The 71,818-nt window shown below is 45.2% G+C and overlaps 2 protein-coding genes and 3 long non-coding RNA genes across 5 annotated transcripts; 4 read left to right on the forward strand and 1 right to left on the reverse strand.

Moving 5' to 3' along the window:
- Positions 1-5,037: 5,037 nt before the first annotated feature.
- Positions 5,038-9,242, forward strand: LOC115394168 (uncharacterized). Its single transcript, XR_003932023.1, has 3 exons — positions 5,038-5,262; positions 5,826-6,029; positions 9,121-9,242. It is a non-coding gene; the product is annotated as an uncharacterized LOC115394168 (long non-coding RNA).
- Positions 9,243-9,315: 73 nt separating this feature from the next.
- Positions 9,316-10,794, forward strand: LOC115394148 (zinc finger protein 239-like). Its single transcript, XM_030099375.1, has one exon. The coding sequence runs from the start codon at positions 9,651-9,653 to the stop codon at positions 10,677-10,679; it is 1,029 nt and encodes a 342-aa protein (XP_029955235.1). The 5' UTR covers positions 9,316-9,650; the 3' UTR covers positions 10,680-10,794.
- A 12,633-nt stretch (positions 10,795-23,427) lies between these two features.
- Positions 23,428-36,957, reverse strand: LOC115394177 (uncharacterized). The gene is made up of 4 exons (XR_003932032.1): positions 36,948-36,957; positions 36,050-36,060; positions 33,637-33,829; positions 23,428-23,500 (listed from the first exon to the last, which is right to left on the reverse strand). It is a non-coding gene; the product is annotated as an uncharacterized LOC115394177 (long non-coding RNA).
- Positions 36,958-41,075: 4,118 nt separating this feature from the next.
- LOC115394167 (uncharacterized) lies at positions 41,076-49,814 on the forward strand. Its single transcript, XR_003932022.1, has 3 exons — positions 41,076-41,142; positions 41,712-41,915; positions 49,657-49,814. It is a non-coding gene; the product is annotated as an uncharacterized LOC115394167 (long non-coding RNA).
- Positions 49,815-59,350: 9,536 nt separating this feature from the next.
- On the forward strand, positions 59,351-62,298 carry LOC115394138 (zinc finger protein 182-like). Its single transcript, XM_030099361.1, has 4 exons — positions 59,351-59,571; positions 60,141-60,344; positions 60,790-61,566; positions 61,903-62,298. Exons 1-4 carry the CDS (start codon positions 59,400-59,402, stop codon positions 62,031-62,033), a joined length of 1,284 nt encoding a protein of 427 aa, XP_029955221.1. The 5' UTR covers positions 59,351-59,399; the 3' UTR covers positions 62,034-62,298.
- The last annotated feature ends 9,520 nt before the right edge of the window (positions 62,299-71,818 follow it).

Genomic DNA, 71,818 nt, shown 5'->3' on the forward strand with positions numbered 1-71,818 from the left:
CCCCAACCCAGTGGGCGAGACGCTGGGAGGACAGCGGGGTGCCACGCCCCCTGGCCCCGAACCGCACAAACAGCTGGTCCGTAGTGCGAAAGCCAGCTGTGCGCTCAATGTAGCAACGCAGAGCCCTGACTGGTCACAGCAACCGCAGCCGAGGGTCGTCTCCTAACGAGCCAGGGAAGGAGCAAAGTGCCCTGATCCGGATCACTCTCGACCGAAAATCCGAAGTGATAGAGATGAAAGGCCGGGTTTGGCCAGAGATGGACCAGTCCCCCATCCTGACTGAAAACCATGCAGAAGGGGTGGACCGACAGGGCGCAGAGATCCTCAACCCTCTTGGCGGAGGCCAACGCCAACAAGAGGGCAGACTTAAAGGAGAGAAAGCGGTCATCTGCCTGCTCCAAAGGCTCGAAGGGGGTCCCTTCAGACCATCCAACAGCGTGTGGAAGTCCCACGGGGAAACCACATGCCTAGGGGGCGGCCGCAGCCGACATGCCCCACAGAGAAACCGCTTCAGCAGCGGGTGACTGCGTGCAGAAAAACGGCCGTCATGGTCAGCCGTAATGGCCGATGCAAACACAGCGAGAGTGGATGCGACCACTGTCCAGCAGAGCCTGCAGAAACTCCAGCACCCCACCGATGGCTCAGGAGACCAGGTCCCAGCCCTTCTCCGAGCACCACGACGCAAAGAGGTACCACCGAGACCTGTAAGCCTTGACAGTAGAGGGGGCCCTGGCTACGCTTGTGTCTGGATCCACGTCCACTCAACAAAGCCATCATGTGACCATACTACCCCCTCCCTACACTCGAAGATGTGACCCACAAGCTAGCTAGAGCCAAGTTCTTCAGCATTCTCGATGCACGGTCAGGCTACTGGGCCATCAAGTTGAGTGAAGAGTCATCCTACCTAACCACTTTCAACACCGTCTTTGGCAGGTATCGGTTCCTAAGACTCCCCTTTGGGATCGTGTCTGCCCAGGATGAGTTCCAGAGGAGGACTGACGAAACCTACGAATGTCTGGATGGTGTAGCAGGCATCGTGGACGACATCATAGTGTTTGGAAAAACAAAAGAAGAGCACGACCACAACCTACGAGCCATGCTCAACCGCACAAGAGAGAGAGGTCTAAAACTGAATCCAGAAAAATGTCGCATTTGTGTCACGGAGGTGAGCTTCTTCGGACACGAACTCAAAGCAAAAGGACTGAAACCAGATCCGAAAAAAGTTGAGGCCGTCAGGAACATGAAAACACCTGAAAATGCAGCAGAGCTGGAGACAATCCTCGGAATGGTAAATTATCTTGCCAGATTCGCCCCAAACCTGGCTGAAATGAGTGCGCCTCTCAGACAACTGCTACGACAGGATGCACAGTTCGAATGGGACCAAACACATGAGGAAGCGTTCCAGAAGATTAAAGAAACACTCACAGCCGAACCCGGACCAGTGCTTGCCTACTTTGACCCACAAAAAGAGGTAACACTACAAGTCGACGCATCCAAACATGGACTCGGTGCAACGATCATGCAAAATGGGAAGCCAGTCGCATACGCTTCAAAACTGCTCAACACCACGGAACAGAACTATGCTCAAATAGAGAAAGAACTGTATGCTGTTCTCTATAGCTGCAAACGATTCCACGACTACATCTACAGACGTCACGTCACTGTAGAATCGGACCATAAGCCGCTTGAAAGCATATTACGCAAACCGTTTGCTCTCGCACCACCACGTCTACAGCGGATGTTGCTCGCATTACAAAAGTACAGCATTATGCTCGTTCACAAAGCAGGAAAGGAGATTCCAGTGGCTGACACACTGTCAAGAAGACCAATGCACGACAGCGACAGCTCACTATCAGAGACAATGGAAACTCAAGTGCACAGCATTGTGAGAGCAGCACCAGTCAGTGCAGAGAAATTAGAGGATATCAAGACAGCAACAGCCCAAAGCGAACAACTCACAGCCCTTAAGCGCATAATTCAGTCAGGCTGGCCGGAGATGTGCAAGAAATGTCCCACACTCGTCAGTGAATACTGGAATCACCGGGATGAGATCACAGAGGTGGATGGAGTACTCCTAAAAGGTGAAAGAATCATCATTCCACACTCCCTGAGAGAGGAGATGCTGCAACACATACACACAGGGCATTTCGGAGTCGACAAAAGCAAACACGGGGCACGGGACATAATGTTCTGGCCAGGAATGAGCAAACAGATTGAAGAAACAGTCATGAAATGTGACATTTGCCAAACACACCGGAGCTCAAACCAAAAAGAGCCACTGTTGTCACAGGAAATCCCAGAAAACCCCTGGCAAACCATCGGGACAGATTTGTTTTCATGGAACTCTGAAAACTACATTGTCATCTGTGACTACCTGAGCAGATATTTCGAACTCGAACGCCTGCCGAACATCACAACAGCAGCCGTGATTCACAAGATGAAAGCTGCCTTCTCCAGACATGGCATCCCATCTAAAGTCATAAGTGACAACGGACCATGCTACAGTTCACAAGAGTTCAAAAGATTTGCGGAACAGTGGGGTTTCCAGCACATCACATCAAGCCCTCGCTACCCCCAAAGCAACGGCTTAGCTGAGAAAACTGTTCAAACCGCAAAATGAATCCTAACAAAAGCAAAAGAAGACAGAAAAGACCCCTACCTCAGTCTACTTGAGTACAGGAACACCCCTGTCGATGGACTAAAATCACCAGCACAAATCTTCATGAGCCGCAGACTGCGTTCCATCCTGCCTCCACTGCATCGCAGTTGCGCCCTCAAATTGCCTCACAGCGCTTGGTGCATGAAAGGAGGGAAGAATGTCAACAACGACAAAAACAGCACTATAACACATCTGCCCGACCCCTGCCACCACTATATGCAGGAGCACCCATCAGATACCAACAGGAAGATGGAAAGTGGCAACCTGCAACCATCATCAAACCAGCAGAGACGCCACGCAGCTACCACATCAACACCGGTGATGGGCAGATCCTGAGACGCAACCACCTACATCTTCGCAGCACCCTGGATGACGCTCCCAAGCAGCAACACCAAGCCAGCGCAGACCCTCAGACCACTGGGTGTGCCGTGATGAAGATGCAGTCACCCTCCCACAGCCCAGTGAAAGAGGCTGATCTGGCAAACCGTTCAAGATATGGACCTTAAACCGAGGCAGATCTTAGATCTGTAGACATTGTGTACCCCCTGTTGTTAAATAAAAAGAAAAAGTTGAAAGAATGTTTAATGTTGCATGTTGAAATGTTGCACACGTAATGCAATATGTTATAGCACAGCTATTTTTTTTTGTTGAAAGGAGATGTAATATCCCGTAGGACTTTTATTCTGAAAGACCGGAAGTACCGGCACTTACAGCAGACCGAGCTTGATGTTAAAAGCCTTGAAAGACCTGTAAGCCTTGACAGTAGAGGGGGCCCTGGCGCTCTGGATGGTGGACACCACAGCCAGGGGGAGATCATATCCAATGATTCTCACCATCTACGCCTCCAGGCCAAGAGTCTCCTGCCCAGGATGGGGCGGGACCGGAGGGCGCCCCCTGCCTGTAGTCTGGCGTCAGGCCCGTCAGGGATCAGCCAAGGATCCCCGACTGCCAACCGAACCAGGTCCGGGAACCGCTCGGGGTGTCCGGGGCCACCACTATGACGTGGAGGCCGCCCACAGCAGGATCTCAGCCACCTTGCGATGTATGGGGGGAGACCTCGTCCCCCCCTGCCTGTTCAGGTACGCCACCACCGTGGTGTTGTCTGACCTGACCAGCTCATGGCTGCCCCGCAGCTTGGCTTGGAAATGGAGCAGCACACGCTGCTCCAAACTTTAGTCTGGACTAGTGCTGGACAGAATTTCGATAGCAATATATACCGTGGAATATTTTTATCCAATAACGATGATATGAGTTTAAACAAATTTTCGATATGGTGCATTACAGTATGCATATCACAATCACTAATTGCTGTTCACAGCGCCGCCGATTCGAGTCGAACAGAAAGCGCCACAAGAGAGTGATCACTACTCGGCACACACACCACAGCTGGCTGTCCTCAGCTCATGCTACAAGCTAAGCTCCACCGTGGTAAGTTTGAGCTCCAAAATGAGAACTTGTGATGTAAACGCGACTAAACAAGCTTCCACAAGCTAATTTGTGGCCACGAAATAATAAATTGTGTGCACAAAATACTAATTCGTGGCCACGAATTAGGAATATCATTCACTGAACAGTCCAGTAAACTTAGCAGCATATTGACAGATGCGGACTTTCGGTTTCAATAACTCTTTAACAAAATGTCAGTAACATACAAAGGGCGCCTCCATCCCATTGTTGTGAGGTGGACTACATGCTACAAGCTCATTTTTATTAAAAGTGTCGGTCTATCAAGCATCAGAAACAATATTGATTTATATGAGCAGCCGTAGCGCTGCGGGGTTCTTCTTCTTCTAATGATTTCCAGCAATGCTGCCCCTTCAGGGTAAGTAGTAAACATTAGCCCATACTTTAGATTACTTTCAGTATTATCAAAAGTGCTGTGCAGAAGCAGTGGCAAAGGGAGTGGGAAACAGAGACCAGGGGAAGGAATTATTTTAAGTGTCAACCCATAGTGCAGGATACCAGGTTTGTTTTATTTTCTTCTGGAATTAACCAAGTAAAAATAACCAGATGAAGACTGGGGCATTGTGGTCTCGCAGCTTGTTTAAAAGTAATGGGAAAGCACCCAGATGGGAATGTCAGTGTGGGAAATTAAAGACTGTTGCACATGTGTTTTTATCTTGTGATCAGTACACTGCAGAAAGAGGTATAAAGACCTTTCAAAGCTTAAATTACTGTATGTTCAATTAAGTCAATCTTTGCCTGTAGAATAAATTCACGAGACATAGAAAAGGCTATTGCAAGATTCCTTCTTTCCACCAACCTTCACCCAAGAATATAAAGTACTGCGAGTAATTCTTTGAACAGAAGAGGGCAGCATTACACTGGATATGTGTACAGCCTGCCGGAAAGGGAAAGAAGAAGAAGAAGAAGTAATGGCAGCCGTGATGCTTTGTCTCTGAGAGGAAATATTTCATCTCCTGCAGCAACACTGAGTTCAGTTCAGGCTTTGAGAGAGTTTATCAAGCAGCGACTAACTGCTGCTGCTGGAGAAATATTCACCGTGTTTCAACAAACTATCGTCCAGTTCGAGGGGGAGATTTATCGACAGAGAAAACTTCTGGAAATCAACTGGAAATCTCAAATCAGCTTCCACAGAACAGGTATTGAAACGTGAGAATGAACACATGAATGTGACTGCTGGAGGATCGTTACATTTATTTTAAAGCTGGCAGACAGAAACGAGGCTGCAGCTGCAGTTCTTGTTCACAGTGAAGTAACAGAAACCTTCAGTATTAAACTGCTTCTGTATCAGAAACAGAGGAAACGGTGTTTGAGTTGTTTGCAAGCTGAGGAAGTGATTTATTTACACTCAATCTGAGCTAACACGGGTTTGTGCAGATTTTACGGTTCACGTTTATAAAACAGACATTTCAGTTCAGAGTAATGATGCGTTCAAGTGATGCTCGGAAAAAAGTCTGAACCATATCACATTGGAAACTTCCCACAAAGGTTTCAGAGCTCAGAGAAAGTAATGTTGCATCCAGACAGTTTTCCCATTTATCCTTTCAACCCCACAGGTACTTTCAGTTTTACTGAAATGAGCAGATTTTTTTTTGTTTTTGAATGTTTCTGATTTCAGTGTGTCCTGTCCTGTTTCATCCACCCATCACTGTAAAACCTTCACTTCCATCACATCAGTGACTTTTGTCTTGTTTCCCTCCAGAGAGTCCACAGCAACACAATGGTAACCAGCAGACGAGCTCCAGCCACTCTGTGAGAGACTTGACCACCCAGAGACTAACTGCTGCTGCTGAGGAAATATTCACCCTGTTTCAACCAACTGTGGTTCAGTACGAGGAGGAGATTGGTCGTTAACGCAGGATGCTGGAAATCAACTGGAATCCTCAAATCAAGTTATACAGAGCAGGTTTGGAAATGTATGAATGAACACATGAATGTGACTGCTGGAGCTTCTCCGTCATTATGGCGCTGTGAGCAGACGTGCTTGATGGAACTATGACTACTTTTCCCCTCACTGGTCTGCCCAGTGAAGTTGTAGAGGTTGATGTTGTTTGAAGAGGCATTTCCTGGCAACATTTAAAAGCAGGATGTCTCATTATCCCTCCACCTCAGGTAGTGTAGTAAACAATTACAGTGGTATGAAAAAGTATCTGAACCTTTTGGAATTTCTCACATTTCTGCATAAAATCACCATCAAATGTGATCTGATCTTTGTCAAAATCACACAGATGAAAAAACAGTGTCTGCTTGAACTAAAACCACCCTAACATTTCTAACATTTATAGGTTTTCATATTTTAATGAGGATAGCATGCAAACAATCACAGAAGGGGGAGGAATAAGTAACTGAACCATCACATTTAATATTTTGTGCCCCCCCCTAGCCCCCCCCCCCCCCCCTTTGGCAGCAGTAACTTCAACCAGACGCTTCCTGTAGCTGCAGATCAGTCTGGCACATTGATCAGGACTAATCTTGGCCCATTCTTCTTTACAACACTGCTGTAGTTCAGTCAGATTCCTGGGATGTCTGGCATGAATGGCTGTCTTGAGGTCATGTCACAGCATCTCAATGGGGTTCAAGTCTGGACTTTGACTTGGCCACTCCAGAAGGTGTATTTTGTTCTTCTGAAACCATTCTGAAGTTGATTTACTTCTGTGTTTTGGATCATTGACTTGTTGCAGCATCCATCCTCTTTTTAGCTTCAACTGTCTGACAGACGGCCTCAGGTTTTCCTGCAAAACATCCTGATAAACTGTTGAATTTTCCATTAATGATGGCAAGTTGAATAGATGGTCATCTATTCAACCTGAGCCTGGAACTGGGAAGGGTTCCACGCCTCTGGAAGACATCCTGCGTGGTTCCAGTTCCAAAGTCTCCCCACCCCAAGGACTCTGGCTGCTTCAGACCAGTGGCCTTGACATCGCACCTGATGAAGGCTCTGGAGCGGTTGGTCCTTGCCTACCTGCGCTAGCAAAGCTCAAATTCTAGCGTAGGGTCCACTTTCAATGGGGTACTACTGGCATGAGGCGTCGGAGCGTGGGGTGGGGGTGGTAGGGGGGCTACTGAGCAGACACTACAAGTACTTCCGCTAATCGCGACACATATGTATGGGATATCACATGCAGTGCCGGACTGCTGTCAACATCCCGTTTTCCTTGGTGGGCAGAGCTTGCCCGTGACAGAAACTGGAGGCTTGATGCTCCATGATGATGCTTATGCTTGAATGGGGGGGGGAACATTTAAAAATAAAATGTTTTGTCTGAAAATTTTATGTTTTGTTTGTCTATGAGAGAAGGGGCCATTGTCTTTGATTCCGTGTGCTCCTTTTCTATAATTGTGTTTTCAATTTTGCTCCACAGTGTTCTGTAAATGCTTGATAGTGTTCAGCCAAAAGCTTAGGTATGTGAATGAATGGTATGTGTGTGTGTTATGTGAAAAAATGGCTGTGTTTACCAAATGAAAACACGAGTTCTATTTTGTGAACATGTTAAGAGATTTGACCACCAGGGGATGTAAGGGTTTATAAATTTGTGTGTGATGTTTGGAGTTTTGTGTGTGCAGTTTTGAAAAAAACGTACAGTTTTGAAAAGCGTGTTTTCGCAATTGAAAAAAACTGTAAAATGTTTTATTAAGGTTGAAAAGTTCCTTAGTGTAGGTTTAAGTTTTTGAAACTGAAGTTTCTGAAAACATTCCTTTTTTCAATTCTGCTGCTGTAAGACTGGAATTTCCCCATGCGGGACAAATAAAGGTCTTATCCATCCATCCATCCATCCATCCATCCATCCATCCATCCAGTTGTCCAGGCCCTGAGGCAGCCATGATGCTCCCTCCACCATGCTTCACGGTGGGGACGAGGTGTTGATGTTGGTGAGCTGTTCCATTTTTCCTCCACACGTGACGTTGTGTGTTTCTCCCAAACATTCCACTTTGGTTTCATCAGTCCACAAAATATTTTGCCAAAACTTCTGTGGAGTGTCCAAGTGCCTTTTTGCGAACATTAAACGAGCAGCAATGTTTTTTTAGACAGCAGTGGCTTCCTCTGTGGAATCCTTCCATGAACACCATTCTTGGCCATTGTTTTACATATAGTTGATGTGTGCACAGAGGTAGTGGACTGTGCCAGTGATTTCTGTAAGTCTTTAGCAGACACTCGAGGGTTCTTTTTTCTCTCTGAGTATTCTGCGCTGAACTCTTGGCGTCATCTTTGGTGGACGGCCACTCTTTGGGAGAGAAGCAACAGTGCCAAACTCTCTCCATTAGTAGACAACTTCTCTGACGATCGATTGATGAACATCCAGACTTTTAGAGATGGTTTTGTATCCTTTCCCAGCTTTATACAAATCAACAATTCTTGATCGCAGGTCTTCAGACAGCTCTTTTGAGCGAGCCATGGTGCACATCAGACAATGCTTCTCATCAAGACAATTCTTACCAGGTGTGTGTTTTATAGTGGACAGCGCAGCTTTAAGGCACTCATCAGTGGTTGGACACACACCTGACTTAAATTGTTTGGTAAAAATTGGTTTGATTTGCTCTTTAAGTCTCCTTAGGCAGAAGTTTCAGTTATTTATTCCTCCCCCTTCTGTCATTGTTTGCATGCTATCATTAAAATATGAAAACCTATAAATGTTTGGGTGGTTTTATTTAAAGCAGACACTGGTTTTTTTTCATCTGCGTCATTTTGACAAAGATCAGATCACATTTGATGGTGATTTTATGCAGAAATGTGAGAAATTCCAAAAGGTTCAGATACTTTTTCATACCACAGTACCAGAATCTTGCAGTTGAGTGAATACACCGCCTCAAAAAAGTTCATCCAAATAAGTAATCAATCAGCAGCTAAAGATGATCAATAAGTATCAATGGGACTGTACCGTGTTTTTTGAATTTTGAATGAAAGTTTTCAGATTTACTGCTGGAGTAACAGTGTTTTTTTTATTTGGAACTGTAGAGATAATGTTGCTAATCTTTTATCTTCTGCATTTGTTTCCTTGCAGAGCTCCAACAGGACCATGACTGCCGAGAGGAGCAGGTCTTTAAACAGGAAACAAACTACTGTCTAGAACAGGACGAGCCAGAACCTCCACAGATCAAAGAAGAAGAAGAACCAGAACCTCCACAGATAAAAGAAGAAGAAGACCCAGAACCTCTGCACATCAAAGAAGAAGAAGAAGACCCAGAACCTCTGCACATCAAAGAAGAAGAAGAAGAACCAGAACCTCCACACATCAAAGAAGAAGAAGAAGAAGAACCAGGACTTGGTCAGTTGAAGGAGGAGCAGGAGGAACCAGAATCTTCACAGATTGAGGAACACGAGGAACTCCGTACCAGCCAGAAGGGAGAACGATTTATTCTGAAGTTTGAAAGTGAAACCTTTCAGGTTCCTTCTGTTGAGGATCAAAGTGACCTGAGTGAAGCCGAAGTACCAGAAACCGAGCAGTTCCTCTCTCAGGACTCTGAAGTCCACCATGTGAAAAGACACATTGACTCAGAATCAACAGGAAATGCAAAGCTGAAAAAACTCAACATGTTTCATAGAATCGGTGTGAACAACTTTCGTGTTTCAGAGAAGCAGGATGAATGTGAAAAAGTTCTTTGTGAAGAAATGTATGAGAAAACTGACCATAAAAAACATCAATTATGTCAGAAGGTCAGAATAGTCACTGATGAGAAGATATTTTGTGAAGCATGTGGCAAAAGTTTCAGTCGAAAGAGTCATTTGAAGGTTCACATGAGAATTCACACTGGTGAGAAGCCTCATTCTTGTGAAACATGTGGCAAAAGTTTCAGTCAACAATATAGCTTGAAGGTTCACATGAGAATTCACACTGGTGAGAAGCCTCATTCTTGTGAAATATGTGGCAAAAGTTTCATTCGTCACAGTTCTTGTTTGATCCACAAGAGAACTCACACAGGTGAGAAGCCTCATTCTTGTGAAGCATGTGGCAAAAGTTTCAGTGGACAGCGTGATCTGTTGCGACACATGAAAACTCACACAGGTGAGAAGCCACATTCTTGTGAAACATGTGGCAAAAGTTTCAGTCTACAGAGTCATTTGAAGGTTCACATGAAAACTCACACAGGTGAGAAGCCACATTCTTGTGAATCATGTGGCAAATGTTTCAGTCTACGGAGTAATTTGAAGGTTCACATGAGAATTCACACTGGTGAGAAACATTATTCTTGTGAAATATGTGGCAACAGTTTCAGGCACCGGAGTCATTTGTTGGACCACAACAGAACTCACACAGGTGAGAAGCCTCATTCTTGTGAAACATGTGGCAAAAGTTTCAGTCGGCAGAGTTCTTTGAAGGTTCACATGAGAACTCACACAGGTGAGAAGCCTCATTCTTGTGAAATATGTGGCAAAGGTTTGAGTGAACGGAGGCAATTGTTGTTCCACATGAGAACTCACACAGGTGAGAAGCCTCATTCCTGTGAAACATGTGGCAAAAGTTTCAGTCAGCGGAGGCAATTGTTGGTCCACATGAGAACTCACACAGGTGAGAAGCCTCATTTTTGTGAAGCGTGGCAAAAGTTTCAGTCAAAAGAGTAAGATGATGATCCACATGAGAAGTCACACAGGTGAGAAGCCTTATTCTTGCGAAACATGTAACAGTTTCACTTCACACAGTTCTTATTTGATCCACAAGAGAACACACACGGGTGAGAAGCCTCACTCTTGTGAAACATGTGGCAAAAGGTTCAGTCAATGGTGTGATTTGAAGGACCACATGAGATTCCACACTGGTGAGAATTTCCCTCTCACTTACATCCTTAGGCTGAATCCCATTTCACCCCTTCGCCCTTCCCCTTGTTTTGCGCGTTCACGTGGAGGGGTAGGAGTGTCCCAATTGTCATTATGACGTAGGGGTAGGGCCAAGAAGGAGGGCTATTCACTCGTGATGGAAATCTGAAGCTTTCTGAAGCAACAAAGCGTTCAACACAATTGTATCGAAAAAAGGTTCAGTACTCTAAGCTTTTCAAATCAGAGCCCAACAAGGACCCCTGGTGGTGAAAGTCAAGGAAAGCATGTCATGTGTCAGAGCTGAATGTGATGTATTACATTTTTTTTAATTATTGAATGATTTGTCCACATCACTAAAACCTAGCTAATATATAGCTAATATTTTGATGTCAGCATTTCTATTGTTCACAGGCCAACTTGAATAAAGATGGGGATGAAAAAGCAGAGTGTTCATATGCATGACTGAATGTGTATGAAGTGACCAGGACATTTGCCGTGTCTCACATAACAAGTCAGCAGCAAGCTTACTTATCATTTGAGACACAGTAATTATTTAGGTATCATGAGAGATAGTGGAAGTGAATTGACGTTGGCAGATGCTGGCCACAAACTAAACACTGGACCTAGAAAAATAAATTACTAATGAGGGATGTTTTTTAAGTTCACCCAAGCAATCCCGACCCGCGACCAAAGGGCTTCCACGGTGGCGAGGGTTCTGGTACGTGAGTGGTTCTACAGATTCGGAGTGCCCGCTCGTATTCATTCTGACCAGGGCCGAAACTTCGAGGGCATCCTGGTACAACAGCTGTGCGAGTTATATGGCATCCAGAAAAGCCGCACCACGCCTCACCATCCAGAAGGAAATGGACAATGTGAACGGTTTAACCGGACAATGCACAACCTGCTCCGCTCTCTCCCTCCCCACGAAAAACCAAGCTGGCCCGAACACCTCCCGCAGCTCATTTTCAATTATATTAGCACCAGAAACCAGTCAACTAGGGAGTCGCCACACTTCCTCATGTTCGGGCAAGAGCCAAACCTGCCGGTGGATTTTCTGCTGGGCCAGCTACTGAAGCCCACTGCAGCAAGACCGTGTGACTGGGTGATGGAGAACAGGAGGCGGCTCGAGGTGGCTATGGATGCTGTGAAGGGACGGTTGGAGTCTGCGGCCAAGAAGAGAAAGCAGAGACATGACGAAAAGGTCAGTTGTGGATCGCTGGAAGTCGGGCGACGAGTGTACCTGCGAGAGTTTGGCTCAGGACGTTGAAAAATCCAGGATGCATGGGGTCAAGAGCCCCGAGTCCCAATGGTGTTGTGTACTCTGTCGCCCCAGTCGATACCCTCCATCCTGTGAGGCAGGTGCACCGCACAAACATTAAACCTGCCCTGCCACCTCCTCATACCTCTCTGGATGTTTGGCCACAGATTGCCATGGATGAGACCAGTGATGAAAGTGATGTGGACTCTGGATCCTGGCTGGTGTTGTGAGGAGCTGCCAGAAATCCATCTATGCCAGTAGAGGCCCAGGCACCTCAAGCAGGCACACCAGACCTCATGACACAGCCTCAAGGCGACAGTGGATCCGGACCTAGAAGATCTTCAAGACAGACAGCGGGCAGGCATCCCAACCCCCATCGTCTCCCGGGACCTCCCAGGACTGACCGCGAGCTGGCTGCTGCTCCTCTGGTTCAGGGTGCCAGCAGCTTGGCCACAGCCATCTTCCGTCCCTGGTCCTAAGTTAGTCTTATCGGTGGGCCATCGATGCGAAAAGGGGGGGTAGGATGTGACCGGGTGGTTTTGTATTTGAGAAAATTCCCACACACTTGCAGGTCTGTGAACGCACCACATGCAGGCAGCGTCTTCCCTACCCTGATTAGTTATTAGGTATAGGTGTGCGACAAACGGGAGAAGTGCTGGGGAAGTCACGTGGCTGTGCTCGGGGTCTTAAGGCATTGAAGTTGTGAGTACATTTTTGTTTTTTATGATTAAGCATTTCCCAAAGAGCATCATTGTGACTTTAAGTTGTATGGGCAACAGGTTGTGTGCTGGGGGCCAAGTCCTCTGCAGAGATGTGGGCTCTGATGAGGACTTAAGAGGTAAATGGGGAGCCCGGGCTGTACACACTAAGCTGACTGTGATTTGTGGGTTAATATGCACATTGTTTTTTTTTGCAGACGGACTTAAGTTTTTGTTGCCTGCCACTGCAGCTCTATTATGCTCACTTCTTGGTTTAGAGTTTAATAAACGAAATACTGTATGCTCTAACAGCCAATTAGAAAGCACCTGGCCCCCATTTCATGCCTCATAAACGCACAAACCACTTTTAATAAACGCACAAGCCACTTTTAATGAACGCACAGCACTTGGCACTTAAGTATTTAGGATTTACAGTTTTGGTCTGGTTACCCTTTGGATTTTGTTACTAACTTTGGTTTGGTTAATTTGAGTTGTGTATTAATTTGATTTACTATTTTGCGTTACTAACTTGAGTTTCTTTTGTATTTCCTAATTAACTTTATGGTGCGAGCTATTCATTGTTGGTTTTAGAGTTTTTGTGGAAATAAAAGAAATAGTTTTATTATTGTAAATGAATTAATAAATTCATTGTAAACCACTATCTGCTGTTTGTCCTAATTGTAAGCCAGGTCTAATCTGTGTGTTCTTGGCATAAAAATTGATCCCCCCCCTTGGCTACACATGACATATTGTTGCAACTTGCAACCAACCGCCCTAAATGTATTTCAAAGTCTAACATTAAGAATGAACAAAATGTAGGCATAACATGTTTGCTCATAACACCCTTGTTGGGTGAAATCAAATCAAATCAGTGTTCCCAAACTTCAGAACGTCCTCTTTTTGCCACAGGCTCCATATCAAATCTCTATTTGCTGTCTCTCGCTCTCTCTCCACTCACAAACCGCCTCCACAACCCACAAATAGCTGCAGCGCCTTTTAAACCTGTGAAGCAGCAGCTGAAGCGTCACGTGGGTGTGCGCGAATGAAGCGTCAGACGTCACGGATCACGTGATTGTCAGGAAACGAATCAAGCTCCGATACAAAGCTCCACTGAGAAGAGGTTAGGTGCGTTCGACATGAGAAAGCCAGAGGCAGACTTTTGAGCCGCCCCGCCCAGATTTGGCCCGGCGTCACTGATACGTAGGACCTACGTAGGCCATCGAAAACTCGTGAGACCCAAACGAGATCGGTCACAGAGGTAGCCGCTGTGAGCTGCTCCAGAGTAACTCACCACGGCTACCTGGCCCACCTCTCTGTTTCATACAGGCAGGGGATTGGACCCGAGCCCACTCGTCATCAGTTTGATGACAACACGCTTTATTTGCATAAATAAACACCCAGTCCCGGCTCCAGCCCAGTGTAGAGGGGGGGTGGGCTTAAAACCAGGGGGCGGCGACGCATAGGTGCCGAAAAAGTAACGGAGCAACACAAAAACAGAATCCACAGATCAGAGGCGCTGTTCCATTTCATCCCTACTGACCGAACTTGACGAAGGAACTCTCATGCTGTGTCCAGAAACAACTAGTGCGCTAACATAGCCACGCTGTGTCGACGTCATCACGTAAGTTACCGCGTCGACTCGTGTCTGCCTTTCACACTCCCTTTCGCTCCTCCCACTAAAAAGCCGATAGTAGCGACCCGCTAAAAACCCGCGTCGATTGCAGGGTTGAAAAACCCGGGTCTAATGCCAAGTGAACAGTTTCACACTGTCATGAGGACCCGGTTAAAGTTAGGGTAGACGATGTTGTCCAAAAGCATTTTTGTCATACTGAGTGAAATGCTCCTTGCCCCCTGGGAGAAGTCAATACATTATGTAGACGGAAAAAAGTGTGGAAAAAATCTGACCACTGTAGCGGCCACAGGAGTGTAAAAACTCCGACCAATCGTATTGTGCGGACCGCTCTTAAGAAACCAATCAAATCCCTTCGCCGTTCTACCAGCCCCCTGCGTGTTCATTTCAATGGCGTGCACTGGCCCTGGTTCAGAGCGCGCGCGCGTTGCCAAGGAGCTCTCGGCGCTCGCGTGAAAAATAGAAGGAAGCAGAGCGGGCGCGCTGTGCTCCTCTGCGCGTTGTGTGCGGGCAGTCAGAAAGGTTAATAACATTTGAGGCGATCACAAACTTTGTGCGCGTGGCGCTTCCGCACGCACGCGGCACTTCCGCGTCCAGTGCGTTCGCTCCCAACGGGAGCTCCTCCAATGGAGTGGGAGCTGGGCGGAGCCTTGGGGAGATGCTACATTCGTGCTGCATGCTAATTTTCCAAGATCGTCGACCCTAGCTTTAATTAGTGGGTTTAAACGGTTTTTTTTGGCCAGTGTGAAAGGGGTATCTGTCTCTCTCTCTCTCTATACACATGCAGACACCCACGTACCGACTCGTCAGCGAGCCGGACATTCAGGAACACCCGAGCGTGACCCGAGTCACGCCTACTTCGTGAGTGACTCAGGATCGACTCCTCCTGTCGCTTCGGGTGGCCGCTCCGCCACACACCCACACTCACACACCCCTCCTCTTCCTCCAGGAAGAGGGACCACACAGTCGGGCCACGCTCCGAACGGGTTAACACCCCTTCTTGTGCTTCTCCAGATGCGCTCGCTCTCTCTCTCTCTCTCTCTCTCTCTCTCTCTCTCTCTCACACACACCTTGCAAGTTTGAATGTTCTGCTTTGTTGATTAGATGTGTTGATTAATAATAGAAATTGTTAAACGCTCATTAACTGGACGATTCATTCTTGTGTGTTTTATGACAAATGTCCAGGTTGTATCAGCCTGTGCTCGACCTCACACCTTCTCTAATAATTTAACGGTTGTTTATCCAAAGATTAACATCCAGCTTAAATTATTTTTCCGTCTTTGAGACTGAAAATTGATCATGAATGTTCCTCTGACGAGGTGGTGCCCCGGAATTATTAATTAAATAACCCACAGATTTATTTAATGCATAATTCACAACTTCCCTCAGCTCATTTTCTGTAATTTACCCATTTCCAGTAATTGGTAATTTGTGGCATTATTGATTAATTAATAACACCTTGTTAATCAATAATTTGATGATTAAATCACTCTGTGGTTTGCTCCATTCCCAAATAGCTGATTAATTAACATTATTAATGAATAAATAACCATTTATTCTAATTAATAATAATTGACGTTGGGTTAAATTACTTGGTGCTTCACTCTAAACAGCTAATTACGCCGTAATTGATTGTTATTGGTGATCCCCTGTGAATGACCTGCAATTGTTGATTGGTAAATCAAAATTTACTCAAATTAATAAGTAACTAAATTACCTAAAGTAATCCATTACTTCCAGTACTCAATACTTCAGTAATTTATTCCCAATTACCAATCGTAAACCCCAACACACTAATGCCGATGACGCTTCGGTTACGCTGCATAAACAGCAACTTGATAGCCCTCGTGTTCGCTTCACTGTCGTCAACTTCAGTTTCAGCAGGGCTGCTTGTCATGGCCAGCTCCTCTGCTTCCTCGTAGGGAGGCTGTTTTTTGTTTTTTTTTTCAGGTGGGCGGTGCTGGAGCGGGTTTTTGGAGGCGTGGTTCCAGCTCATCAGTGGGATGAGGTTCAGCTGCTCTCTCCCGTCCCTATTTAAGTGGCGTCCCTGGCTGGAATCGGCGCTGGATCTTAACACCGACAACAGTGTGTCAAGACGTGCTCACTTCGCTCTGCTCTGGTGAAACTCGTACTTACTCTGTTTCTCTCTGCTCACAGTTTGGGACCCCGCTCTGCCTGCCGCACGCCTGCTCCAAACTAATTTCTGACTCGGACTCCCATCTGTTTCTGGACTTTGCCCCAGAGCCACCTTGGTTCCAGCCTGGTCCACGTCTCAGCTTCTGGACTCACCTTTTGTTCTCTGGAATAAATCTGTTATTTTTTTTCACCCCGCCATCTGATCTCCTGTTTAATCTGCTCCTGAGCCTCCGACCCAACCCGTAACACTGCTAGTTGCATTCTCCTCCTGTTCTGCACTTCTTTTTCTAATAGCTCCTGTTGGGAGCCACATTTGTAGAGTTTTTGGACCTCTCATTACACCTCTGCACACTCATGACGGTGAAGCTAAGCCAGTTTAATCGTCAATGACGTATGTGCGCGCTACTACGTGACTGAACGTGACCACGTCGCAGTCCAACACATATTACAAGAGAAAAACTGAATGTAAATTACAGTTGATTTGACGTGTTTTAATTTGAAATTATGTATTTTGGTGGTAATATTTTTCTGAAAGTTTTGACTTTTAAAGCTAGGGTCGGCAATCTTGGAAAACTAGTATGTAGCATGAATGTAGCGTCTCCCAAGGCTCCGCCCAGCTCCCACCCCATTGGAGGAGCTCCCGTTGGGAGCGAATGCGCTGGATGTGGAAGCGCCGCGCGCACGGAGTTTGTGATCGCCTCCAATGTTATTAACCTTTCTGACTGCCCACACACAACTCGCATAGGAGCGCAGTGCGCCCGCTCCGCTTTGTTCTATTATTCACGCGAGCTGCGAGCGCCGAGAGTACCTTGGCAACGCGCGTGCGCACTGAACCAGAGCCAGCGCGCGCCATTGAAATGTACGCGCAGGGGCCTGGTAGAATGGCGAAGGGATTTGATTGGTTTCTTAAGAGCAGTCCTTGCCTTACGATTGGTCGGAGTTTTTACTGTCCTTTGGCCGTTACAGTTGTCAGATTTTTTTCCGCACCTTTTTCCGTCCACATAATGTATTGACTTCTCCCAGGGGGCAAGGAGCATTTCACTCAGTATGACAAAAAGTGCTTTTGGACAACATCGTCTACCCTAGCTTTAACTAATCTTCAAACAATATATATATATATATTTCTGTGATTTCCCCCATGTACCACTAGAGGGAGCTCACACACCACCAGTGGTACGCGTACCACAATTTGAGAAAGGAAACTCTAGTGCAGGGGTGGGGAACCCTGGTCCTGGAGGGCCGCAAACCTGCATGTTTTCCATGTCTCCCTGCTTCAACACAGCTGATTGCAATGAGGCTCGTTATCAGGCTTTCTGCTGGACTTGGCCATGAATCTTGATTCGATTCAGGTGTGTTGAAGCAGGGAGACATGGAAAACATGCAGGTTTGCGGCCCTCCAGGACCAGGGTTCCCCACCCCTGCTCTAGTGTGACATCAGCAGGGCCAGTTTTAGCTATGGGTAATTGGGCAACCGCCCAGGGCGCAATCCATGTGAGGGCGCACTGGCGCCGTGCGCACGAGAAAAAAAAAAAAAAAAAAAAAACAACTCGCCAATACTCCAGACTTGCACTCATTTCCATGACAAGTTAGTGGTGTGAGCGCTGGGGTGCCCTCATTTGCCACGCCATACAGCTTGTGTGTCCGTTCGGCTGTCCGGGAGGTGGGGGGGCAACGAGCGACTGCGGAAGGGGGCGGTGGTGCGCAGTGGCACGGGAAGGGGGGGATTGGGGGGCAGACTGATGCCAACAGACACTGCTTCAAAATTAATTGTATTTCATAATTAATACAGACCCACACGTAACTGACTGGGTTATGTGGTAAATTTTTTTTTTTAAAAAATCTACGTAAATTTGTTTACGTCACGTGACTCCGGACTCCGGTTGATTTACGGTGAACCGTGACCGGAAGGTGCTGCTGGTGAAAGGTAATGTTTTGATCATGGATCCAAGTAAAAGACCAAAGAAGCCATCAGGTGCCCAGTTCAGAAAAAGAAGAAAAGAAGAAGAGGAGAAACAGGCAAAAGATAAAGGTATGCATATTTTTATGAGTGATGTGAATGATATTATTAGCCATTTATTTCCCTGTTTCTAAGCCACAAAAGACATCTGGTATCTGGCATTTAGTTTTGCTGAACTACCAACTATTGTAACTGAGGCATCATGTCATGCAACTAATTTCACCTAAAGGCAACCTGGTATAGTTTGTGTTTCAAGTGCAACAAGAAGTGCAAATTCACACAGACATCCTCACTGTGGACTTATTCCCATACGCTATATGCTAAGATCAATAACTTCTAACATAAACTGACATGGCATTTTGTAAGATACACGAGATATAGCTTTTTAAATAATTTGCAGTGTGTCATGCTTAGTTAATAGAATGTTGACAAATGTTAATAAAATGTGCATTATGGTCATTTTAATTGGGTAACTGATGCATGTGGGATGTCAGTGTGATCTAACATACATATTGTATCTTAGTTGTAAATTCAGGGGTAATTCTGAAATATTTTGGTGCTGGAGCAGCCACTGACCAAGATGAGCACAGCAGCCACAGACATGGTCCTGGAGCCTGGTGAGGAGCCATCTACTGTACCTCCTCAGCCACATGTTCTTTGCAGGACTTCTCAGTGTTTTGTGTGTGTGTGTGTGAGTGTGTGAGTGTGTGAGTGTGTGAGTGAGAGAGAGAGAGAGAGAGAGAGAGAGAGAGAGAGAGAGAGAGAGAGAGAGAGAGAGAGAGAGAGAGAGAGAGAGAGAGAGAGAGAGAGAGAGAGAGAGAGAGAGAGAGAGAGAGAGAGAGAGAGAGAGACTGGGGGGTGTACTGGCCTGGGGTGGGTAGCCGCCTGTGTGGGCCGGGTCTCCCAGGTGGGTCATGGCCCTCCACCTATGTGGGGGGTTGGCTCTTGGGCTCTGCCCACCCCAGGCATCCGGCGCCATGACCGGCTCCTGCCAGTCATGGCTCTGCGGGGCCCGGGCCCCAGGACCGCCGGGGTCTTCCTCTGCCCCGTTTCTGAACCGGCGCGGGGTCGTCTGCCTGTGGGAAGCTCTGGGATGACCGCCGGCTGTCTGGGCTCTGAGGGCCTCTCTGGCCTGCTTCTGGCCTTCTCAGGGGTCAGAGGTCATATATGCATGATCACTATCATCATCACTATCACCATCATATTTGCATGATCACGCTGATCTTTAATCACTCTTCACATACTCGGTTACCTTGTCTTCTTGTGGTGGTTAGGCTAATGGTGATCTGTAGTAGCCCTCTCTTGATGCACGCCCCTATTTTACTACTAGTTACTACTAGCTATATTCTCAAAAAAAAAAAAAAATTGTGGTGTCCTTGCATTCCCTTCCTTCCCTACACCTCCTTTTATTTTGGCCTGGTCTGTTCACTACTATGGTTCGTCAGGGGGAAAAAAAAGAAGAAGAAGAAGAAGAAAAAAAAAAAAAAAAAAAAAAAATATATATATATATATATATACATGTATATGTATGGTTGTCAGTCTTTGTGTTGGTTGTCGGCTCTGTTTTGGTGTTGTCTAGATTGGGGTTTGGAATTCTTGGTTGCGTGTGGTGCGTCGACAACACTGTTTTGCATTGTGAATTTGTACATTGGTTGTGTGCCCCCCCCCCCCCCCCCCCCCCCCCCCCATTCTCCCTGTCTTCATCTTTCTCTCTTTCTGTCCCTTGCTCTCTGAGCGTTTCTGTCCCGGTCCTGTCCGGCAGCCATGCTGGACGCCAGCTTTAAATAAAGGCAGCAGCAGGAGGAGATTCAGTCTCGTCCTGCTGCTAACATTAAAATCTGTTCGGACAGTAAAAGGCTAAAATCATACAATATTGCACGCTCCAGCTGCCGAACAGGACACGGGGGGGGGGGGGGGGAAAGAACGGAGCAGAGCACAGCAGAGCTTTGAGCATCCAACCCCGGACCGAAAGGCAACCCGGGGCTGCCACGGGGGTCCCGGCACGGCACCCAGCGCCGCCGCCGTGGTGGACGGTTCCCCCGACCCAGCGGCCCAGCCTCCAGGACCGGTCGAGCTCCACGGGCGGGTGACTGGACCCACGCGCTGGCCGCCCATCGCCGTCCAACCGTCTTCAGGTGAAGATGGTGGACGAGCTGCCTTTATGATAACACTGGCGATGGATGAAAAAATATAGCCGAAATGAGCGATTTTGCAGAGATTATGTCCCGCGCCGCACTTCTCCAAACTGCCATTTTGAGATCTCTTCACAGGTGTTCTATGGGATTCAGGTCTGAACTCATTGCTGGCCACTTCAGAAGCCTCCAGTGCTTTCTCCCAAACCATTTTCGAGTGCTTTTTGAAGTGTGTTTTGGGTCATTGTCCTGCTGGAAGACCCATGACCTCTGAGGGAGACTCAGCTTTCTCACACTGGGCCCTACATTACACTGAAAAATTTGTTGGTAGTCTTCAGATTTCAAAAAGCCATGCACACGGTCAAGCAGTACAGTGCCAGAGGCAGCAAAGCAACCCCAAAACACCAAGGAGCCTCCGCCATGTTTGACTGTAGGAACCTTGTTCTTTTCTTTGAAGGCCTCGTTTGGTTTCCTTTAAGCTCTTTGTTGATGCCTTTTCCCAAAAAGCACTATTTTTGTCTCATCTGACCAGAGAACATTCTTCCAAAACGCTATTGGCTTTCTCAGTAAGTTTTGGCAAACTCCAACCTGGCTTTTTTATGTCTCTGGGTCAGAAGTGGGGTCTTCCTGGGTATCCTATCATAAAGTCCCTTTTCATTCAGACGCCAACGAATAGTAGGGGTTGATACTGTTGTACCCTCGGACTGCAGGACACCTTGAACTTGTTTGGATGTTAGTCGAGGTTCTTTATCCACCATCCGCACAGTCTTTCGTTGGAATCTCTCGTCAATTTTTGTTTTTCGTCCACATCTAGGGAGCCACAGTGCCATGGGCTTTAAACTTCTTGATGACACTGCACACTGTAGACACAGAAACATTCAGGTCTTTGCAGATGGACTTGTAGCCTTGAGATTGCCCATGCTTCTCCACAATTTTGCTTCTGAAGTCCTCAGACAGTTCTTTGGTCTTCTTTCTTTTCTCCATGCTCAGTGTGGTCCACACATGGACACAGGACAGAGGTTGAGTCAACTTAAATCCATTTTAACAGGCTGCAAGTGTGATTTTGTTATTGCCACCACCTGTTATGTGCCACGGGTAGGTAACAGGTGCTGTTAGTTACACAATTTAGAGAAGCATCACATGATTTGTCAAAGGGTGCCAATACTTTCGTCCATCCCTTTTTTATATTTGGTGTGGAATTATATCAAATTTGACATTTTGGCAAATTGTTTAGTGGTTTCTATTGAAGAACAAAAACAAATGAACATTTTAATAAAACATTTGTAATTGCAATCATTTTCTGGGAGAAATTGAGCATTATCTGACAGAATTGCAGGGGCGTCAATACTTTTGGATAGCACTGTAATTCCCAAGAATAAGGCTTCTCATCAATGTGAAATCTCATGTGGTCTTTTAAATCACACCTTTGACTGAAACTTTTGCCACATTTCACAAGAATGAACTGTGTGAGTTCTCATGTGGCGCACCAAACTAATCTGATGCCAGAAACTGTTTCCACGTTTCACGACAATACGGCTTCTCACCTTTCACAAGAATGAACTGTGTGAGTTCTCATGTGGCGCACCAAACTAATCTGATGCCAGAAACTGTTTCCACGTTTCACGACAATACGGCTTCTCACCTGTGTGAGTTCTCTTGTGGACCAACAAATGACAAACCTGACTGAAAATTTTGCCACGTCTCACAAGAATGAGGCTTCTCACCTGTATGAATTCTCATGTGAACCTTCAAATCAATCTGCTTGCTGAAACTTTTCCCACATGTTTCACAAGAATGACATTTCTCACCTGTGTGAATTCTCGTGTCGCAACAAATGACCGTGTAAAGTGAAACTTTTGCCACATGTTTCACAAGAATGAGGCTTCTCACCTGTGTGATTTCTCATGTGGACCAACAAACGACTAGGTCGACTGAAACTTCTGCCACATATTTCACAAGAATGAGTCTTCACGCCTGAATGAATTCTCTTGTGAACCTTCAAATTACCCTGTTGACTGAAACTTTTGCCACATGTTTCACAAGAATGAGGCTTCTCACCTGTGTGAGTTCTCCTGTGGACCAACAAACGACTCAGTTGACTAAAACATTTGCCACGTTTCACAAAGTATCTTCTCATCAGTGACCATTTTGACCTTATGACATAATTGATCTTTTTTATGGTCAGTTTTCTCACACACTTCTTCACAAAGAAGCTTTTCACATTCGTCCTGCTTCTCTGAAACATGAAAGTTGTTCACACTGTTTCTATGAAACATGTTGAGTTTTTTCAGCTTTGCATTTCCTGTTGATTCTGACTCAATGTGTCTTTTCACATGGTGGACTTCAGAGTCCTGAGAGAGGATCTGCTCAGTCTCTGGTACTTTTGCTTCACTCAGGTCACTCTGATCCGCAACAGAAGGAACCTTAAAGGTGTCACTTTCAAACTTCAGAATAAATCGTTCTCCATTCTGGCTGGTAATGAGTTCCTCGTGTTCCTCAATCTGTGAAGATTCTGGTTCCACCTGCTCCTCCTTAAACTGAACCAGTCTTGATTCTTCTTTTTCTTCTTTGATGTGTGGAGGTTCTGGTTCTTCTTGTTTGATCTGTGAAAGTTCTGGTTCTTCTTGTTTGATGCGCAGAGGTTCTGGTTCTTCTTCTTTGATGTGTGGAGGCTCTGGTTCATCTTCTTCTTTGATCTGTGGAGGTTCTGCTTCTTCTTCTTTGATGTGCAGAGGTTCTGGTTTATCCTGTTCTAGACAGTAGTTAGTTTCCTGTTTAAAGAGCTGCTCCTCTCCGCAGTCAAGGTCCTGTTGGAGCTCTGCAAGGAAAAAAATGCAGAAGATAAAAGATTAACAACATTATCTCTCCAGTTCCAAATTAAAAAAACACTGTTAGTCCAGCAGTCAATCTGAAAACTTTCATTCAAATTTCAAAAACACGGTACAGTCCCACTTACTGTTACTTATTGATCATCTTGAGCTGCTGATTGATTACTTATTTGGATGAACATATATATATATATATATATAAGTGCTGGGCAACAATTCAATTTCTTAATCGAGATTAATCGCATAGTTTTTCTGCGATTAATTGCATTATGCACATAAGACAATAATGAATTCAAAAAAACTCTGTAATGATCATCCTGGCCCCAGTCAGGGACAGGGACCTTGTTTTTTTGCAAGAATTTTGCAAATACAGTATTTTTGGCACTATAAGGCTCACTGGATTAATAGGCGCACAGTCAATGAATGACTTCTATTAAAAAAAAATCATACATGGGGCACACCACATTTTAAGGCTCATAGGATGTATAGAATAGTATGAGCGAAATACATATTGGCAGTCTAGGTGGCTACATTCTCGGTTGAAATGTGTGAGTAAAGCGACATATTAGAGCGAGTTTGACTGAGGATCGCTCCTCTTCACGGATATGCAGCTCAGAACGCGGCCACGACTGGTCACTTGGTCACCGGGGTTCAGAGCCAGCTGCGGTCTCCTGAGTGAAGTTCCCCACTGACAGCTCAGCCGCAGCCGGCCGGCCAGCCGCTCCCGGCGTCCCGGCAGGCAGGCTGCCGGGCGGGGGCCGGCCGTTCTCGGAGTCACAGCGTGCAGGCTGCCGCCCGGTGTCCAACCGCTTCCCACCTCGGCTGGCGGTGCAGCCACGTGCCGTGCTCCGCGGTTGGGAGAGTGAAGGACAACTGTGTGATTATGGTGACTGACAGGTTGGAGGTGGAGAATGTGCCTGAAGCGTCCTGTTTGCCATCCTGTTTGAACTAGCTAGCTTAGCAGCTTAGCCAGCAGGGGTTGTTTGCTCATGTGATCAGGGTGATTACCGTAATACCCGCAAAAAAGGCGCATCAAATTAGAAGGCGCTCTGTTGGATTTAGAGAAAATTACAGGCTTTTACGTGCGCCTTATAGTGCGTAAAATACGGTAGCATAATTTAACAACAATAATTTTACAGTTCATCAAATATGATTTATAGCAACTTAAAAAAGTGAAATACCAGGTCTTTACCAAGATTGCCACCCCTGACCCCCACCCCCCCCCCAACACACACACACACACACACACACACACACTGGTCGGAATGTTGAGACGTCTGCGTGTCGGAATAGCAGTATTTTGGAATGGCGATATGTCTAAATGGTGGTGTGTCGGAATGTCGGAGCAGCACCATGTAACCACTCAACAGGACGTTTAAAGGCTCGTCCATGCTTCCAATGTCTGCGCCCGCTTTGGAGTCTCCGCTCCACCGATGAGCATGCGCTCCATTCCATGCAGGCACACTGATCCTCCAGAAGCTTTTCCGACACTACAGACTGTTTATATTAGGGGTGTTTAAAAAAATCGATTCGGTGATATATCGCGATATGATGTCACGGTATTCTCGCATCGATTCAAAATACATCGATATCGATTTTTAATTATGTATTTACCCGGCAAATATCCATTGCGGCGTCTTTGTGTGTGCTGCACTTTTACTCCTGGCCACTAGTTGGCAGCACACCACACCAGGAGCTTTGCAGAGCCTCCAGTCCGCCAGAGGAAGAACAGCATCTCGCGAGAGCTATCCCGGGTGGTTTCTTTACACTACCGTCTTGCAGTAATTGGATCACACAACAGTCTCCCGTGGCGGAGGAAGTGGGAGATGCTCCGAGGAATATTTATAAAGCCGGAATCTGGACGCACTTTGGCTTTTACAACAAGGACGGAGGGACAGATAAGAGCCACGCCATTTGTAAAATGTGCTTTGCAAGAGTCAAATACCGCAGAAACATCACCCACATGCATTTGAGCAGGATGTCCCCATGCAGGACACCCTGAGGGCCCTGGACAGCTGTGTGAGGGACAGGCTGCGTCCCCCCAGGTCTGAGAAGGAGCGTTGCCTCCTCAGCAGGTCCTATCAGACTCTACAGCCAGCACTGCTCCAACTATCCAAACACACACCACACACTGTTCTAAATGACACTCCTGTGTATTTGTCTTTTCATGTCTCTCACATTTTTCTATAATATTGTACATATGCCTGTCCTATATGTATATTTAAATAATATGTAACTCATATCTGTTATTAATATTATAGTTTACATATGTGTTCTGTCTTAAATGTATATTTAATTTATATTTGATTTATATCTGTTAGTGTATATCTGTTATTTCTTTATATCTGTCTGAAACTTATATTTAAACTGTATTTAAATTATGTCATTTAGTTTGTATCTGTTATTTAATTATATTTATCCTAAATTTATAGTTAACTTTTCTATGTATGGTTGGACCTTGTAAATCCTCATATTTTGCATTTCTTTTCTGTTTCTATTTCTTTTCTCTGTGCTGCTTAACATTGCAATTTCCCCCTGTGAGACAAATAAAGGAATTTCAAATCAATTCAGTTCAAGGTTTTACAATGATTGCACTTTATTTTCTCAAAACATGTTACATTATTGAAGGTATATGTAGCCTTTGTTTTTATTTACTGTTTAAATGAAAAAGTAGCCTGCAACTTGTTTGCTGTCAAATATAGTTGCTTGAGTGCTTCTGTTGCATTTGGGAATGATGGGTGACATGATGGGTGTGTGCTTCTTGGGTCGGTGGCTCTCTGGCCATGGTCGCTGTCCGCCCTGGTCCGGGGGGGTGGGGGGGGGGGGGGGGTAGGGGGGGGTGGCGCTCCTGGCCCTGTCCTTCATCGGGGGGCTCCTGGGTGACGGGGGTGCTGCGGCATCCCCCGGACCCCCCCTCAAGTTGGGTGTGGTGGAGGGGGCCATCTAAGTGGCCCCAATCACTGCACGCTTCGGTGGCTCGCCTCTCAGTCTTAATTGCACTTAGTCATCTAACACAACCAAATACATACAAACACACACGTCGGGGGGTCTTGGCGCGCTGTGTCGGGGGTGGGGCTGTTCAGGTAGATGAGACTGCTCGTTTGGCCTCACTCGCGGCACGGTGTGGTTACTGACCCTCAAATTTTAATCGCAAACAACATATACTCCATCAACACTCACGAGACGGAGGGGGGGGAGGGAGGGCAATGGGATCTTCTGCGCCCCCGTTTCCGGATTCCTTCTGGTGGGGGGTAGGGCGGGGGGGGCTGTTGTTTTCCCCACAGGCCGGGGGTTTGGAGCAGCTGTGGTTTGGGGGGCTGCTGGCTCTGGGGGGTGCATACCTGTCTGCGGCGGTGGGGTGGGGAGGTGGGGGCGGCAGTTGTGGGTGGTGGGGGGTCCTGGATGTGGGGTTCGGTGTTCCCTTGCCTTCCGGGGGTGTCTCCCACAGGATGTGACAGTTGGATGACGCGGGAATGTGAGTGTGTTTGGGGTAGGATGGACTCTGTGTGTGTGTGTGTGTGTGTGTGTGTGCGCGTGCTTGTTAGCGTGTGCGTGAGAGTGTGTGAGTGTGTTGGAATGTGAGTGTGTGTGTGTGCGTTTGGTTTAGGGATGAGTGGTTGTGTGTGTGCGTGTGTGCATGTGTGTGTGTCAGTATGAGTGTTGGGTTGGGGCGGGGGGGAGTGAGGCGGGAGAGGACAGGGGGTGGGAGGGGTGGGCCGGGCGGTGGACGGGGGGGGTGGGTTCCGGGTGGGGGTCGTGGGGTGGGGGTGGGGGGGGTGATGCCCTGGATCTCAGGGTGCGTGGCCGGAGCACTGGGGGGTGTACTGGCCTGGGGTGGGTAGCCGCCCGTGTGGGCTGGTTCTCCCGGGTGGGTCATGGCCCTCCGCCTGGGTGGGGGGTCGGCTCCTGGGCTCTTGGGCCTTGGGCTCTCGGCCCTGCCCGCCCCGGGCGTCCGGCGCCCGGGGTGGACCGGCTCCTGCCGGTCATGGCTCCGCGGGGCCCGGGCCCCGGGACTGCCGGGGTCCCCGGCCGGGGCTTTCCTCTGCCCCGTTTCTGGACTGGAGCGTGGGCGTCTGCCTGGGGGGGTGGCTTGGATCCGGGCTCTGTGATGTCCGCCGGCTGTCTGGGCTCTGAGGGCCTCTCTGGCCTGCTTCTGGCCTTCTCAGAGGTCAGAGGTCATATATGCATGATCACTATCACCATCACTGTCACCATCATATTCACATGATCACGTTGATCTTTAATTACTCTTCACATACTCGGTTACCTTGTCTTCTTGTGGTGGTTAGAATAATGGTGATCTGTAGCAGACCTCTCTTGATGCACGCCCCGAGTTTACTACTAGTTACAACTAGCTATATTCAAAAAAAAAAAAAAAAAAAAAAAAAAAAAAAAAAGGGTTTGTGGTGTCCTTGCATTTCCTTCCTCCCCTACACCTCCTTTTATTTTTGTGGCCTGGTCTGTTCATTAATATGGTTCGGAAAAAAAAAACAAAAACAAAAAAAAAAAAAATGTATGTATGGTTCTGTAATTTTCTGTGTTGGTTGTCGGCTCTGTTTTGGTGTTGTCTAGATTGGGGGTTTGGGATTGTTCTAGGTTGCGTGTGGTGCGTCGACAACACTGTTTTGTATTGTGACTTTGTACATAGGTTGTGCCCCCCCCCCTTCCGTTCTCCCTCTCTTTATCTTTCTCTCTTTCTGTCCCTGCTCTCTGAGCATTTCCGTCCCGGTCCTGTCCGGCAGCCATGCCGGATGCCAGCTTTAAATAAAGGCAGCAGCAGGAGGAGACTCAGTCTCCTCCTGCTGCTAATATTAAAATCTGTTCGGATAGTAAAAGGCTACAATCATACAATATTGCACGCCCCAGCTGCCGAACAGGACAAGGGGAAAAAAAAAAAAAAAAAAAAAAAAAAATCAAAGTTTATTTAGCCTTTTCTTTTCTGTTTCTCAATCGCGGGGCGGTGGCTGAGCGATTAGTTAATTTCACTTCTGTCAGCAGACCTTCTCCCTCCAGACAGAGTCTGCTCTGTCTGTCCACGAGTTTTTCACTCTCTGGGTGCGTTTCTGTGGAGCCATCAGGCTGCATGTTTTGTTTGCTGTGGCGCTCCGGTGCGACCTGTGCGCAAAGCGGTCACAAAATCCGCTGCTGCGTGGACGTCAGTGGATCGGTCGTCACGCAGACAAACGCGCAACGCGCGCCCACGCGAACATGTGAAGCATGGACAGGCCTTAAATCTTATCGGTTAACGGTTATTAACCGGTTAAAGGGCGTCGGTTAACGGTCATAAAAAATTTATTAAATGTGCATCCCTAGTTCTAAAGGTGTTGGGCCAAGTGTGGCGTCCTGGAATGGATGACTTCACCTTTGACCTCAGACCGCTATTGAACATCCTAAAGGATAAGAACACAAAGAGAAGCGTCCTGCAGTCAGCTGCGCGCATCTATGACCCCCTCGGGTTCCGAACGCCTTTCACGATCAGAATTAAGTACATGTTTCAAGAAATGTGGGAGAGGGGACTCTCCTGGGATGAAGAGCTGCCACCTGATCTAACCCAAGAACGGCAACAGTGGTGTTCAGAACTACCGCAGCTGCACCACCTCACCATACCAAGATGGTACCGAGCAGCCATGCAGCCAGAAAACAGACATGCTCTGATACTGCATGTGTTCTGTGACTAGAGCCATATGAAATCCGTGTTAACGGAATCGCGGACGGAATCGCGGAAATGACCAATAAAAACGGAATTGGAATAAAACGCGGAATATTGCGGAATTCGTCCTAATCTGGTCTGAAATTCAGTTTTCGGGAGAAAATGGAACCTTATAGTGCAAAGCAAACATGCCGGGGGACCGCCCGAGCTGCTGCAACGTGTACGTCACTTCCACAGCGCTGCTAACATGCTAAAGCTGCATTCACAACGCCAAATGCTTTCCGTGATTTTGCGTCAAAATACAATTGAAAACAAATGTGAACGCGCGTTCCAGCCGCGACGAGACGCGACGCAACAACACGATGTCCAAGCGAGCTGCTCCCTCCCCTCTCACACATTCAAAAAAGTTATGAAACTCCACGCTAAGGGCTAAATACAGAGCAGAACAGTACACGGACTTTTATGCCTCAGGGGAAAAGCTTTTTTGTAAATACTGTCAACGTACTGTGGACTGGACTCGCAAAGACGCATGCGACTAATTGAAAAGTATTTCTTTGTTGCAGGACTTTAAACATTAAATGGACTGTTCTATCCTATGAAATTGTTGACATTTATTCATTTCCACTTACCAGACACCTTTTTTATGGTAAAAATGAGCATAAAAAAACAAAATACCAAATTCAGAAATATTAAAATGGAAAAAAACGGAATTGGGGAAAAAATAAAACGGATTTCATATACCTCTATCTGTGACGCAAGTGAAAGAGCATACAGTGCTGCAGCCTACCTGCCAGGTGAATCACCAGACGGAGAACCCACCATGAGTCTCGTAGCATCGAAATCCAGGGTGAGCCCCCTCAAGAAAATGACACTGCCACACCTGGAGCACAAGGGAGCGGTAATTGGAGCGAGACTAGCCAACAACTTGACGACAACTCTAAAACTGGAACCAAACCAGATAAGAATGTGGACAGATTCAATGATTACGCTACACTGGATGTGCAGCTCAGGTCAGAAGTGGAAACAGTTTGTTTCAAACAGAGTGTCCAAGATCCAGTCCCTGATCAACCCCGAGACATGGTCACACATTTCAGAAAAGGTCAATCCAGCTGATCTCCCGACAAGAGGACAAAGTATTGAAAACCTGCTGCGGAACCACCTGTGGTGGAACGGGCCCAGTGGTCTAACATCTCCTGATCAGTCAGAGGAAACTGAAAGTGACTATATCACAGACAAAGTGAATGCTGAACTCAAGTCCGACCAGCAGCTGTGCAGCTTGCTGCAAACGACACGGAACCCACCGAACCAGTATTAGACCTGGAACGATACAGCAAGCTGATAAGAGTCCTCCGAGTGACAGCCTGGATCAAAAGATTCATAGCCAATGCTCAAGCAAAAACAAAGACAAGAGGAGAGCTGACAGCTGATGAGATCTTCCATGCAGAAAGATACTGGATCTAGACAATACAAACCCAGAGGTTCAGCCAAGAAATAAAAATGAAGGCAGGAAGGAGCCTAACCAATGACTGCAAGCTCAAAGAACTCAAACCGTTCTTGGATGAGCACGAGCTGCTCAGTGTGGGAGGAAGGCTGCAGCAGTCCGACTTCACGTTTCGGGAGCAGCATCAATGGATAATGCCCAACAAACACAGATACTCAGAACTGCTGATCAAGAGCTGTCATGAAAAGGTGATGCACTCAGGAGTGCGAGACACTCTCGTGCAAGTGAGAGAGAGATATTGGATCGTACGTGCAAGTAGGGCTGCACGATTAACCGACACTTCATCGAAACTGAGGTTTTAACTACTGCGGTAACCGAACCGCACAGGGCTGAGGTTTTTCGAGGCATTTGAGTAACAGACCTATCCGCCAATCAAAACGTTTGAGTCTCGTGTTCCGGGCCACCGGCCAATCAGAAATGACAACAGGAAGCAAGTACGTATGCACTGCACTGCTGCAGCTAACTAGCGTCAGGTTGCTACCAACAAACCCTGTGTGTGTGCTTTGCGGTGTCGTGAGGAGCAAAAAGTTTTCAGTGTGACTCATTCACGGTGTGAAAATGGCTGAGATGGCAACAGAAGAGGGTGCGGAGCAGTTGGGTTGAACTTACTTTGGGTCTGAAAAAAACGACATAGAGCCAAATGTAGATTGTGTCGCCGTGCAGCAGCCAGATCCAGAAGAAACACGTCTAATTTGTACCAACACTTGAAGACTCACCTCTCCACATTTCAGAAACGTCGACAAGTCGTAGGTTATTCCCTCTCTCACCCGATCACCCGACAGCTCCAGCCTTCATCCAGCGCATGTGGATGCGATCATCTTTCTCCATGAAAACATGAAGCGCAGCCCAAGAATGTGAGAGAAGATTGCCCAGAGTAGGATTACTAAACTGATTGTGATCTCAGAATATTACAGCAATAAGGATTTTTTTTTTTTTTTTACCCTTTATCTTTAGAGGCTGGCGAGTTGTTTTTTTTTTGCGAGTTGAAGTTGGTTTCACAGTGGTGCCTATTGGCGGTTCTGGCTTTTAATTTCCATTTATTTCACTTTGAAAACTGTTGTCCAAGTAATTTTCTGTGTACCATGCAAGCAAGACCAGTATTGAATTACAATTTGGACAGCATTGGATTTTTATTATTTTGTTATTTCATTAAAACAACGCACTCTTTTTTTTTCCAAAGGTGATGCACGCATGATGGTGTCTTGGCTGCCGCTGCCTGAAGCGTTGTCAATTTAGTTTACATTAGGTTATTTTATGTGTCAACTTGAGCAAGACCACGTAAAAGTAACAAGAATTTTTTCCACCATAATTTTAGCTGTTTTCTGCATTTGAAAGAATAAAACGTGAAACTCGCAAATCGAATCGCAATCGCATTATTGGTCAGAAAAATTGCAATTAGGTTTTTTGTCAAAATCGTGCAGCCCTACGTGCAAGGCAGCAAGTCAAGCACACAGTGGCTGATTGCACAGTCTGCAAAAGATTCAAGGCAAAACCTGGACAGCAAATCACCGCGCCCTTGCCCAAAGACAGAATAACTGAATCCCCACCGTTTGAAGTCACAGGTGTTGATTTCGCTGGGCCACTTTACGTGAAGGCAGATGATTCTGTGAAGAAGTCCTTCATAGCACTATTCACTTTTGCTGTGACCAGAGCAGTACACCTGGAACTGGTCTCAGATCAGTCAACAGAGTAATTCCTGTTAGCGTTGAAAAGATTTATATCCAGAAGAGGATTATGCAAGATCATCTACTCAGACAATGCAAAAATAAATAATAATAATGCATTGGTTTTATATAGCGCTTTTCAGGACACTCAAAGACGCTTTACATTGCATTATTCATTCACACCATACTGGGTGGTGGTAAGCTACTACTGTAGCCACAGCTGCCCAGGGGCAGACTGACAGAAGCGAGGCTGCCAATCTGCGCCATTGGCCCCTCTGACCACCACCAACCATTCACTCTCACAACTTGCATACTGGGCAATGTGGGTGAAGTGTCTTGCACAACGACAGTTTTACGCCTGCGGGAGCGGGGATCGAACCGCCAACCTTTAATCCGCCAACTATCCCTTTAATCGTCCAAAAACTCATTCGTTTCACCAATATTTCATCATGGTCCGCTCACACCTCTCCTCTACAACAGCCCGGTGTCGCCAGATATGTCATATATGCAGATATATGTTCTGTAAGTGCACGCATGTCTAGATATCTATGCCTAGATATCTATGTCTATAGATCTATGTCTAGGTAAAGCGGGAGGTACGGAAGCTGCATTGTTGTTGTGACTGCCGATTGCGAAACAAAGACACCGCAACGCCCGCCTAGTGGCTTGGCGGTGAAATTGCAGAGGAGGGCATTCCCTTGACGCAGAAGCAAGATATGTTCAGTGGCGGTGTCGGGTTGTTGCATTGTAACTTTGAGTCACATTAATTTAGTATTTGGTGATGGAATTTAATTTACATGATTGAGTGTACAGTTAAAAAAAAAAACAGAGTTAAAAACAGTTGATATGGAATTCATGATGCAATTACCGTTGATGTTGATCCATTTAGTTGAATTGAAATGTATTTGTCTTATGTTGCCTACAGCATGTCACTTTAAGTGAACTCCATGTCCCATGAGGCTTTGCGTAAAAGCCCGGAAGTTATTTCAGAAAAAATAGCGGGAGATTTTGTTGCTGTGATGCCGAGCTGTTATGAAGTGCTATGAAGAAGGATATTTCTGTAATTGTACCACCTCCATTTTTTCTGATATAAATCCACATTTTATTTCCATATTCTGATATCCCACGAGTCATTTTTGATCGGAGTTTAACTACAGCCTCTTCAAACAACATCAATCTCCACAACTTCACTGGGCAGACCAGTGAGGGAAAAAGTAGTCATAGTTCCATCAAGCACGTCTGCTCACAGCGCCATAATGATGGACAACCTCCAGCAGCCACATTCATGTGTTCATTCACACGTTCCCAAACCTGTTCTGTGTAACTTCATGTGAGGATTCCTGTTGATTTCCAGCATTCTGCGTTGACGACCAATCTCCTCCTCGTACTGAACCACAGTTGGTTGAAACAGGGTGAATATTTCCTCAGCAGCAGCAGTTAGTCTCTGGGTGGCCAAGTCTCTCACAGAGTGGTTGAAGCTCGTCTGCTGGTTACCACTGTGTTGCTGTGTGTTACGGGCCCCAGGCTTGGTGACCACGTGAACAAAAAGAAATGTTTTGTCTGTGAAACAGAGGTAGAGCATGAAAGAAAAAAATCAAAGATGCACTCATGCCGTTCTCAAATCATGCCTTATCAAAACAATGAAATACAAATCAGTGCAATTTTCCTACCTAATTTGCATCACTAACAGCTTCAATAAAGTCATTTTACATCTACATACATTCACAATTATTCAAAACTCTTATTACTCCATGCAGCTTCAATTGCTTTATGAACTAATAGCAGGTTGGAATACGTATGTATAAATTACATAAACATGACTATCTTGAACTAAATGTTCATAGAACAACACAAAATATACCTAAAATCTCAAACATAAATCATTCTTTCATAAACAAACAGTACTATAGGTTCATTAAACACATCAATTAAACGAAAGAGTCTCGTTGTATCAATTTGGAGTTATGAAAAAAGTGCAAAAAAAAAAAACATTACTGATAGAAAACACGTAACACATATCCACATAAACACATATCTGACGTGAAGCACACGAACTCTCGCGAGACAATGGCGAATTCTCACGAGACTAACGGCGCAGCGCGGGTGCATAAACTTATACAAAAGTCAGCTAAAATGTCCATAAGTAATACAAAATTGCTTTCCATTACCTACAGATGCAATGCGAAGCTTAGTGCTTGCATTTAAAGTAAGTTTAACCAATTACTGACCTGTGAAACAGAAGTAGAGCGTGACAGAAACAATCACAGATGCGCTTGCGCCGTTCTCAAATCACGACACACACGAGGCTGGAACCGGAAGTCCGTCCGCAGAGCGAATTCGGCGCGGGCACAGTGGCTGTGTTCGAAACCGCATACTGTCTACTACATCCTTACATACTCATACTATCCATCCTGCATCCTGCTTACTCAGTCCATCAAACAGTATGCGAAGCGTTTACACTACAGCATACTACATAATAACCCACAATGCATTGCACTTCTTCCATGAGCAGAAATCGATCTGCTAAAGCTGATTTCACTTTAGCTCTAAACTCGTCAAATGTATAACTTCATCGAGATTTTTTTTAAAATTAGGCGACAAAGTGGTGGTTTAGAGCCCGAGTGTGTCGTTTATTTGTCCGAATATCAGCCGTTTAGGATTTTGTTCGAACGAATTCGGCGAAATTCAAGCCAGCCGCAGTGAGCAACGCACTTCCGGTTATTTTCACCAAAATAAACCACCCCTTTCCCTTTCTCATGCACAACAACCTCAGTGATAAATCTGTGCTTTTACTTTGAAAACAAGAAGGCAACCTTTCAGCAATATATCTCGCTTAACATCGCCGTTTGGACCGGTGTCCCGTTAACGGACCACTTATTATGCCAATTATGATGCTTTACCGACGGAGAGTTTTTTCGGCTCTTCAACAAAGATCGGCTCGCCGTCTTCGGTACATCATGGTCGCTTTCAGCATGGACTTGTTCTCAGATGTAAGGTTTTTTTTTGTTTGTTTTTTTGTTTTTTGTTTTTACTATTTTTAATCATTGTCAATCCAATCAAAAATCTCGTAACATAACATACCTACGAGCACAAACAATGGAGGGAAGATTAAATGTACAACCATACTCAGCTTGCTAAATGTACATCATGAAGAAACAGTCATTGTGAACTGAATAAAGTTTATTCAAATGTCCGTCGCGTTGCATCTTGGGCAATTTCAGTATGAGTAGTGAACACACGATGTATACTCAACATTTCTGGCGAATGCAGTATGCATCCGGGAACTTCTCGCATACTCAAAATCGCATACTGCCAGTGTAAACACACTGCATACTCAATAAATTAGTATGAGTAGTACGTAAGTATGCGGTTTCGAACACAGCCAGTGTGAAAGGTTCCGCTTTTTTCTTCTGCTTCTTCTTCTTCTGTGAGGATTCCGGCAGCGTATACGCCATTTGCGTATTAATGCCCCCCGCAGTTCAGAACAGGATAGCACTCCTTAGAATTCTCTCAAATCCTCTGATAGAGGCCAGTGGAATGTAGAAAAGCCGACACTCTCCTCCCCACAGGTTCTGCTTTCAATCTCTCACCCACAATAACACAGGAAGACATTTTATGACCACAAAATGGATTTATAAACTATAAATAGCAATACCATGGCGTTTGTTCAGAACATTGATAATAAAATATTACCAAAATGAGGTTGCACATTTGGGTGCACCACATGTGGACTCTCTTGGGGGAAACATGACAAAAATCACTGATGTAATTGATGTGAAGGTTTCACACTGACATCAGAAACATTCAAAGACAAAAAAAAAAAAAAAAAATCTGGTCATTTCAGTAAAACTGAAAGTACCTGAGGGGTTTAAAGGATAAATGGGAAAACTGTCTGGATGCAACTTTATATATATATGCATTGGTTTTATATAGCACTTTTCAGGACACTCAAAGACACTTTACATAGCATTATTCATTCACACCATACCAGGTGGTGGCAAGCTACTACTGTAGCCACAGCTGCCCTGGGGCAGACTGACGGAAGCAAGGCTGCCAATCTGCGCCATCAGCCCCTCCGACCACCACCAACCATTCACTCTCACAACTTTCATACTAGGCAAGGTGGGTGAAGTGTCTTGCCCAAGGACACAACAACAGTTTTACACCTGCGGGAGCAGGGATCGAACCACCAACCTTCCAGTTATAAGACGACCTGCTTTACCAACTGAGCTACTGTCGCCCCACTTTAGTTTTATCTGAGCTCTGAAACCTTTGTGGGAAGTTTCCAATATGGTTCAGACTTTGTTTCCGAGCAACACTTACATGCATCATTACTCCAAACGATTTACTGAAATGTCTGTATTATAAACGTGAACCATAAAATCTGCACGAACACGTGTTAGCTCAGATTGAGTGTAAATAAATCACTTCCTCAGTTTGCAAATAGCTCAAACACGGTTTCCTCTGTTTCTGATGCAGATGCTATTTAATAGCGAAGGTTTCTGTTACTTCACTGTGAACAAGAACTGCAGCTGCAGCCTCGTTTCTGTCTACCAGCTTTAAAATAAATGTAACAATCCTTCAGCAGTCACATTCATGTGTTCATTCTCGTGTTTCAATACCTGTTCTGTGTGAGTTGATTTGAGATTTTCAGTTGATTTTCAGAGGTTTTCTCTGTCGATAAATCTCCTCCTCGAACTGGACGATAGTTTGTTTCGGTATCTCAATATGGGACACGCCCCTTGCGCTGTTCCCCAGAAGCAATAGGTGCGTTCGATGTGAGAAAGCCAGAAGCAGCGCAGCAGGTCACCAAACCCAGGCGCCTGCATGGACCTACACGCTGTCTGTCGTAGAGCAGCTGCAAATCTCGGCATTGCGTGGCCTGGAGGCCCCGCCGAGACCACCACGTATCGCTACAAGGGAGAAAGGCTCCCGAAAGCCAAAACCGCGGCCAGACAACTGCTGCCAGTCTTCCCTGAGTGCCTGGAGGAGGCCACCCGGTCGTTAAGCAATCCACTCACCACCAAGCACCCTGTCCAGGGAGGATCAGCGTTGGACTGGGAGAACATGGAGGAGAAAGGTTTTTCCCACTGTAAGATGTTCAAGATGGTTCCTGTATTTTGCTGGAAATCTGAGTTTATTTTGTTTATACATTTATTTCCATGTTGACATGTTTGTATATGGGAATATTGGCAGAGGTGTGGTGCCCCCTTGAGTTTTAGATGAGTTTGGCAGTTCAAATGCTTCTGGCTGTTTGTTGGTCAGTGGGAACATGTGATAAATGACGGGAGGGTTGAGGAAGTGTGATGAATGTAGTGGAGGGAAAATGCAATTGAAGTAAAGACTGTTTGTGACCATCTCCGTGTTCTTCCTTTTGTTTACTCCTTATAAGAGTGAGCCGACCACCACCCATTGAACCCTCACGTTACACCACGTTCCCCCTGTTGAACCTCTTGTGGCATCTCACCTCCACCCCAGCCTGAAGTCCACCATGATGGCAGCGGGACCCTCTCTGCTCTCTAAGGCTGAGTCTTTTCATTTTTTCCTGACTGAAAAGGGCTACAAGATGGTGGCGACGTCGGTGAGAGCACTGAATGCTTCGTCCCTGCTTCTAGCCTACCAGGCTGAACTGCAGAACGACATGACGTCCTCACCTGCGCCAGACCTGTGGGACGAGCTGTGCGTGGTCACCGACCTCTGCCTATGTCTGCACGGGAGCGTTGTTCAGGCTTCAGGACGAGCCATGGCCTTCATGGTTGCTCACGAGAGAGCGAGGTGGCTGAACTGGTCCAGCCTCTCTCAAAAAGAGAAGACGAACCTCCTTGATGTCCAGGTGGACCCGAAAGGCCTGTTTGGCACAGCTATGGCACCATGCAGAGGCGATGTGAGGATGAGAAAAAGGAGGGAGAAGCACTCCAACTGTGTCTTCCGAGAAAGATGCCTCCCTCTCCTCCCACTGCACCCAGACAGACTTTTGCGCAGGCCATGGCCAGATCCGGATCCTAAAATGTCAGTCTCAGCCAGCAGGCCGTGTTTCCAACAAGTCTCCAGAGCTGAAAGGTGCTTGACTGGAAAAGTCTGCTGCCGCCAGTGTGACACCAGGGGACCAAGCTGGACCTCCTGCCACTATGGGGGCCAAAAAGAAGTGCCGCGCCACCAAGAGCACAGCCATCGAGGAGGGAAGATGGGCTCAATCAGACGCCAGCGTTGTCCCTCCCAAGTCATGTTCTGATCCACGTGTTTGAGGCATGTTCCAGCCCACACAAGAGGCCTGCAGTGGCCATGGAGGCTCACGGTTCACAGCCCAGTGAAAATGAGAACACTCAGACCTGCAGAGAGCCCGGTGGAGCCAAAACTGAGTTTCACAAGCACACACCAGTGCACAAGCACACACCAGTGCCCATGTTCTCCAATAAATAGTTCATTAAAAATGTTACTTGGTGTGCATCCAGGTCTGAAGCCAAGGGCGCAGCCAAAAACATTCAAAATAATGAAAAATCGAATAACAAGTGTGGCACAGAACACACCTGTGCAGTCGCACAAAGGGCCTCTAGAGGAAGCCATTGCTCCATTTATGAGGAAGCGGGCCAGCGCACTTGCTGTAATAAGCAGAGCCGCTGAGATGATGTTCAGCCCTGTCCAGCCCAGCGCTCACACGGTCCCCGCTCGGCCCACTAGCGGCCTGAGCCCAGCAATGGTGGGCATGTGGAGCAGCAGATTGGGTAATAAAGACTGTAACCAGAGGTTACAGGCTCCAATTTGCATCAGCTCCTCACCAGTTCAAAGGTAAATTGCAGTCCCTGGCTTGGGGAGAAAGAGTTTGTGTTCTGCGGGAAGAAATTACTTCCCTGCTGAACAACAGAGCTATTCGAATAATGTCGCTGGATCAGAGCTTTAGCGGTTTCTATTTGAGATATTTTCTGGTCCCCAAAAAAAGTGGCGGGGGGGGGGGGGGGGGGGGGGGGGGGGGTATGGGCAATTTTGGATCTGCGCTCCCTGAACAAGCAGCCAACATGAGAAGGTACAAGTTCAGGATGTTGACGCACGCTGTCCTGGTAAGTCTCGTGTGTCCAGGCGACTGGTTTACATCCATAGACCTGAAGGACTTTTTTTAAAATTCTTTCTTTTTCTTTTTAAATCGAGTGTGTGTACAAGTGTGTATAAATGTATACATGCTGCGCGTTATTCTGCGCTGTGAAAATATGTTACATTTAATGTATATTCTATTGTATTTTTTTTCTTTCCCTTTTGATCACCTGTCTCTGACAACATATTGTGTTCATTTATATTAAAAAAAAAAAAAACAAAAGAAATTAAATAAAAAGTTAAAAAAAAAAAAAGATCTGCAGGATTTCAGGAACTGAATCAGGGAGGCCCATCTGCTATGCAAGGTTAAAATAATTTTAGGAACAGCTGATAACCTGCAGTTCCACCTGTGTCCAGTAGGAGTCAGTATGAAGCTGAACATTGTTTGTGATCCTTCAAATTAGTGAGAGAAAAAGAAGTCATGGCTGAGCTGAGCATAGATATCTTATATAACATGTTCTAGATATGTTCTATAAGATATCTATGGAGCTGAGTGCCGCCCGCCATAAAACGACACGAAGAAGAAGAAGAAGTCATGGCGGCCTCGAGGAAACAGGGCATAAAAAGCAAGATGTAGTCATGACAAGATTAAGGATTGGGCACGCTGGACTGAATGAATCACTTTTCCGAATAGGAAGACACTTGACAGGCAGTTGTGACTTTTGCAGTCAGAAGGAATCAATAGAACATGTGATTTGCGTATGTCAGAATATAATATCCATGGAAATAAGTTAGTACAGAGACTGGCTAGACTGAAACAAATACTGGACCTGGTTAGTCTTTTACAAGAATCTGCTAACAGTGCAGGGAGGAAAGCTTTATGGACATTTTTGATGGAGACTGAATTGTGCAACCGTATTTAGTTATTAGTATTATTATTGTTTTTTTTTTTGTTTGTTTGTTTGTTTTGGTTTTGTACTACAATCTAAGTTATGCATCATCCTTGTCTAATTATACCAGTTGGTGGCGGTAATGCACCATTTCAGTTTGCCAACCGCCATTAAACCCAAAAGAAGAAGAAGAAGAAGAAGAAGAAGAAGAAGAAGAAGAAGAAGAAGTAGTAGTAGTAGTAGTAGTAGTAGTCATGGCGGTGATTCAGTTTGCTCTAGGTTTGGGCATACAGGATTAAATATTTCATTGTACAAGATTGGAAAACACATCTCAGGCAATTGTGATTATTATGGACAGCCAGAAACAACTGAACTTATATTCACGGAATGTGAGCAATATGATTCTGAACAGAAGAATATGTTAGACAGCATCTACAATCTCAAAATGGAATTTAATTTAATAGAACTTTTAGAACAGCATCCAAGTAACCGTAGTTTTAAAGTTTTATTTAAGTTTTTGATTGATACGGGTTTAGTCCGTCGAATTTAAGTTTATCTTTCCTTATTCAGATTTAGTTAGACGTTCCATGTTCACACTCCTTATCAGTTAGTGGCGCTAGTGCACCTCAAAGTTGTTTGCCAACCGCCAGTAAAAGACCACAAGAAGAAGAAGTCATGGCGGCTGCGTTGTGTTGTCTCTCATGAAATATTTCATCTCCTGCAGCAACAATGAGTTCCGTTCAGGCTTTGAGAGAGTTTATCAAGCAGCGACTAACTGCTGCTGCTGGAGAAATATTCACCGCGTTTCAACAAACTATCGTCCAGTTCGAGGAGGAGATTTATCGACAGAGAAAACATCTGGAAATCAACTGGAAATCTCAAATCAGCTTCCACAGAACAGGTATTGAAACGTGAGAATGAACACATGAATGTGACTGCTGGAGGATCGTTACATTTATTTTAAAGCTGGCAGACAGAAACGAGGCTGCAGCTGCAGTTCTTGTTCACAGTGAAGTAACAGAAACCTTCAGTATTAAACAGCTTCTGTATCAGAAACAGAGGAAACGGTGTTTGAGCCGTTTGCAAGCTGAGGAAGTGATTTATTTACACTCAATCTGAGCAAACACGCGTTTGTGTAGATTTTATGGTTCACGTTTATAAAACAGACATTTCAGTAAATCGTTTGGAGTAATGATGCGTTCAAGTGATGCTCAGAAAAAGTCTGAACCATATCACATTGGAAACTTCCCACAGAGGTTTCAGAGCTCAGAGAAAGTAATGTAGCATCCAGACAGTTTTCCCATTTTTCCTTTAAACCCCACAGGTACTTTCAGATTTACTGAAATGAGCAGATTTTTTTCTGTTTTTGAATGTTTCTGATTTCAGTGTGTCCTGTCCTGTTTCATCCACCCATCACTGTAAAACCTTCACATCCATCACATCAGTGACTTTTGTCTTGTTTCCCTCCAGAGAGTCCACAGCAACACAATGGTAACCAGCAGACGAGCTCCAACCACTCTGTGAGAGACTTGACCACCCAGAGACTAACTGCTGCTGCTGAGGAAATATTCACCCTGTTTCAACCAACTGTGGTTCAGTACGAGGAGGAGATTGGTCGTCAACGCAGGATGCTGGAAATCAGCTGGAATCCTCAAATCAAGTTACACAGAGCAGGTTTGGAAACGTGTGAATGAACACATGAATGTGACTGCTGGAGCTTTTCCGTCATTATGGCGCTGTGAGCAGACGTGCTTGATGTAACTATGACTACTTTTCCCCTCACTGGTCTGCCCAGTGAAGTTGTGGAGGTTGATGTTGTTTGAAGAGGCATTTCCTGGCAACATCTAAAAGCAGGGGGGTATTGCACAAAACCAGGATAAGGGATTAAGCCGGCAAACTGTTGTTATCCTGTGGCGATCTTGTGGTTATCCTGGACGAAGTTAGCCTCAAGTCGATTGCACAAAAGCTGGCCAAGTTTATCCCGGGCAAGTCACCATGGTGATTTATTCTCTGCAGGTAACCTGCTCCACAGCAGGCTAACTACCAGGATAAGATTAAACTGCTGTCAACAATGTGAGAAATGGGTGTGGTTTACAGCATTTCCTGGATTTTTCTACACATTACATCATTTAATCATCCTGCAGCCAAATCTTATTACTGTAGTCATTGCATTTGCAGGGTCTGGTTGACTTCAGTATTATTTTGTTGCACAGATTATATGAAGACCAACATAACTTTCAACACAGACGTTTCAGAATCCTTTCTTTAGTAATACAAGTCCGACAATAAAAGGTTCACAATTATTGTAAAGACAATGGAAAAAAAAAACCTTGATGAAATTGGTACTAAACCACACTGATGTAAAAAATAAAATAAAACAACCCTGAAGCTACGCAATGAGTAAAATGTGAAACAAAGGAAAAATAAATATCACACCACTGAAATGGACGACAATATAACAGACACCATCATTTTGTCTTAACTGTCTCCTGAAAATAGGAAAATCGTCCTATTTCAGGACTCCACCTTTAGGAGTGAAAGGGTCCCACATCATTCTGACTCCACTTTTTTAACAGCTACAGTCAGACAGAAATTCATTCTCAGAAGACAACAAATTTATCACTTCATTTGATAATTGCTCTTTGGGGTACACTTAAGTAACTTACCAGACTGCAGAATATTTTTACGTTTGGTTTCCACCTGCTGCAGGTTCTTTTCTGGCCGGACAGGTTTGTTCTTCATGACAGATGAGGGATGAAACAGAACACAGCATGAGGACAATTGATTCAATTAGATAACACGGACACAGAGTTGAAATATTCTTGAATAAATATCCTAAATATTGACAAAATGCTGTTTCCCCCGTGTATTTCCTGTATTTTATTATTATCACTTTTGTATGATCATGGATCATATACAGAATTAGGCCATTTTTAGTGTCTGATTTGCACATCACTATTTCACTTTAATAAAGCTGCTGGCCTGCATGCAGTACTTGTCCTCACCATTGAAGCGTGGGGGCGCTATGCCTTAAACGTCACTTAAAGCAGACGTACAGGCTGGAATATATGGAGTGAAATTAATGGACGTGTTTTGTGTAAAGTCCTCACTCTGGGGCACCCCCCTTTTTAAGTGAGCCCCCCCGACAGCCGCAGTATAGTCCGCACACTGCTGCTCATCCCGTGTGAAGTAAGATGCTCGTCCTTGTTCCATTTTCAATCTGTGATTCTGTGATCGATGTCGTGGTCTTCTGAAGAACGCCGTGAACATGCACTTATCCTGATGCTCCACACCTGGCTTGAGTAAGCCGCGTCTTTTCATCCTGGCTCGGCAAACGTGCAACCGATTAATCCGAGAAAACACCGACTAGGCTTACTCAAGCCGCGCATTTTCATTTATCCTGGATGTATTTATCCGACTTTTGTGCAATACCCCTCTGGATGTCTCATTATCCCTCCACCTCAGGTAGTGTAGTAAACAATTACAGTGGTATGAAAAAGTATCTGAACCTTTTGGAATTTCTCACATTTCTGCATAAAATCACCATCAAATGTGATCTGATCTTTGTCAAAATCACACAGATGAAAAAACAGTGTCTGCTTGAACTAAAACCACCCTAACATTTCTAACATTTATAAGTTTTCATATTTTAATGAGGATAGCATGCAAACAATCACAGAAGGGGGAGGAATAAGTAACTGAACCATCACATTTAATATTTTGTGCCCCCCCCCCCCCCCCCCTTTGGCAGCAGTAACTTCAACCAGACGCTTCCTGTAGCTGCAGATCAGTCTGGCACATTGATCAGGACTAATCTTGGCCCATTCTTCTTTACAACACTGCTGTAGTTCAGTCAGATTCCTGGGATGTCTGGCATGAATGGCTGTCTTGAGGTCATGTCACAGCATCTCAATGGGGTTCAAGTCTGGACTTTGACTTGGCCACTCCAGAATGTGTATTTTGTTCTTCTGAAACTATTCTGAAGTTGATTTACTTCTGTGTTTTGGATCATTGTCTTGTTGCAGCATCCATCCTGTTTTCAGCTTCAACTGTCTGACAGACGGCCGCAGGTTTTCCTACAAAACATCCTGATAAACTGTTGAATTTTCCATTAATGATTGCAAGTTGTCCAGGCCCTGAGGCAGCCATGATGCTCCCTCCACCATGCTTCACGGTGGGGATGAGGTGTTGATGTTGGTGAGCTGTTCCATTTTTCCTCCACACATGATGTTGTGTGTTCCTCCCAAACAATTCAACTTTGGTTTCATCAGTCCACAAAATATTTTGCCAAAATTTCTGTGGAGTGTCCAAGTGCCTTTTTGCGAAAATTAAAGGAGCAACAATGTTTTTTTAGACAGCAGTGGCTTCCTCCGTGGAGTCCTCCCATGAACACCATTCTTGGCCATTGTTTTACGAACAGTTTTTTTTTTTTTTTTAATAAAAATGTTCAATGGGGTATTTTCACAGCTTCACTACTTCCTGAAAATAGTTGTGCACATTCATTTCCTGTCTTGCATTATTGGCCAAACTGATTAATCCAGGTGTGTCTGGTTTAGACTGCTGCAACAAGACACACCTGGATTAATCATCGTCGCAGTGAGTTGAACACCCAAAATACAAGGAATGGGTTTAAGAGATAACTTCTTCTTAAAAATGACATCCATTTCTTTACAAACATCATGCCAGAAATCAGACACAAGGGGACAGTAAAAAATACAGTGGAAATAATAACCTTCATTAATTTTACATTTATGACAATATTTTTGATAACAAAGGATTACATTTATTACGTCTCACTAGTGTAATTTGAAGCCGATGTACAACTTTGAACTGCAATTCCTTGGCTTTGTTAGTAGATAGGCACCCCGAGGAGCTCTGCCAGACCCCATTCCACTCATCTTCAGATATTGTAACACCAAAGTCAGCTTCCCAGAGGGACTTCACATGTGCAGCGTACAGGGTGCTCAGGATTAACAGGGCCCTATAAAATCTAGTAATACGTTTCTTGGGGCTCGAGTGTTGACGTATAGCCTCTATTGTTGAAAGGGAGAAACCATTTGTATGTAATTTCGTAGCAGAGAAGACAAAGCTGCGTACGACGGGGTACCCAAAAGTTTCCGGAATTAGGTCATAAAATAATAATAATAATGAGTTTCGACTTCTGGCCGTCAGATGTGCTGCAGGTAAGCCTCGTGCATATCTCAGAAAAAGCTGAGCTCCCAGAGTTACACTGACGCCTGTGAAAAAGTAACTAATCGCTCCGGCGCCGCCCCGCGATTCAGAAACAGAAAAAAAAGGCTAAATAAACTTTAATACTTAAAGATAATGTACTGACAATGTATGTGCTTAATTTTCTCTAAATAATCCGTAATAAAGGAGCAGATAAACAGTCTGTAGTGCCGGAAAAGCTTGTCGAGGCTGCGTGGATCACCGCGCCGGCATGAGACGCGTACAGCTGAGCTCAAAATGTAGCATGGGAGAAAGCGCGTCCGCATCGGTGGTGCGCGGACCTTCCAAAGCGGACGCGGAAACGCGTACATGTGAAGCATGGACGGGCCTTTAAGAATTAACAAGATATTTGCATCCATCATAGTGTGGGGAAGGGCTCCTAAGTTAAAAGAGTATGACAGCATATTAAGCAGAGGGTCAATCAGCAAATCACCAAAAGCTTTATAAAATTCTGGGGTGAGGCCATCGGGCCCAGGGGCCTTGTTATTCTTTAAAGTACTGATGGCCTCTTTAACTTCCTCACGTGTAATGGATCTATTCAAGAATTCTCTCTGCGCATCTGAAGCTTGGGGAAGGTTGATACTTAAGAGGAAATCATGTGCCAAGGAGTTAGAGTGATTGTCTAACTGAATTGTATAAATGTTTGTAAAATTCCATAAATGAGTTATTAATGTCTTTATTATTGGACACTCTTTTACCAGATGTGTCTTTTACAACAGGGATAGCCTGATAATTGTGTTTAGCCTTCACTAAATTTGCTAAATACTTACTTGGTTTATTCCCAAATTCATACATCCTATGTTTGGCAAAAAGAAGGGACTTCTGAGCCTCCGTTGACAGAAGAGTGTCCAAAGCTGTTGCGGTAGCATCAATTTGTTGTCTCAAATCTGGTGATGGGTGATCATTAAAGTCCCTCTGTAGTCTGTTTAATTCCTGCCCGAGGATCTGCTGCTCAGCTCTCTGCTTTCTCGTAAGACTGGCGGAGAAAGAAATTGTAAATCCACGGATAACTGCTTTAGCAGTTTCCCATAAAAGATTTGGAGAAACATCGGGAGTGTTATTCACTGCTATAAAGTACTTAAACTGTTCTATTAGCTATAGTCTGAAATCTGGGTTTTTAATAAGATGATTTGGAAATCGCCACTGCATCCTAGGATGTTGTACTCCGCTGGACATGACCAAAAACACTGGGGCGTGATCACTAATAAAAATGTTTCCAATGAGGCAAGAAAGCACCTTCTGAAGGGCATATTCAGAAATAATAATAAAAAAAAAAATCGATTCTAGAAGATGATTTATGGACTTTAAAATAAAATGTATATGACTTATCATTGGGATGAAGAGTTCTCCATACATCTACATCATGTAAATCCCTGCAGCAGCCAAATAGAGATTGGGCCTGGCCTGTGTTGACATGTACTGATCTGTTAGATTTATCTAATCGAGGATTCAAACAACAGTTAAAGTCCCCCGCTATCACAGAAGATTCAACTATCCACTCGGAGAAAATAGACAACACTTTAGTGTAGAAATCAAAGCTGCGAACAAGAGGGGCATATACATTTAAGTAGGAGACAGGCTGTCCACATAGAGAACCTTTAATCATAACATAATGTGTCAGCTTTAACCTCCACTTCTGTCAGAGGCAAGGTCTTATGCGCAAGGATTGCTACACCCCTGCTTTTAGAAGTGAAAGAGGAATAGAACACCTGGCCCACCCAATCTCTCTTCAATTTGGAGTGTTCGCTGTCATTTAGGTGAGTCTCCTGAATCAGTGCCAATTGTATTCTCTCCTTTTTTAAATAGATAAGCATTTCTTGCCTTTTATTGGGCCCTGAATCCCATGAACATTCCAGGAGCACATTCTAATTGTTGCAGTATCAGCCATTACTATTCTCAGTAAACATAACAAACATGCCCGATTGCCTAGTCAACGTTTTAATATCCGGTACAAATTTGATGAAGACACCAACAAACAATGCAAATGCACACCTCTGAAATGTGGGGGGAAACAAAAAGAAAAACAAAACCCCAAAACACCCCCCTCCCGCACACCAAATGCACCCCCAAATGGGGCACCTATAAGACTTTGCATTAAGCATCCTACCTACACTAAACCAGTGCTCCAATTAACATTGAATGGAATTTAAAACGTCATAAAAATACCATTTATATATTAAAAAAAACTCAGCGACACTCAGCTGAAGTGTAATATCAACTCACCACTCAGACTTTAGATATTATAACCAGAACAGGAGAACCTTACTATAAATCTGAAAAGGCATACAGCCGATGTGTTTATCAGTCCGCATGACTTGTGTGAAGGCGACCTGATGAAGTGAGTGCAACAGACTTCATCCTTCGTTCCCGTTGGTACCGGGGGCCGACTGGAGCGTCGGAGCTTTGGTGTCCGCGTAGAATTTCTGTGCGTCCTCCAGTGTTGTGAAGCTGTACTCCGCGCCATTTAAACCCGATGCGCAGCCGGGCCGGGAAATGCAGCCCGTAACGAATGTTTGCAGCCCGGAGTTTCTGTTTGATGTTGTAAAAAGACGCTCTCCGCAGAGCGACTTCATTACGAAATCCGGGAAGATGTGCACTCGGTATCTTCGAAATGAAAGTGGCCCCTTTTCCCTCGCTAGCTGAAGGATGCACTCCTTTGCCCTGAAGTGATGCACCCGGACTATTATCGGTCTCGGGGGAGCATTTGAGGTGGCAGCTGGCCGAGAGGCAAGACGGTGTGCCCGGTCCAACAGCTCTGGGCCCGGCCCTCTTTGATCTCCATGCCCAGTGTCACGGCGAAGAACTCCATCATAAAATCCGTAATTTGTGTCCCCTCCGAGTTTTCTGGAATACCCAGTATCCGCAAATTTTGACGCCTGCTCCGTGACTCCAGGTCCTCCGTTTTTGCCAACAGCAGCTTTTTGCATTTCTCCAGTGTCTCGCATTTGGCCTCGAGTGCAGTTAGCCTGTCATCACAATCTTGGAGTGAAGTATCAACCACATCGAGCCGTGTGGTAACCGAGTCCATGGTAGACTGTAAAGTGTCCAGAGATGAGCGAGTTTCTGCTCGGAATGGCTCGATCAGTTTAAATTACCGCTGAGATGGATCCGCCATCTTCAGAGTCGTCTGCTTCGTCGTGTCTGGGCCACGATGCGGGGTTAGCTTTATCGCTAGTTTGTCCAGTCATGGGACCCGGACCCTGAGCTGGACGTTCTTGTCGCGAGTGTCCTTTTTCAGACATCTTGCAATACGTCCGAGTTTGTCATGAGATTAACCACAGCTGACTGAGAAATTAAAAATGACGTTTTTAAAGTAATTAATGGAAAAATTTGCAGGAGTTGGTAAAGATGCATCTACCTTGCTGCCATGTTGCCACGCCTCCTCGTTTTACATAGAGTTGATGTGTGCACAGAGATATTGGACTGTGCCAGTGATTTCTGTAAGTCTTTAGCAGACACTCGAGGGTTCTTTTTTACCTCTCTGAGTATTCTGCGCTGAACTCTTGGCATCATCTTTGGTGGACAGCCACTCTTTGGGAGAGAAGCAACAGTGCCAACTCTCTCCATTTGTAAACAACTTCTCTGACTGTCGATTGATGAACATCCAGACTTTTAGAGATGGTTTTGTATCCTTTCCCAGCTTTATACAAATCAACAATTCTTGATCGCAGGTCTTCAGACAGCTCTTTTGAGTGAGCCATGGTGCACATCAGACAATGCTTCTCATCAAGACAATTCTTACCAGGTGTGTGTTTTATAGTGGGCAGGGCAGCTTTAAGCCATTCATCAGTGATTGGGCACACGCCTGACTTAAATTGTTTGGTAAAAATTGGTTTGATTTGCCCTTTAAGTCTCCTTGGGCAGAGGGTTGAGTTACTTATTCCTCCCCCTTCTGTCATTTCAAAATGATTCATTTGAAATTCCAAAAGGATCAGATACTTTTTCACACCACTGTAACAGAATGTTGCAGGTGAGTGAATACACCGCCTCAAAAAAATTAATCCAAATAAGTAATCAATCAGCAGCTAAAGATGATCAATAAGTAGCAATGGGACTGCACCGTGTTTTTTGAATTTTGAATGGAAGTTTTCAGATTTACTGCAGAAGTAACAGTGTTTTTTTTTTAATTTGGAACTGTAGAGATAATGTTGCTAAACTTTTCTCTTCTGCATTTGTTTCCTTGCAGAGCTCCAACAGGACCATGACTGCAGAGAGAAGCAGCTCTTTAAACAGGAAACAAACTACTGTCTAGAACAGGATGAACCAGAACCACCACAGATAAAAGAAGAACCAGAACCTCTGCACATCAAAGAAGAACCAGAACATCCACAGATCAAACAAGAAGAAGAAGGAGAACCAGGACTTGGTCAGCTTAAGGAGGAGCAGGGGGAACCAGAATCCTCACAGATTGAGGAACACGAGGAACTCAGTTTCAGGCAGAAGGAAGAACAATTTACTCTGAAGGTTGAAAGTGACACCTTTAAGGTTCTTTCTGTTGAGGATCAAAGTGACCTGAGTGAAGCAGAAGTACCAGAGACTGAGCAGTTCCTCTCTCAGGACTCTGAAGTCCACCATGTGAAAAGACACATTGACTCAGAATCAACTGGAAATGCAAAGCTGAAAAAACTCAACATGTTTCATAGAAACAGTGTGAACAACTTTCATGTTTCAGAGAAGCAGGCTGAATGTGAAAAAGTTCTTTGTGAAGAAATGTGTGAGAAAACTGACCATAAAAGACATCAGTTATGTCAGAAGGTCAGAATGGTCGCTGATGAGAAGATACTTTGTGAAACTTGTGGCAAAAGTTTCAGTCAACTGAGTTGTTTGTTGGTCCACAAGAGAACTCACACAGGTGCAAAGCCTTATTCTTGTGAAACTTGTGGCAAAAGTTTCAGGAAGCCGAGTCGTTTGTTGGTTCACATGAGAACTCACACTGGTGAGAAGCCTCATTCTTGTGAAACATGTGGCAAAAGTTTCAGTCAACTGAGTTCTTTGTTGCGCCACAAGAGAGCTCACACAAGTGAGAAGCCTCACCCTTGTGAAACTTGTGGCAAAAGTTTCAGTCACCAATGTAGTTTGAAGGTTCACATGAGAACTCACACAGATGAGAAGCCTCATTCTTGTGAAACATGTGGCAAAGGTTTCAAACGACGGAGAGATCTGTTGCGACACATAAAAATTCACACGGGAGAGAAGCCTCATTCTTGTGAAACATGTGGCAAAAGTTTCAGTCGAAAGGATAAGATGATGATCCACATGAGAACTCACACAGGTGAGAATCCGCATTCTTGTGAAACACGTGGCAAAAGTTTCAGTCAACGGTGTGGTATGAAGGACCACATGAGAGTTCGCACAGTTGAGAATTATTATTCTTGTGAATTATGTGGGAAAAGATTTATTCATTGTAATACATTGCTGCACCACCTGAATACTCACAAATAGATGAAATCATGAAAGACTGTAACCCCCAAATTCCACCGCGTCCGCTCCACTGCGCTCCGGTCCAACCGCCGCAGCACATACGTTGCTATTTTAATGACTAGCTGATTTCACAGCCTTTGTTCGGCTCCGTCTGGGTCCGCTCCGTCAGTCCAAAATAGAGCCAAGGTCTATTTTTCTCTCCGGTCCAACAACTTCCGGCTTTATACAAAATAAAATCATTTTGTCTCTTATTGAATGAATGAATGAATTTATTTATTTATTAAAAACTTTAAACTGTTTAAAGAAGTTTTATTTGTTTGCACATTAATTTTTAAATATATCACAAATAGACATACCATACTGATTAAAAATATACACTTTAAAAAGCGGGCAACCAAAAATTACAACACACTATCAAGTTTTATATGACAAACTTCTATTTTGCCTGTAATCAAGCTATAGTTGAACGTTTCTGAATTTTTGCACAGCTGCATATATGGCCTATTTGTAGGCTATTGTCCATAAATTTTGTGTTTTCTACAAAATACATATTCAGGACCATGTATGCATTTTATTCTGAATGGCCCGAATGTCAACATCCAGTCGCACGAAATTCAGCGTCTTGAAGCACAACAACCATGGATGAAGAAACTTTGATTTTGGAAGTAGAGATTCACAAAATTTTATATGACCCCAGTCATCCTTTCTACAAGGATGTACAGAGAAGGATGCCAGTGTGAGCCCAGATTGCTCCAATTTGGAGGTTGATGGTAAAGTAGCGTATGCGCTTCTCTGCTTCTCTGGCCTGGCGGAACAGAGACGCAGCTGAACAAAGCGCACGCTGTGGGTTTTGACAAAACGGAGCGAAGCTGAGCTCAGCGGAGCGCAAACGGATGCAGTGGAATTTGGGGGTAAAGCCAGGTTTAAGCCAGGTTTACACTTGCACGATTCTGTGGCACGCATTGCCACGAATCGAGTCGCAAACGGTCGCAAACCACTTGTAAAGTGGTGTGAAGTGCGCGTAAACCTGTCGGGACGAAAATTTTGAAATGTTCAAAATTTTGGTCACGACAAAATATCGCGAACCGGCCGTGAACTATGCGCCAACTGTCCGTGAATTCCTTGTGAATGCGTCGGGACAATGCGGGAGAATGCGTGCCAGTCGTGGCCACCGGCGAGTAGTCGGAAAAGGGCCCCATGCGGGGGATTTTCGACCCACTGTCGTTGCAGCATCAAGTGTTGCGCCTTGAATTTGTCATTGAAATTGACTGATGTCAGCCGTCCGTCGGGGCCCCCTTCAGCTCGGGGCCCTAGGCAGCGCCTTTTCTGCTGCTCTTCAACACAGAGCAGCTGCAGGTACAGGATCTTCTCTTCTCTGCAGTGATGGAGTCTCTGGCATTCAGCTGTTCCACAGCAAATCCAAAAATGACCCGGGGTTGGGGAAACCCCCCTTTTTACTCGTATATGACGCGCGTAATTGCACGTGCAACCCCGTCGTGCGGTGCGGGAAGCTTGTAAACTATGCGTAAACTATGCGTGAATTTGCCGTGAATGCGTCGTGTCAGTTCGCGACACTACCGGGCGCATTCGTGAACTGTCCGTGAACTGTGAGCCAACTGTCCATGAACTGGTCATGAACTGTGTGTAAACTAGTCGTGGACAGTGCGGGAGCCTGCTGGTTCGTGACACCAGATTGGCAAGCCTTGCCACAACAACATCGTGGCAAAAAGTCGTGCAAGTGTAAACCTGGCTTTACACTTGTACGATTCTGTGGCAGGCATTGCCACGAATCGAGTCGCAAACGGTCGCAAACCACTCGTAAAGTGGTGTGAGGTGTGCGTAAACCCGTCGGGACTGCGTGCCATGTTGGGACGAGAATTTTGAAATGTTAAAAATTTTGGTCACGACAAAATATTGCAAACCGGCCGTGAACTATGCGCCAACTGTCAGTGAATTCCTTGTGAATGTGTCGGGACAATGCGGGAGAATGCGTGCCAGTCGTGGCCACCGGCGAGTACCCGGAAAAGGGCCCCATGCGGGGGATTTTCTACCCACTGTCGTTGCAGCATAAAGTGTAGCTCCTTGAATTTGTCATTGAAATTGACTGATGTCAGCCGTCGGTCGGGGCCCCCTTCAGCTCGGGGCCCTAAGCAGCGTCTTTTCTGCTGCTCTTCAACACAGAGTAGCTGCAGGTACAGGATCTTCTCTTCTCCGCAGTGATGGAGTCTCTGGCATTCAGCATGTTGTCTGTTCCACAGCAAATCCAAAAATGACCCGGGGTTGGGGAAGCCCCCTTTTTACTCGTATATGACGCGCGTAATTGCACGCGCAACCACTTCGTGCCGGTGCAGGAAGCTCGTAAACTATGTGTGAATTTGCCGTGAATGCGTCGTGTCAGTTCGCAACACTGACGGGCGCATTCGTGAACTGTGCGCCAACTGTCCGTGAACTGGTCATGAACTGTGTGTGAACTAGTCGTGGACAGTGCGGGAGCCTGCTGGTTCGTGACACCAGATTGGCACGCCTTGCCACGACAATATCGTGGCAAAAAGTCGTGCAAGTGTAAACCTGGCTTTACACTTGTACGATTCTGTGGCACGCATTGCCATGAATCAAGTCGCAAACGGTCGCAGACCACTCGTAAAGTGGTGTGAAGTGTGCATAAACCTGTCGGGACTGCGAGCCATGTCGGGACGAGAATTTTGAAATGTTCAAAATTTTGGTCACAACAAAATATCGCAAACCGGCCGTGAACTATGCACCAACTGTCCGTGAATTCCTTGTGAACGCGTCGGGACAATGCGGGAGAATGCGTGCCAGTCATGGCCACCGGCGAGTACCCGGAAAAGGGCCCCATGCGGGGGATTTTCGACCCACTGTCGTTGCAGCATCAAGTGTAGCTCCTTGAATTTGTCATTGAAATTGACTGATGTCAGCCGTCCGTCGGGGCCCCCTTCTGCTCGGGGCCCTAAGCAGCGTCTTTTCTGCTGCTCTTCAACACAGAGCAGCTGCAGGTACAGGATCTTCTCTTCTCCGCAGTGATGGAGTCTCTGGCATTCAGCATGTTGTCTGTTCCACAGCAAATCCAAAAATGACCCGGGGTTGGGGAAGCCCCCTTTTTACTCGTATATGACGCGCGTAATTGCGCGCGCGCAACCACGTCTTGCCAGTGCGGGAAGCTCGTAAACTATGCGTGAATTTGCCGTGAATGCGTCGTGTCAGTTCGCAACACTGACGGGCGCATTCGTGAACTGTCCGTGAACTGTGCGCCAACTGTCCGTGAACTGGTCATGAACTGTGTGTGAACTAGTCGTGGACAGTGCGGGAGCCTGCTGGTTCGTGACACCAGATTGGCACGCCTTGCCACAACAACATCGTGGCAAAAAGTCATGCAAGTGTGAACCTGGCTTTAGAGATATCATTCAGAAAGTCCAGCTTGAATCCAAAATTACAAGAAATCATCCAGTTTGAAGGAAGCATTACTGATTCAGACACTGTTTTGGCTGCTTCAGGAAAATTCCAGTGTGTGGTCTGTCACAATAAATGTGAACTTTCAAGAAATGGAAATAGAATGCTGATGTGAATGTGATACTGACAAAATAAGAAATTGTTACTTGTTGGTTGATTTCCTCCTGTTACACTGGCATTTTACTTTATCCCGGTTGATGATAAGGAGACAGATGGAAGTGCACAATGACATGCTGTTCTCCAAATGGACACAGGGTGGCAGCATCCTCCAATAGCGTCATTCGGGGACCTTTTAAACTCATAATAATCTGGATGAATGGAGAATGAGCAACAGTTGTCCTGCTTCGCTGATTTCTGTGTAATATTTCTCATATCTACAGGTCAGTTACCCCACTGTGTATGTAATCACGGATGTTGATAAAGTAATATGAATACCTGGTGATATGTGTTCACTGAGGCAAAAGTGTGTAAAGAGTTAACAGTTTAATTTGACTGTCAGCAGTGAGGAAATGGCGGCCACCGTCCGGATGAACTTTTTCTTGGTTTGTTCATTTGTTGGTCCAGGGCATTAGAGGTTTATTTCTTTGTGTAAAGCAGTTGTTTGTGTAATAGTGTTCAGAAGACATGAAATAATGTTAATTTATAGTTTAAGATAACACTGTGTGGCAATTCACCTTATTCAGGAAGTGCTGCCGGGCGGCGCCATTATGTGTTTCAACTTACGGTTTGCCAGCTCTGCCAGCTCTGCGCTGTGTTGACATGTAGTTCACCTGCTATATTGCTCACTTTTATATGTTGAAATCAAACTCATGTTGAGAAACTAAAGTGAAATACTTTGGTCCTATAAATTATCTAACGTACCTTTAAATTTTAAAATGCAATACTTCAAAAAACATTAATCTGGTGATTTCTGGTTGCATCTGGTTATTTATAGAGTCCAGGCTGTGTGGTTTCTGTAGGGGGGGGGGGGGGGGGGGGGGGGGGGTCTCAGAACAGTCAATCACACAGGCTGTCGTCGGGTGATGCTCTTCAGAAGACTGTGGCATCGTAGCAAGAATGGTCTCTCTGGGCAGCCACGGGACATGAGACCTGATCTTCTCCTCATGATGTCCAACCATGTAGTGATGATCCTGCTGACTCCAGACTGTGACACACTGAACCTCTCAGCCAGGTCTTCCTGCAGCAGGTTCAGCCGGAGCTTCATGAGGGTCATCAGGACCTGATCTCGGACATCAGCTGAAAGGTGTTAATGTAATCTTTTGTCAGCTGATCAGCCAAAAAATTAAAAGACTCCAGCGGGAGACCAGTGTACAGGAGGCTGAGACGGTCGGAGCGCAGGTGAGTGATGTGCAGCACTGATGGCCCTGAACACTGTGTGGCTTTATGACGCTGGGGTGGTTGATACAGGACAGGGCTTTCAGCATAGTTGTGATCAGACAGAGGCAGACAGGAGGCAGGACGTTCAGCTGGTAGGTCGACATCGAGAGGCAGCACAGGACTTCCAGCCACATCACTGGTCGATGCATCTGAGGACAATGTGTCATGAGTCATTTTACATTTTAAACTTTGAAAAAACATAATCATTCAGGCCACCAGTTAACCATTCACATACCGTATTTTACGCACTATAAGGCGCATGTAAAAGCCTGTAATTTTCTCAAAATCCAACAGAGCGCCTTATAATTCGATGCACCTTTTTTGTGGCAATTACGGTAATCACCCTGATCACATGAGCAAACAATCCCTGCTTGCTAAGCTGCTAAGCTAGCTAGTTTATACAGAACGGCACACATGAAGCTTCAAGCACATTCTCCACTCTCCCAACCGCGGAGCACGGCACGCAGCTGCACAGCCGGCCGACGTGGGAAGCGCCTGGACACCGGGCGGCAGCCTGCATGCTGCGATTCTGAGAACGGTGGGCCCCCGCCCGGCAGCCCACTCGCCGGGACGCCGGGAGCGGCTGGCCGGCTGCGGCTGAGCTGTCGGTGGGGCACTTCACTCAGGAGACCGCAGCTGGCTGAACCCCGGTGACCAAGCGAGTTCGACCAGTCGTGGCCGCTCTGAGCTGCATGTCCGTGAACAGGAGCGATCCTCAGTCAAACTCGCTCTGATATGTCACTTTACTCACACATTTCAACTGAGAATGTAACCACCTAGACTGCCGATATGTATTTCTCTCATACTATTCTATACATCCCATGCGCCTTAAAATGTGGTGCGCCCAATGTATGATTTTTTTTTTTTAATAAAAGCCATTCATTGACTGTGCGCCGATTAATCCAGTGAGCCTTATAGTGCCGAAAATACGGTAATCTGTCTTGTCTGGTGGTGTAATGTACATTGCATATATTGTATAGTGGGATATGTGTGAATGGTGTATAAGAATGTGTGTAATAATTTTGTAATGTAGTGCATGGTTGTAAAGTGATAATGACAGTTTGTCTAACAATTATGAGAAAATACTTGTGATTGTCAGTATTTTCAGAACAATTAAATTACTATGGGAGCTATGGCTAAAGCTACATGTTGAGCCTGTAATTGCTGTATTTTCTGAAAATGACTAATTTGGAAAATTCAGAACGAGGTAAGAGCTGGGTACCTTCTTTGTTATTTAGTCCTTTGAAATGCACTGCAGCTGTTCATAGCTTAGCATGTTAGCCTGTGGTGGTTGCAAGTTACTATTAACCTAAAACCGTGAATTTTAAACACAACAGAGACATTTATGTTTGTTTTACCTCCCAGAAGGCATAGTTAGATTTGTTGAGGAAGGAGGAGCGCCCTAATCCAGTAGCGAAGGTCCTCTTCTTTAGACAGAGGTGGGTGCAATCTGAATGCTGGCCCGCAGCATTCAGATCTGAGCTTCCGTGCTCTAAACAATTTTGAGAAAGCGAAAGCTTCATCTTCTTAAAGTTGGCATCCATGGACGGAGCAGATGAGGCTAGTCTTGCTGAGACTTACTCCGTCCACACTTCAAATGAATCGCGGCCCGGAGCTGCTCCATGGCGGCGACGGGAAAACTCCAGCAGCCGCGGCCTGCTTCACGCGCCTCCGTGGTTATGCGGCGGGTCCCCACGTGCTCCGCGGCCGGCACAGAGTGCGTCTCCGCCCGGGAGCGGAGATCCGGAGCTGCCGCGGCTTGCTCCACGGAGGCGCGTGAAGCAGGCTGCGGCTTCCACGGGCCGAGTGGAGCTGCCCCACGGAGGCTGACGGGAGAGCTTCGGATCTCTGCTACCGGGCGGAGACGCGCTCCGTGCCGGCCGCGGAGCGCCCAGGGACCCGCCGCATAAACACGGAGGCGGAGAGGAGCTCCGCGACGGATTTAAAAATGAATCGTTAGATTAATCAATGCATAGATGAACTATTTCCTAGATTAATAGATTACAAAAGTAATCGTTTAACGCAGCCCTATTATCAGCGTTATCTCGTGAGTCAAAAATAAATAAATAAATAAAAATATGACCGAAGCCGGGCAGGCACCTGAATAAATATTGGATATGCGTTTGATTCATGGAGGGAACTTCAGCTGCATTTGGGAGTGAAAATGGATGCTTACAAAAATCACATAATATGCGCTGTGGTCTTGCAGTAATCCGCGACGTAGTAAACAGCAGGAGCATCCCTGGTGCAGCGCTGTGAAGCAGGACATTCTGTAAAATGTTTGTGCGCGCTCCCGTGCCGCCTTGGCTGGTGGCTGCAGTTACCCTCAGCGCCTGAGGCCTTTAGGAGGAGAAAACTGGGACTCCAGTACTGGGTTAGACTCGCCGGACTTAAGCGTAACTCTGCTGCTAAATGTCTTTTGGAAAACTGCTGGGAGTTTGAGAAGAGCAGTGGAAAAGAGTCCTTTCTAAAATCTGTCTGTAAGATGGCGAGGAAGATGGGTATAGAGAATGGAAGAGTGGTGGGATCAGTGTGGTCTCCTGTCCCATTCTGGCTTCTGCCAGAACCTGAGGCTCAGCTGGATTTTGTGGGATTAGATAAAAGTCAAGGAAGTGCTCAAATAAATGAATTTATGGAGAATAAAAAAGATTCTTGTCATATTTTCACAGATGGGTCAAAGGATCCCTCTTCTGGAAAGGCAGGTTTTGGAGTTTATACAAGTAACAATAAAATTAGCAAAAGTGTGCCTGTTTCTGATCATTTATCAGTGTTTACTACTGAGCTGTTAGCCATTCGTTGGGGCTTAGAATGGATTGAAAGGAACAATTCGGAAGCGTCTTTTATATATTCAGATTCTGTGTCTGCCTTACAGGCAGTCTCTGCTGGTCCAGCTGGGGCTCGGGCAGATGTCATTTTGGAAATGTTGAGTTGCCTTCATAGAATAGAGTCCATGGACTGCAGTGTAATATTTTGCTGGATCCCATCTCATTCAGGGATAGAAGGAAACGAAGCAGCTGACTCTCTTGATAAACAGTCACTTGTATGTAAGGAAATTGAGTACAACTTCTGTTTGGGGAAGATGGAGTGTTTTAGTATTATCAAAAGTGCTGTGCAGAAGCAGTGGCAAAGGGAGTGGGAAACAGAGACCAGGGGAAGGCATTATTTTAAGTGTCAACCCATAGTGCAGAATACCAGGTTTGTTTAATTTTCTTCTAGAATTAACCAAGTAAAAATAATCAGATTAAGACTGGGGCATTGTGGTGTTGCAGCTTGTTTAAATGTAATGGGAAAGCACCCAGATGGGAAAAGTCAATGTGGGAAATTAGAAACTGTTTCACATCTTGTGGTCAGTACTCTGCAGAAAGAGAGGCTGTGTATAAAGACCTTTCAAAGCTTAAAATTGCTGTATTTTCAATTAAGTCAATATTTGCCTCTAGAATAAATTCACGAGACATAGAAAAGGCTATTGCAAGATTCCTTCTTTCCACCAACCTTCACCCAAGAATATAAAGTACTGCGAGTAATTCTTTGAACAGTAGAGGGCAGCATTACACTGGATATGTGTACAGCCTGCCGGAAAGGAACAGAAGAAGAAGAAGAAGAAGTAACGGCGGCTGTGTTGCTTTGTCTGTGAGAGGAAATATTTCATCTCCTGCAGCAACAATGAGTTCAGTTCAGGCTTTGAGAGAGTTTATCAAGCAGCGACTAACTGCTGCTGCTGGAGAAATATTCACCGCGTTTCAACAAACTATCGTCCAGTTCGAGGAGGAGATTTATCGACAGAGAGAACTTCTGGAAATCAACTGGAAATCTCAAATCAACTTCCACAGAACAGGTATTGAAACGTGAGAATGAACACATGAATGTGACTGCTGGAGGATCGTTACATTTATTTTAAAGCTGGCAGACAGAAACGAGGCTGCAGCTGCAGTTCTTGTTCACAGTGAAGTAACAGAAACCTTCAGTATTAAACAGCTTCTGTATCAGAAACAGAGGAAACGGTGTTTGAGCTGTTTGCAAGCTGAGGAAGTGATTTATTTACACTCAATCTGAGCAAACACGCGTTTGTGTAGATTTTACGGTTCACGTTTATAAAACAGACATTTCAGTAAATTGTTTAGAGTAATGATGCGTTCACGTGATGCTCGGAAGAAAAGTCTGAACCATATCATATTGGAAACTTCCCACAAAGGTTTCAGAGCTCAGAGAAAGTAATGTTGCATCCAGACAGTTTTCTCATTTATCCTTTAAACCCCACAGGTACTTTCAGTTTTACTGAAATGAGCAGACATTTTTGTTTTTGAATGTTTCTGATGTCAGTGTGTCCTGTCCTGTTTCATCCACCCATCACTGTGAAACCTTCACATCCATCACATCAGTGACTTTTGTCTTGTTTCCCTCCAGAGAGTCCACAGCAACACAATGGTAACCAGCAGACGAGCTCCAACCACTCTGTGAGAGACTTGACCACCCAGAGACTAACTGCTGCTGCTGAGGAAATATTCACCCTGTTTCAACCAACTGTGGTTCAGTACGAGGAGGAGATTGGTCGTCAACGCAGGATGCTGGAAATCAGCTGGAATCCTCAAATCAAGTTACACAGAGCAGGTTTGGAAACGTGTGAATGAACACATGAATGTGACTGCTGGAGCTTCTCCATCATTATGGCGCTGTGAGCAGACGTGCTTGATGGAACTATGACTACTTTTCCCCTCACTGGTCTGCCCAGTGAAGTTGTGGAGGTTGATGTTGCTTGAAGAGGCATTTCCTGTCAACATTTAAAAGCAGGATGTCTCATTATCCCTCCACCTCAGGTAGTGTAGTAAACAATTAATGTTGCCGGTGACTGAATACACTGCTTAAAAAAAGTTCATCCAAATAAGTAATCAATCAGCAGCTAAAGATGATCAATAAGTAACAGTAAGTGGGACTGTACCGTGTTTTTTAATTTTGAATGAAAGTTTTCAGATTGACTGCCAGAGTAACAGTGTTTATTTGGAACTGTAGAGATAATGCTGCTAGTCTTTTATCTTCTGCATTTGTTTCCTTGCAGAGCTCCAACAGGACCATGACTGCAGAGAGGAGCAGCTCTTTAAACAGGAAACAAACTACTATCTAGAACAGGATGAACCAGAACCTCCACAGATCAAAGAAGAAGAAGAAGAACCAGGACTTGGTCAGTTTAAGGAGGAGCAGGAGGAACCAGAATCTTCACGGATTGAGGAACACGAGGAACTCAGTACCAGCCAGAAGGGAGAACGATTTGTTCTGAAGTTTGAAAGTGAAACCTTTCAGGTTCCTTCTGTTGAGGATCAAAGTGACCTGAGTGAAGCAGAAGTACCAGAGACTGAGCAGTTCCTCTCTCAGGACTCTGAAGTCCACCATGTGAAAAGACACATTGACTCAGAATCAACAGGAAATGCAAAGCTGAAAAAACTCAACATGTTTGATAGAAACAGTGTGAACAACTTTCATGTTTCAGAGAAGCAGGATGAATGTGAAAAGCTTCTTTGTAAAGAAATGTGTGTGAAAACTGACCATAAAAAACATCAGTTATGTCAGAAGGTCAGAATGGTCACTGATGAGAAGATACTTTGTGAAACATGTGGCAAAAGTTTCAGGCACCTGAGTTGTTTGTTGGTCCACAAGAGAACTCACACAAGTGCAAAGCCTTATTCTTGTGAAACTTGTGGCAAAATTTACAGGAAGCCGAGTCGTTTGTTGGTTCACATGAGAACTCACACTGGTGAGAAGCCTCATTCTTGTGAAACATGTGGCAAAAGTTTCACTATACACAGTTCTTTGTTGCGCCACAAGAGAGCTCACACAGGTAAGAAGCCTCATCCTTGTGAAACTTGTGGCAAAAGTTTCAGTCACCAATGTAGTTTGAAGGTTCACATGAGATTTCACACAGGTGAGAAGCTTCATTCTTGTGAAACATGTGGCAAAAATTTCAGTCAGCCGAGTCGTTTGTTGGTTCACATGAGAACTCACACTGGTGAAAAGCCTCATTCTTGTGAAACATGTGGCAAAAGTTTTACGATACACAGTACTTTGTTGCGCCACAAGAGAACTCACACAGGTGAGAAGCCTCATCCTTGTGAAACTTGTGGCAAAAGTTTCAGTCACCAATGTAATTTGAAGGTTCACATGAGAATTCACACAGGTGAGAAGCCATATTCTTGTGAAGTGTGTGGCAAACGTTTCATTCAACAGAGTAATTTGTTGTTCCACAAGAGAACTCACACAGGGGAGAAGCCTCATTCTTGTGAAATACGTGGCAAAAGTTTCAGTTAACGGTGTGATTTGAAGGACTGTGATGGAGTCACTCTGAAGGTGGCCGCGGTGCAGCGCTGGCACTCATTAAACCTCTCATTAACAGTCACCTGTGTCTTTTTTCCGTTCGTCTGCTCCGTTCCCCGCATATTTGGACGTTATTTTTCACCACAGTAGTCGTGGGTGCACACTCGACCACTGCCAAATCATCCTCCTGCCATTATCTTTTCACCCTACAAACTTTTCACCAGTATTCACGTCCCATTCGCATCCTCCCACTGGCAAACCGAGCACCACGCTTACTTCCTGGTTATGTCCCGTCAGACAGGGAAACCCGGAAGTGACGTCACGATGGCGTCACCAAAAGTGTTGATTTTTGCATGGAAATTATTTTTATTGCTGATGTGTTTTGAGATGCAGTGCTATGACTGCTTCTGCATATTTTTGGACAAATGATCATGAATTGATTATGGAGATGAATTGTGTTTTGTTGAAGAAAACTCTATTTCTGTGGTTAATTACCTGGCGGGGAGGGGCCTGTGGTGTTAAAAGGAGGCCAACCGCTACCTGTGGGGGAGAGACAGGCTTCACTCTGACAGAGAGTGGGAGCTGGCAAGCGTTGGTTTGAATTGTTACATTGGAGGTAACCAAAGATCTTTTCAAGAATTTTCCTTTTTCTTTCCTATTCCTTGTGTAAATATTGTAAATAGTTTTGAGCTCGTCGTTTTGTTTCCTCAATTTGGGATTACGTTTTGGGAAAATAAAACAACCCTCAACACCATCTACCTTCGGCTGTGCCATCATTTCAACAGCAAACAAGGATCCACATCACATATGGTGGCAGTAGTGGGACGGCAAGCCGAAAGAAACGACCATCTCAACAGAGGAAACATGAGGAGGAGGAGATGGCTGTCCGCGATGACAGTGGGAAGCCTGGAGCTGCTGCAGGAGCACAGAAACAGATGGGGGAGTTTCTTGGCCTCATAAGAACCTTCCTGACAGAGCAGCAGAGGAGAGAGGAGGGTCTCCAGGAGGAGATTCGCAACCTCCGCATCTCGCTCCAGCCAGGTCGTCCTGTTGGCAGCAACGCTCTCGGGGAGGAGTTCTTTCATTCAGCCAGCCCGCGAATGACGCTGCCCATGAAGCAACCTGCAGGAGAGACCACCACCTGGTGTTCCTGTAGTGACCAAAGCCTCAGAACCTCTTGTGACCCCATCTTCCAGCCGACCAGACTGCTGACCTTTTGAAGGTTTTCCGGGAGATGCCTGCACTCTTCAAAACAGAACCTGGCAGAACCACCCTAACGGAGCATGTGATCAGGCTGAAGGACCGCACTCCCATTCGCCAGTGTCCATACCGTGTCCCTCAATAGCTTGTGGCGCAGCTCAGGAAAGATGTGGAATCGATGCTGGAACTTGGAGTCATCAAGCTGTCAACTTCAGAGTGGTGTAGCCCAGTGGTCATTGTCTACAAGAAGGATGGGTCCCTGCGCATTTGTATTGACTTCCACAAGCTCAATACCATCTCAGAGTTTGATGCATACCCAATGCCCAGGGTGGATGACCTCCTCGACCGGATCAGCTCAGCCTCATTTATCACCACTCTGGATCTGTGCAAGGGTTATTGGAAGGTACCACTGGAGGCTTCCAGTCGGCCCTACACAGCCTTTCGCACACCTGTGGGACTGTTTCAGTTTACGGTGATCCCATATGGACTGCATGGAGCTCCCGCAACCTTCCAGCACCTGATGGACAACGTGCTTCAGGGTTGCAAAGCTTTCAGTGCAGCTTACATCGATGACGTGGTGACTTTCAGTGATAAACAATAAATCATAATCATACAATAAAAGTACATCAGTAAAACTAAAGTTAACTGTATCCGTTACTTATAAAGCAAAAGTATCCACTTTTAAAAGTATTTTATGAGTAAGAGGTAAATGCTATTTCACAAATTCTCAAATGACAGTATTAAAACCAGGACTAAATGAAGACCAGATGAGGTCTAAGTTGGGACTTAACTAAATCCATGTAAGCAGACTTGGATAGGTCACTCAACCAACATCACATGACAGTTCTGGCTAGAGGTGGTCATAACAAAATAATTTTACTTTTACTGTACTTTTTTTGAGCTAGATTTTACTTCAGTAGATTTTTAGGACCCTGCGATACAAGAGCATCCCATGGTCTCCACAGCTCTCTGTCAGTCAGCTGTCACCAACATCGGTGCTAAATGTGAAGAGGTACTGGCCTGACTTGGGCTAACACTGGCTTTAAAAAATGTATAGCCCTGTTTCTGATCAAAAAAAAAATACGGCCGACTTTCCCACTGTGAAGATATTTGTAAGCTCCCGTGCTCTTGTAGTTCCTCATGGCTAAACCATCCACACCCAGGGATAGCTCAAAGTAATTAAAAATATCACCATACATGACTGGAGACCACTTCCGCATGTCATCCTCCCACTCTGTTAAAAACCTCGGATGAGGTAGAGTTGTTCCATTACAGCTTTTAAGAGAGATTTTAGTTTCTTCCCACTCCATTTTCTCGTTTGTTTACACCGCAGTTGTCGCTAACCTGAAGTGCAAACAAAAAGAGGAAGTCCCGCCCCTAGAGAAATGGGCGGGCCTAAATAAGGTGAATAAACAAGAGACAAGAAGAAGAAGACGAAGCGCGAGGATTTTGAATGGGACACCACAAGGATCTGTAATTAGTCCTGCATTATTTAATGTAATGATAAATTATATTTTTCAAAGTGCTAGTCCAGCCTTCGGAAAATCCCTTTTTGCAGATGATGGTGCTATTTGGTACGGTGGCAGAAATGTCAACTTTTTACTGAGGCAAACTCAGAAAGCATTAGATCAGGTAGTACACTGGGCAAACGTGGGGTTTTAGAATTTCTACATCAAAAAGTAATTCTACGATTATTGGTTTTAAAAAGAAAATTCCTAAAATGACATTGCACTTATAGAGACAGCCACTAGAAAGGGTTAAGGTGTTCAGATTTCTGGGTTTATGGATGGATGAAAGGTTGACATACCACACACACATCGGAAAGACTGTAGACAAATGTGAAAAAATAGTTAATGTCCTTCGAAGTTTGGCTGGCAGTGATTGGGGAGCAGACAGACAACATTGCACTTGGTTTATAGAGCAATTATAAGAGCAATATTGGATTATGGCTGCTTTGTATTTGGAGGAGCAGCTAAAACTACCTTGCAAAAGTTGGATATTGTACAAGCAGAAACCCTAAGAGTTTGTTGTGGAGCATTTCGAACTACACCTATACCTGCCCTTTTGGTTGAGATGGGGTAGACCCCTTTAACACTTAAGACGAGAAAATTGGGACTCCAGTACTGGGTTAGATTCGCCGGACTTAAGCATAAGTCTACTCCCCTACACCTCCTTTTATTTTTGTGGCCTGGTCTGTTCACTAATATGGTTTGGAAAAAAAGGGGGAAAAAAAAAAAAAATGTATGTATGGTTCTGTAATTTTCTGTGTTGGTTGTCGGCTCTGTTTTGGTGTTGTCTAGATTGGGGGTTTGGGATTGTTGTAGGTTGCGTGTGGTGCGTCGACAACACTGTTTTGTATTGTGACTTTGTACATAGGTTGTGCCGCCCCCCCCCCCCCCCCCCCCCCCCCCCCCCCCCCTTCCGTTCTCCCTCTCTTTATCTTCCTCTCTTTCTGTCCCTGCTCTCTGAGCGTTTCCGTCCCGGTCCTGTCCGGTAGCCATGCCGGATGCCAGCTTTAAATAAAGGCAGCAGCAGGAGGAGACTCAGTCTCATCCTGCTGCTAATATTAAAATCTGTTCGGATAGTAAAAGGCTACAATCATACAATATTGCACGCCCCAGCTACCGAACAGGACAAGGGAAAAAAAAAAAAAAAAAAAAAAAAAAAAAAAAAAAAAAGCATAAGTCTACTGCTAAATGTCTTTTGGAAAACTGCTGGAAGTTTGAGAAGAGCAGTGGAAAAGAGTCCTTTCTAAATTCTGTCTGTAAGATGGCGAGGAAGATGAGTATAGAGAATGGAAGAGTGGTGGGATCAGTGTGGTCTCCTGTCCCATTCTGGCTTCTGCCAGAACCTGAGGCTCAGCTGGGTTTTGTGGGATTAGATAAAAGTCAAGTAAGTGCTCAAATAAATGAATTTGTGAAGAATAAAAAAGATTCTTGTCATATTTTCACAGATGGGTCAAAGGATCCCTCTTCTGGAAAGGCAGGTTTTGGAGTTTATACAAGTAACAATAAAATTAGCAAAAGTGTGCCTGTTTCTGATCATTTATAAGTGTTTACTGCTGAGCTGTTAGCCATTCGTTGGGGCTTAGAATGGATTGAAAGGAACAATTCGGAAGCGTCTTTTATATATATATTCAGATTCTGTGTCTGCCTTACAGGCGGTCTCTGCTGGTCCAGCTGGGGCTCGGGCAGATGTCATTTTGGAAATGTTGAGTTGCCTTCATAGAATAGAGTCCATGGACTGCAGTGTAATATTTTGCTGGATCCCATCTCATTCAGGGATAGAAGGAAACGTAGCAGCTCTTGCTAAACAGTCACTTGTATGTAAGGAAATTGAGTACAACTTCTGTTTGTGGAAGATGGAGTGTTTTAGTATTATCAAAAGTGCTGTGCAGAAGCAGTGGCAAAGGGAGTGGGAAACAGAGACCAGGGAAGGCATTATTTTAAGTGTCAACCCATAGTGCAGAATACCAGGTTTGTTTAATTTTCTTCTAGAATTAACCAAGTAAAAATAACCAGATTAAGACTGGGGCATTGTGGTCTTGCAGCTTGTTTAAATGTAATGGGAAAGCACCCAGATGGGAAAAGTCAATGTGGGAAATTAGAGACTGTTTCACATGTGTTTTTATCTTGTGGTCAGTGCTCTGCAGAAAGAGAGGCTTTGTATAAAGACCTTTCAAAGCTTAAAATTACTGTATTTTAAATCAAATCAATCTTTGCCAATAGAATAAATTCACGAGGCAGAAAAGATTATTGCAAGATTCCTTCTTTCCATCAACCTTCACCCAAGAATATAAAGTACTGCGAGTAATTCTTTGAACAGAAGAGGGCAGCATTACACTGGATTTGTGTACAGCCTGCCGGAAAGGAACAGAAGAAGAGGAAGAGGAAGAAGAAGAAGGAGAAGGAGAAGGAGAAGGAGGAGAAGAAGGAAAATGAGTAATGGCGGCTGTGTTGCTTTGTCTGTGAGAGGAAATATTTCATCTCCTGCAGCAACAATGAGTTCAGTTCAGGCTTTGAGAGAGTTTATCAAGCAGCGACTAACTGCTGCTGCTGGAGAAATATTCACCGCGTTTCAACAAACAATCGTCCAGTTCGAGGAGGAGATTTATCGACAGAGAGAACTTCTGGAAATCAACTGGAAATCTCAAGTCAGCTTCCACAGAACAGGTATTGAAACGTGAGAATGAACACATGAATGTGACTGCTGGAGGATCGTTACATTTATTTTAAAGCTGGCAGACAGAAACGAGGCTGCAGCTGCAGTTCTTGTTCACAGTGAAGTAACAGAAACCTTCAGTATTAAACAGCGTCTGTATCAGAAACGGAGGAAACGCTATTTGAACTGTTTACAAGCTGAGGAAGTGATTTATTTACACTCAATCTGAGCTAACGCGTTTGTGCAGATTTTGCGGTTCACGTTCATAAAACAGACATTTTTCAGTAAACCGTTTAGACTAATGATGCGTTCACGTGATGCTCGGAAAAAAGTCTGAACCATATCATATTGGAAACTTCCCACAAAGATTTCAAAGCCCAGACAAAGGCTGTGTTCGAAACCGCATACTGCCTACTACATCCTTCCATACTCATACTATCCATCCTGCATCCTGCTTACTCAGTCCATCAGACAGTATGCAAAGCGTTTACACTCCAGCATACTACATAATGCATTGCACTCCTCCCCGAGCCGAAATCGACCTGCGAAAGCTGATTTCACTTTAGCTCTAAACTCTTCAAATGTACAACTTCATCGAGATTTTTTTTTTAAATTAGGCGACAAAGTGATCGTTTAGAGGCCGACTATGTCGTTTATTTGTCCAAATACCAGCCGGTTATGATTTTGTTCGGACGAATTCGGCGATATGTGAGCCAGCCGCGGTGAGCGGCTCCAGCACGGAGGTGTCAGAGAAGCAGGAGAGAAGCAGAGCACACACAAACCCCGGACCCGCCACGGGGGGCCCCCGCCCGGCACGGCGCTCAGCGCCGTGGCCGTGGCAGTCGGGTCCCCCGACCCGGCGGCCCAGCCTCCAGGCCCGGTCGGGCTTTGGTGGCGGGCGACCATGGATCACGCCGCCGGCCGCCCCCGCCACTCCGACCGGCTCCCCGCCGACCCGCTCGGCAGCGGGACTGAGACGCGCGGTCTCACCCAGCGGTCCTACGGAGCGGGCCCGCCCCGGGCGTCGCACCGAGTCGGTTCCGGAGGTCCGGTGGCGGCCCCCCGGTGCGGCGCGGCACCCCAGCGGTGGGCCCGCCAGCGAGCTCAGACTTTCTCACACCCTCCGGGGCTCGACCCAGATCGCGGGGCCAGCCCCCCGACCACACCCGCCGGCCGCCAGGCGGCGCAAGCTCTGTCTGGCGCAACCGCTGTCCGTCACGTTGCATCTTGGGCAATTTCAGTATGAGTAGTGAACACACGATGTATACTCGACATTTCTGGCGAATGCAGTATGCATCCGGGAACTTCTCGCATACTCAAAATCGCATACTGCCAGTGTAAACACACTGCATACTCAATAAGTTAGTATGAGTAGTAGGTAAGCACGCGGTTTCGAACATAGATATATGTAGAAACACTAGATGGCTCATGCGCGAACGTCGTCACATGGCGGCCATCTTGGTACAGGGCCGCTCACTCACTCATCACATTAATGTCAATTGAGCGTCAACTTTGAAATAGCTATAGATTGCTCAATTTTCAATCGATTTTCAAACGACTTGGTTTGTTATAAACGTCAGACATGTAGGCATTTAACTGCATGCAAAAAGAAAAGTTGTGATATTAAAATTTAGTCTGCATCATAGCAACGTAACTTTAGTAATGAATCAAAAATGTCTGTAACTCCATGAAGAATTCAGTGAGTTGATTATTTTAATTAGTGTAAATCACTCACCTTCCCTTAGATTACACAGAGCGCCCCAGAGTGGTCCACTGTCCTAAGATGGCCGCCAGTGAACGACGTTGCTGACTCCGCCTTAAGGCATCTAGTTTTTATATGATATCTATGGTTTCGAACACAGCCAAAGTAATGTTGCATCCTACGGAGCCCCCTAGGGGACATATTGTAAATGTTGGTTTTTTCCTCTGTTTCACTTTCTCTTCTTCGAGTTTGTATTTTTTTCCTCCATGTTTGTATTTTATTCCTACGTGTTTATTTTTTTAACGAACACCTCTGTCTTTTTTGCTGTTGACTCTGTATTTTTTGCTTTTGACTTTGTATTTTTCTCCTCCGAGTTGTTTTTCCAACACGCAGTGCGTGTTCGGTCCAAGCAGTCTATCAGTGTTGTCAGTACCTGATCCGTACCCGGAACATGATCCGTACCAGACGCTTCTGCGCATGTGCCCGCATCATCATGACATGATTTACGGCGAGACAGCTCGTTACGGCAACTCTACTGGGACAAACTGTATTAAGGCGTATGTCCGTTTAAAGTTTAGCAAAATTACCTACTTAAAAAAAACGATCTGTGTGTGTGTGTCTAGTTTAGAAAGATACATTTATCCTGTTATCTCACACAGAAATGATCATTTAAACATCATATATTGAAAATGCCATCAAACTAAACTCTAAATGGTGAAACAAAGCCAGGTCATTTTATTTGTAAAGCCCATTTTTACAAATAATTTGTCTGAAATCGCCTTACACAGCATCATAACAACATCCTCTGCCCTTATACCCTCACATCCATTGAGATAAAACTCCTAAGAAAACTCTCGACCAGGAATAATGGGAGAAAGCTCAGTGTGAGCAACAGAGGAGAGATCCTTCAGCCAGGACGGGCACACGATCAGCAGATGAGACAGACAAGAAAACAGTTTACAACACAGAGTATAAAGAACATGGAGACTGCTGAGAGGAGCTGAAGAAGGCAGGTTATGGTGAGAGGCAAGGAGGGAGAACATGCCAAATGAAGACTTTAATATAATGTTAGCATACTCAGTCACTCTAAGGAAGGAATACATTATGAAAATTATTTATTATACAGTAATTGTTTATTTCAAAGGTTTGCTTGTGATTAATTTAATGCTTGTTATTGACATCACCCACACTGTTTTATCACTTTCTTTGTTATGTGGACAGTGTTATCTGACTAAAGCATGGGCTGCACATCTTCTTTTATTGTGAAAAGATGCTTTAAAAAGAATGTAATTAGGGCTGGACAAAATTTCGATAGCAGTATATACCGCGGTATATTTTTATTCAATAACGGTGATATGAATTTTAAGCAAATGTTCGATATAGTGCATTACAGTATGCGTTTCACAATTATTAACTGCTGTTCACGGCGCCGCTGATTCAAGCCGAACAGAAAGCGCCGCGAGAGAGTGATTGTATCTTTTCTAAGTTATCAATTTATGTGTCAATTAACTTCTCCAGAACAGCGCAAGTTCATGTTTCTTCAGCACCGCTTCTCAACGGCTTGTGGTCGCTAGGCAACCAGTGCTAACTATTAGCCGTTTGTAGCACATCCCGTCGATTGATCAAGAAACATTCATAAACAATATTACAGAAAATGCAACCAAAATCATGAACTGAAACATAACATATTCATCTATCAATCACACAGTTCTAACTCCCCCTTCTTGCCTGTAAAGAGCAAAAATAAAGTATTTTAACACCACAGTTCACATTCACTGACATCCGTGTGTTCCCGTTCTCGGAGTGTAATCACGCGAGAGTATCGCGATCCATGAACACACCGTGTAGCGAACGCGCCCTCTACTGGTCAGAGTGAGATACTGCCCCACAAAACAACAGTTCTCAGTCCACTGATGGCTCTAAATGCCACATGATCAATACTCGGCATGCACACCACAGCTGGCTGTCCTCAGCTCATGCTACAAGCTAAGCTCCACCGCGGCAAGTTTGAGCTCCAAAATGAGAACTCGTGATGTAAACGCTACTGAACAAAATAATAAATCGTGTGCATGAAATATTAATTCGTGGCTACGAATTAGGAATATCATTCACTGAACAGTCCAGTAAAGTCAGCATCATATTGACAGATGCGGACTTTCGGTCTCAATAACTCTTTAACAAAACATCAGTAACATACAAAGGGCGCCTCCATCCCATCATTGTGAGGTGGACTATATGCTACAAGCTCATTTTTATTATATGTATCTGTCTATCAAGCATCAGAAGCAATATTGATTTCGATTAGCAGCTGGTGGTGCTGCGGGGTTAAGGGACCGTCTACAATTTACAAGATGCTGCAACAGTGAAGACAAATACCACAAAAAAACAACAACAAAAAAACAGTACAGGAATTCGCTGCAGTGTCACCATAATCACTGCAATCTTAAGTAATTCTGTACTTAACCTTCGTAATTCTGAGCACTTTTATTTTTCTTCCTGGTTGAAGCACCTTTCTCTAAATCTACAAGAAAAACTGTGTTGCAGTTTAAAAGTTAAAGCTATTACTATTGAAAAGGTGAGTGTATGGCAGTTATTTCAATTCCCTGTCCCAGTAATATTTATGTTTGTAGTTGCTCACTCTTTTTCTGTTTATTGCAGTAATTCTGAGCACTTTTATTTTTCTTAATGGTTGAAGCACCTTTGTTTGAATCTATAA

The sequence above is a fragment of the Salarias fasciatus genome, chromosome 9, assembly GCF_902148845.1.
Source record: "Salarias fasciatus chromosome 9, fSalaFa1.1, whole genome shotgun sequence".
Lineage (NCBI taxonomy): Eukaryota > Metazoa > Chordata > Actinopteri > Blenniiformes > Blenniidae > Salarias > Salarias fasciatus.

Excerpts from the sequence above, each read along its gene's own strand:
- LOC115394148 (XM_030099375.1), top strand. The coding sequence starts at position 9,651 with ATGTTTCATAGAATCGGTGTGAACAACTTTCGTGTTTCAGAGAAGCAG.
- LOC115394138 (XM_030099361.1), top strand. The coding sequence starts at position 59,400 with ATGAGTTCAGTTCAGGCTTTGAGAGAGTTTATCAAGCAGCGACTAACT. Across the intron at positions 60,345-60,789 it reads AATCAAGTTACACAGAGCAG|AGCTCCAACAGGACCATGAC; the intron begins GTTTGGAAACGT and ends GTTTCCTTGCAG. Across the intron at positions 61,567-61,902 it reads CCACAAGAGAGCTCACACAG|GTGAGAAGCCATATTCTTGT; the intron begins GTAAGAAGCCTC and ends GAATTCACACAG.